Below are 72,089 nucleotides of genomic sequence, written 5' to 3' on the forward strand. Positions count from 1 at the left end.
TAAGCTCCCTCAAAGTACAGGTAGCGGCAATCTCGGCTGCAACCAACAAGAGATGGGCCGAAGATCCTCTAGTGGTTACCTTTTTAAGAGGAGTGTTGAAAATTCGCCCTCCCGTTAGACGCTCGTTTCCACAGTGGGATCTCTCCCTGGTCCTGGAAGTTCTTTGTAACCCCCCATTTTCTCCAGTGGAACAGGCTTCTCTTTGGAATTTGTCATTACAAACTGCCTTCCTCTTGGCCATCACCTCCAGCAGACGAGTCTCCGAGCTACATGCCCTGGGAATAAGTGAGGATCACATCACCTTTTTTCCGGACAGGGTTGAACTTCGCCCTAGACAGGGGTTCATCCCCAAGGTCTCCTCCTCTTCCCATCTTCTAGAACCTTGGGCCCTTTCGGTTTTCCAAAACGCGGATGCAACTCAGCACGACCTAGACATCTCTAGAGTTCTTCGAGCCTATCTGGAAATCACAAGTTCATTCAGACAAACTGACAGTTTGTTTGTCATCCCCTTTGGGAAAAACAGGGGCAAAGAGTCCACCAAGAGGACTCTATCATCATGGATCATCAAACTCATCCAGAAAACCTATAAAGTCAAGGGGCTATCTCCACCTTCACAAGTAAGAGCTCATTCTACTAGGGCAGTCTCGGCTTCATGGGCGGCAAGGGCCAACGTTTCCTTAGAGACGGTTTGCAGGGCCGCCTCATGGTCATCACGTCATACATTCTTCAAACATTATCGTATCGACCCAGGGTCGCTTACAACTGTAGAGTTCGGCAGAAGGACTATTCAGTCAGCCATGTCTTTGCCCAATTAAAGTTTTGCATATTTAGCATTACCCACCCATTTGTCTTGCTAGTTATTTATCACTAGTATGCTGCCATGGAGGCACCAGGAAAACGGAAAATTGTTTCATACTTACCGTAATTTTCCTTTCCTGGTGCCTATCCATGGCAGCATATGCTCCCACCCTTGGTATTCTATATGACAGAGAATGATGGGACAGGGGGCTGGGCCTTTCTTTTATGCTACTCACTAGTCCTGAGGGAGGAGTAGAGGCGGGGCTCTATCACTAGTATGCTGCCATGGATAGGCACCAGGAAAGGAAAATTACGGTAAGTATGAAACAATTTTCCGTTTTTTGGAAATGTTCTCTTATACAACCTTTTTGGTCCACGGTGATGGATACGCTTCAAGCTGTGGTAGGTTTGGAATTGCCGCTTGATCCTTTGCATTGCCTGCTGGGCCTACCATTTCCTAGGATCTCTAAGCCGGCGAACAAACTGATTTCTTTCCTCCTATTGGCAGCTAAGAGGGCTATTCCATTATGTTGGTTATAGCGCTCTCCTCCTGATAAACTCCTTTTTCTGAAACTGGTTACGGAGATTCAGGAGATGGAGTCCTTGACGGCAAGGGTTCACGACGAGCTTATTAAGTTCAATGCTGTCTGGGATGATTGGGACTCATATGCCTTGAACTCTACCTGATCTCATTGTTTTTTCTTGAATGTATGATCTATGCAATTGTTGTTTTGCTACTTACCCACAGTTTTGCAGTTCTGTGCTATTTGATTTCCTATTTCTGTAGATGAAATGTTTCTTGCTTCTTTATCCCTTATGGGGGCACCACTCCCTTTTCTGTTTGTTTAATGACATTGCATTGTTCCTGTAATGTGATTATCTTTTGTGCAAATAAAAATATAATTAAAAAAAAAAAAAAGAGTAATAGTAATCATTTGATGAAGATTTTTCTTTTGTTTGTTCACTTTGCCACATTCAAATGGAAAAAAAATCTAAAGTTTTTTGATTCAAAGAATTCAAAATTTATCGATTCGAACATTTAGAATAAAACAAAATGGTAAATTTGAAGAAAATTTGAATTAGAAAAAGACATAAAGTTAATTCCGAATACGAATTCTGAATACAAATTCCGAATACGAATTAAACCAATCAACCAAATTTTACTAAACTAAATAATTAGAAACACATTTTTTCATCATGCACATGTGTAGTCATTTGGAATGTGCTCCCAATTTGACATCCATGAAGGTCTGTATGCATGTCCCTGAGCTCACACTGTCTGCGTTAGGGGTCGTGCACCTACACTCATACAGATGTCAAATTGGCAACGCAGCTATGCCTGTGCAGCCATTGCATCCCAATAAATGCCTGTACAGGGATGTACAGAACACCTGTGCATCCCTAATGTGGGTAAACATGGCCCTCTATGTGCGTACACTTTAGTATGTAACATGTGATTGATGCTTTAGTAGTCATTTAGCAGGAATTTTGTAAGTTATGTTGTGTTTATGTGCACTATTAATGATTTTAGTATATATTTTTTTTAATTAAACGTTTTTATTAGAACAAAAACATACAAAAAGTACAGTTCGCAAGCATACGTACAGATGCATAGTTTAGTATAATCAGTAACCAGGTAATACACACAGAAGATATCAGGAGATCAAAATAAGGCACAAATATAGAACGTAGGAAACCAGTTACATCTGGGTTTGCAAGGAGTATAATCATGCCACGTATTTATACACAGGTGGGGTAAAGAAAACACGACCTGCGTAAGTCAGGCTGAGGCAAGAATCACTCAGGAGGGGGACGTAAGGTCATCACCACTACACACATGTGTCAGATACATTGAGCCAGCAGTCCCAGACTTTATTATATTTCATAGGACATCCCCTATTAATATAAATTAATTTTTTATAGGGTAGGGTGTTATTTACGTCAGCCTTCCAGTTGGGAAATCTGGGGGGGTATGCCTCATTCAGGATTTAGCTATCAATTTACGAGCAGAGAAAAGCGATTCATGTAGAAAAATGTTTGTGTGTTTATCTATATCAGCATCCGGAAAGATGGCCAGTAGGCAAGATTTGGGGTCCAGGATCAAAGGGGACCCTATGTTGTCGTGTAGGAAACTCACCACTTGCTTCCAATAGCCCTGCACGTAGGGGAAGGACCACAGAAGGTGGTAGAATGTGCCTGGTGACAACTGGCAGTGGCACATTAGGCAGGTAGAGGAACAGCTCTGATTGAATTTAGCTAGGTGCACAGGCATGAGGTACATGCGATGGAGAATATACATTTGAGTCAATCTATCCCACAATTTGGGCGAGACTGCTTTACATGTGTCCAGGGCCTCACCCTAGTCATCATCCTCCAGGCTCCCTAGGTCCCCCTCCCATCGCGTTTTAACTTCATAGGCTAGTTTAGTTGAGGAAGGGGTATGCAGCATGTTATAAAATATAGATATTAATTTCTGGGGGTCTTCGCTCTTGACCATCTCCATGAGAGGATTGTGAGAGAGATGAGGCATGGAGTCTGGGAATTGAGTGTGTATAGCATGACGGACCTGTAGGAACCTGAAAAGCATATGATTGGGGAGGGTAAACTCCACTTTCAGGGCATCAAATGTTTTCAGTGAGCCTGCAGATATCAGGTGTGAGAGGTAATAAACTCCCTCACGACTCCAAACCTCTGAGTCAGGCACTGTCAGAAATTCTGGAAGCGTTTTGTTATACCAAAGGGGAGTGTAGTCATTATGTGCAGGTATGTCTAATTTGACAGAGGACAGTCTCCAAATCTGTCTGTAGTGATGTATGAGGGAACCACGTCCACCCATCCCAGTGCCATCATCCATTCCCGCAGCTATAGCACAGATGGGGCCCGCTGTCAGTTGAGCCCATCTGGGACACAGAAGTAGGAGGAAGCCTTGCTTATCAGTCTTATCTATATGAAATAATTGGGATAGTTGGGATGCTAAATAATACAGACTGAAATCCGGCAGGGCTGTGCCAGCCAAGTCAGTGGGCTTTTTAAGCAGACGCCACGCCAATTTATGTCTATCCTTTCCTCATACAAACGGCTTGAGGATTGCGTCTATGATTTTAAAGTATTTTAGTGGTATATACACTGGAGCGTGCCACAATACATATACAATTTTGGGGAGAATAATAATTTTGACAAGGTTAATACGACCTAGCATGCCGAGTGGGAGGCGGGCCCATATTTGCGTTTTAAATTTAATCAGCGAAAAGAGAGGTTCTATGTTGAGAGAGAAATAATCTGTGGGTCCCCTAGTCACCTGCACCCCAAGGTATTTGATACTGCTGACCCTCTAGAGGGGCAACTGGGTCTGCAATTCAGTATGGGGGGGCAAGATCAAGCGGGAGAATCTGTGATTTCCCCCAGTTGATCCTGAGCCCGGAAAATGAGCCAAAGTGTTCAATTGTACGCAGTGCCTCAGCCGAGGACCCGAGTCTGCTAAATATAGCAGGGTATCATCCGTGTACATACTCAACTTTTCTTCCAGATCGCCCACACACAGGCCCAGTATCAATGAGTTGTCCCTAATAGAAATTGCAAGGGGCTCTGTGTCCTGTGCATATAGAAGAGGGGACAGGGGGCAGCCCTGTCTAGTGCCTCTAGTAAGTTCAAAAGTGTCTGAGAGCCAACCATTAGCCACAACCCTGGCGACAGGAGCCTGGTAAAGCAAACTGACCCACCTAAGAAAGTTGGGGCCAAAGCCATATCGTGCCAGACACTTCCACAAGTAGCTCCACTCCACCGAATCGAACGCCTTGGCAGTGTCAAGTTTCAAAACTACCCTCTCCCCAGTGTTGTCATGATGGGCTTTTATATTCATGAATAACTTCCTCAGATTACATGACATGTTCCTGCCCAGCATAAATCCGGCTTGGTCCGCATGCACCAGGTTAAGGACAACTTGATTAAGGCGCATCGCCAAGATTTTCACCAGTATTTTGATGTCCACCTGGAGCAGGGAGATAGGCCGGTATGATTCAGGGAAACTCAGGTCCTTGCCCTGTTTAGGAATGAGCACAATAACTGCCTCTCTCATAGAGGGAGGTAAAGTGAGGGTTTCAAAGAGGTGAGTGTAGAGGGCCAATAACTGGGGTGTGAGGGTCACTCTGTATTGTACGTAAAACTCAACGGGCAGGCCATCTGAGCCAGGAGCCTTAGATCTAGGGAAGCTGGCTATTGCCGCATCTATCTCCTCTGGCATTAAAGGTGCTTCAAGGATTGTCACCTGGGCAGGAGTCACTTGTGGAATGGCAAGGTCGTCTAAAAATCCATCAATGGGCGTTGTGTCATGGGATGTAGTGGAGGTATAAAGGGAACTAAAAAAAGTGCGAAACATTTCCATCACCACCTGGAGGGTCTGAGGTCATTTTAGTGTATTTTTTTGTGAAAATAGCGATATGATGAACATTTGCGTAATTATTGCAGGGCCCAAAAAATCAGTAGCACTTTTTATTTCTCTTTTAATCTTTTTATTGAAGTTTTGTCAAGTACAATAAAAGAGATAAGGGTAACAGAAAAAAACAGGGGGGGCTGGATAAAGGAAAAATGCATGCAAGAAAAAAATATATCTAACTTGGGGCGTCATGGGATCATATACTATAGAGTACATTGTGCTTCGTTTCAAGCAGCCTAGTAAGCAAGTATAAAGGTTCTATAAAGTATATATCAACTGGAACATAATAGCAAATGAACTGAGAATGAGGAGGATACATGAACCCTTGAAACATGTGAAATACATCAGCTCTCCCCACATGGCATGGGCACTGAACATTAGGGTGAAATCAGCAGTCTAGAGGGCTAAGATCCTTAATGAAAACATTATGAACAATCGGAGTGAAGGAGGAAAATGAGATCTCTTCCTCCCAAGGGGAGTGAAAAAGGTAGTAACAAGGGACCTCGCCTTTCTCAAATCATACTACCGGTACATAAACTCTATGATACATTGCGCCCTGGGTAGGTGAGTAATACTATATTGAAATGTGAATAGAATAAAGGTAGAGGAAAAAGAGGAAGGCCAGCGTAGCCCGAGGAAAGAGGAAGAATAAGGGTAGAAAGAGAAATTTAGATGTCACCTAGGAGGAAAATCGATCATGAAGCCAGGTGTCCAGGGTATAGAGCAGGCATGTCCAACCTGCGGCCCGGAACCGCAGGCAATGCGGCCCACTGCCCCCTGACAATTTTTTTTTTTGCTGGGGAGGAAGGAAGTTGGGTCGGAGGCATGGCCACAGCAACTTCCAACTAACGGTATTCCTTTATTATCTCTCAGAAGAAGTAAGCCAATGTATACTGATTCCATTTCATTTGATCATCCTCTAGTTGTGCTAAATTAGTGCAGGCTGCGCGGCAGCGTGGGAAGGGCGCGGCGGCATTTTATTACTTATATACCTTAACTATAGTATATATTTTATATGCGGCCCGAGAAAATTTCTCTACACTCAATGTGGCCCAGAGAAGTCAAAAGGTTGGACACCCATGGTATAGAGGAATATGTACATGAGTCGCCCATGGTTCCCAGATTGCCTTAAAGACTCCAAGTTTGTCCCGTAGTGTATTTACTAGTATTTCCTGGGCCATGATCCATAATATTTTCTGTTTAGCAGCATGAAGAGAGACCCCTGTTTTTTCCAGACTTTAGCATAAAAATGATAAGATCCTGTCTGTATTATGCAATGTTTTCAACTCTGTGGTTAGGAAGGGCTATTTTGGGGTCTTGTGGTATGGCTTTTCCCATGACCTTGTGTAGCATTTGAAAAATAATTTTCCAGAAACTTCTGATTCCGGGGCAGGTCCACCATGTGTGGAACATAGATCCCAGTAGAATACAACCTCGGAAGCACAGGGGAGAAGAGTCTGGAAAGATTTTTGCTAGTCTGGTGGGGACTCAATATCATCTAGCAAAGATTTTAACGTTGGCCTCTATCAAGGATATATTCATGATGCTTTTATATGACCGTCAAAAACATTGAAACCACAAATAGTATTAGGAAAATGAGAAATTTGGGAAAGTCTAAAGTTAGATTTTAATGGCATGTTGAATTTGCTTACGCAAAACCCTGTAGTGAGGGGGCCCATGGAGTTAAAAAAATGTCCTATTCTGAAGAGACCTTTGTTCAGCCACCATTTATAACTTTAATGCTAAATCTGTGGGGAATTTCAGGTTATGGAATAAGTGTAGTTAAGGATGGATATTGGAGGTTAAGGCAGGGTGTATGTACAGAAGGTCACATATGGCTAAGGAGTGTGAAAGAGTAGGCGCCAAGACCAGGGGTCTAAATATGGAGCTGCACCAGAATAAGTAACCAATTGTGTGGAGAGGGACTGCTTGTCTCTCCAATGAAATCCAGTCCGGTTTTGGGCCACGGAAGTAGGCTACATAGATTTGGGTTAACTGCGCAGCCTGATAGTACCACCAAAGATTGGGGAGAGCAAGACCTCCATTGCCCTTCAGGTGGTAGAGTATGTGCTTAGAGCAATGGTGTCCTTTATTCCCACAGACAAAGCAGATTATTTTAGATTGATATTTGAGTAGATGTTTTTCTTTTATTGGTATAGGTAAGGACCTAAAAATCTACAAATGGTGTGGTAGAAGGGTCATTTTGATAGAACAATTCTGCCTAGCCAGGATAGAGCAAGTTTTGACCAGGATAGTAAATCTTTCTCTAGTTTTTGAAGCATAGGAGGATAGTTAACAGTATACAGACTGTCTATTCTAGGAGACAAATTAATTCCCATGTAAGGGATGAAATTGGAACTAGGGATGATCGAACGGTTCGGGTCCACCATTGGTTCGACCCGAACATTGGGTGTTCGAGGATCGGCCGAATTTAGAACTTTTTGCCCAAAAAGTTCGGAATTCGGCAACCAGAACCGCCCAAAATGCAATGCTTCAGGAAATGGGCTTTAAAAGCCCGTGATTGGACCAGAACCATTAGCAAAAGCCAATTGAGGGGGCAGGAGAATGCTAGGGATATGATTGGAGTGACTAGGGGGTCCCTAGACCAATCATTAGTGAATACGCCCCCCAGTATATAAGATCGCCCCCGCCATATTCCTAGCATTGTTATACTGGACATGGAAGAGAATGGAAGCAGTTCTGTTAATTTTACTTTAAAAGTGTCATTTAGCTATTTTTAGTGTGAGGAAAGGGATATCTAGTGTAGTTAGAGTGCTCCTTTACACTTAAGTTAGCTTCAAAAATTGAGTTTCTGTAGGGAAAGTGTTAAGTGTAAGGGGACCGTAGTGTAGGGTTAACTGGCAGTGACTGCTATGGCAGGGTGACAAAACCCTTCCATAGCAGGGTGACCGCTATAGAGAAATGATCATTTCTCTGAATAGCTTCGTAACTGGAATATGGCTTCTCACCAGCCAAGCATTTTTTATGCTGCAGGGGCTACCACTGCCAGTGCTTTTTTGAGGACATGTTTGATGTCAGACATGACATCTGAACATGTGTATAGGGGGTATATATAGACATATATGTCTGTATATATACCCCTAGACATATATAGGTGTGATAGTAGCAGAAATAAATGCTTGCGCTAATGAAATCATTTACAGGAATATATTTCTGCTACTATCACACCTATATATGTCTAGAGGTATATATTCAGACATATATGTCTATATATACCCCCTATACACATGTTCAGATGTTTTGCCTGCCTCAAAATAACCCAAAAAAATGCCAAAAAAACGCTAGCGTCAAAAAAAAAATGCCCAGGTGTGTTTTTGCTGGCATTTTTTGGGGGGTTTTGGAGGCAGGCAAAACATCTGAACATGTGTATAGGGGGTATATATATAGACATATATGTCTGAATATATACCCCTAGACATATATAGGTGTGATAGTAGCAGAAATAAATGCTTGCACTAATGAAATCATTTACAGGAATATATTTCTGCTACTATCACACCTATATATGTCTAGGGGTATATATTCAGACATATATGTCTATATATACCCCCTATACACATGTTCAGATATTTTGCCTGCCTCAACAGAACCCAAAAAAAAAATGCCAAAAAAACGCTAGCGTCAAAAAAAAAAAAAAAGCCCAGGTGTGTTTTTGCTGGCATTTTTTGGGGGGTTTTGGAGGCAGGCAAAACATCAGAACTTGTGCACAGTACCACTATACACATGTTCAGATGTTTTTCCTGACTGCAAAGAACCCCAAAAAATGCCTGCTATTAAACAGGGAGAGAAGCTAACTACCTGTGTTTAAAGTGTTCTAATATAAACAATCCTTTTTTTTTTTCTGGTTCTGGACATGCTACAGAGCTGAAACTTCACAGGTACACCTTTTAGACCCCCCAGACACAAAATCACACAAAAAAAGTTCTTAAAAATTGTCATTTTTGATAAAAAAGCCAATTATTGAAAAAAAAAAGAGATTTTTTGATTTTTACTTCGGATTTCGTATCCGGGGGGTCTAAAAGGTGTGCATGTGAAGTTTCAGCTCTGTAGCATGTCCAGAACCAGAAAAAAAAGATTGTTTGTATTAGAACACTTTCTTTCAGGACAGGTAGTTAGCTTCTCTCCCGGTTTAATAGAAGGCATTTTTTGGGGTTCTTTGCAGTCAGGAAAAACATCTGAACTTGTGTATAGTGGTACTGTGCACAAGTTCTGATGTTTTGCCTGCCTCCAAAAACCCCCAAAAAATGGCAGCAAAAACACACCTGGGCATTTTTGTTTTGGACGCTAGCGTTTTTTTTGGCATTTTTTTGGGTTCTTTGCAGTCAGGAAAAACATCTGAACTTGTGTATAGTGGTACTGTGCACAAGTTCTGATGTTTTGCCTGCCTCCAAAAACCCCCAAAAAATGGCAGCAAAAACACACCTGGGCATTTTTTTTGGACGCTAGCGTTTTTTTTGGCATTTTTTTGGGTTCTTTGCAGTCAGGAAAAACATCTGAACTTGTGTATAGTGGTACTGTGCATAAGTTCTGATGTTTTGCCTGCCCTCAAAAACTCCCAAAAAATGCCAGCAAAAACACACCTGGGCATTTTTTTTTTTGACGCTAGCGTTTTTTTTTTGCATTTTTTTGGGTTCTTTTGAGGCAGGCAAAACATCTGAACTTGTCTATAGTGGTGTATATACACACATACATATATTTATATACACACCTAGACATATATAGGTGTGATAGTAGCAGAAATATATGCTTGCGCTAATGAAATAATTTACACTAATATATTTCTGCTACTATCACACCTATATATGTCTAGGTGTGTATAAACATATAAGTATGTGTGTATATATACCACTATAGACAAGTTCAGATGTTTTGCCTGCCTCAAAAGAACCCAAAAAAATGCCAAAAAAACGCTAGCGTCCAAAAAAAAATGCCCAGGTGTGTTTTTGCTGCCATTTTTTGGGTGTTTTTGGGGACAGGCAAAACATCTGAACTTGTGCACAGTACCACTATACACAAGTTCAGATGTTTTTCCTGACTGCAAAGAACCCAACAAAATGCCCAAAAAAACGCTAGCGTCCAAAAAAAAAAATGCCCATGTGTGTTTTTGCTGCCATTTTTTGGGGGTTTTTGGAGGCAGGCAAAACATCAGAACTTGTGCACAGTACCACTATACACAAGTTCAGATGTTTTTCCTGACTGCAAAGAACCCCAAAAAATGCCTGCTATTAAACCGGGAGAGAAGCTAACTACCTGTCCTGAAAGAAAGTGTTCTAATACAAACAATCTTTATTTTTTTCTGGTTCTGGACATGCTACAGAGCTGAAACTTCACATGTACACCTTTTAGACCCCCAGATCTGAAATCCAAAGTAAAAATCAAAAAATCTCTTTTTTTTTTAAATTTTTTCAATAATTGGCTTTTTTATCAAAAATGACAATTTTTAAGAACTTTTTTGTGTGATTTGGTGTCTGGGGGGTCTAAAAGGTGTACCTGTGAAGTTTCAGCTCTGTAGCATGTCCAGAACCAGAAAAAAAGATCATATAGGTGTTAAAGTTAAAGGAGGGTCCCAACCCACATCCCTGTTCTACTGAAAAATAATCTTTTTTTTTCATGGTTCTGGACATGCTACAGAGCTGAAACTTCACATGCACACCTTTTAGACCCCCCCGGATACTAAATCCAAAGTCAAAATCAAAAAATCTCTTTTTTTTTTTTTTTTTTTTTTCAATAATTGGCTTTTTTATCAAAAATTACAATTTTTAAGAACTTTTTTCTGTGTGATTAATAGTTAATGGGGCATGACCCAGAACCCTGGGCACTTTTTAGGGGCGTTTATTGGGTTTTAGGGCTTAAAAATTGTGTTTTTTGATTACCAAAGTTCAGGTCCCATTGATTTCAATGGGGTTCTGAAATCCGGGCCGAACTTTCGGGAAGTTCGGATGTTCTGGCCGAACCGAACTTTTCAAAAGTTTGATCATCCTTAATTGGAACTCCAAGAAAAAGGGATGTGTGTTTCTAAACATTCAACCATTAAGGGAGGAACTGATATATTTAAAACTTTGTATTTGAAAATATTAACCTCCCTGGCGATATGATTATTTCAGATTTTAGGTGCTGAAAGCGGTACCATTATTTTGCACGGAAATCTGTTCTGTACATTTTAAAACTCACCTTCCCCTGCGATCCCCCGCTGTCCTCCCCCGCCGTCCTCCTGCTGTCCTCCCACTGTGTGCTTGGCTGATGCCGGCACCTGTCTTCCGGTTCCCTTCCCTGTGAGAGTTGCAACGCAGGGGGGTGGAACCAGCGGCAATTTAAAAAATGTAAATACACTAAATGACATGATATAAAGTTGTGATCCTAACGGATTAGACTGTATCATGCCATTTCACCATAGGATTTCACCTGGTGACTTTTCCAGTGCCCTGCCTGTGCTTTTCCAGTTCTTTGTGCCTGGAAAATTGAGAAGGACCGTGGCGCCCAAAAAGCGTTCTTTTTGCTCATTCCGGCCAAAAAGTTCAATTTTAACCTCATCGGTCCACAGAACTTGTTTCCAAAATGCATCAGGCTTGTCTATATGTTCATTTGCAAAGTTCAAACTCTGATTTTTGTGGTGAGGACGTAGAAGAGGTTTTCTTCTGATGACTCTTCCATGAAGACCATATTTGTACAAGTATCTCTTTATAGTGGAATAGTGTACCACAACTCCAGTGTCTGCCAGATCTTTCTGGAGGGATCGTGCAGTCAAACGTGGGTTTTGAATTGTTTTTCTCACAATCCTGCGAGCTGTTCTGTCTGATATTTTTCTTGGTCTTCCAGATCTTGCTTTAACTTCCACTGTTCCTGATGACTGCCGATTCTTAATTACATTCCGAACAGAGGATATTGACATCTGAAAATGCTTTGCTATCTTCTTATAGCCTTCTCCAGCTTTGTGAGCATCAACTATTTTCAGTTTTAGTTTTCTAGACAACTGCTTAGAAGATCCCATGGTGCTGATTGTTGGGGCAAGGTCAGATGAGTCTGGGCATTTAAAACCTGTGAGATTGACATCACCTGGTCTTCCCAGACGATGATTGAGAACAATCCATGACACTGGCAGGTCTCAGCATTGCAAAGGGGGCAGTGCATGCTATAAATTCTGCAGGGTGCCCAAACTTTTGCAGACACCATTTTTTTGTTTTCTGTAATTTTGAAAGTGTCAATGATGGAAATAAAATCTAACTTTTGTTGACATATTATAAGAATGTCTAATCTGTAATTTGATGCCTTTTTGGAGATTTGTCCACCTTTCCTTGGCTTCTTTATGCACATTAATACAAATTTCTACCTGGGGTGCCCAAACTTTTGATCCCCACTGTATGTGCAGGGTGCAATTATGCATTTGCCAAGTTTCAGTATTTATTTACAGTTGTGTAAGATTTAAGGAGGTGATGGCACACTTGGGATTTGAACTCATGCACGCAGTGTTTATAGACAGGAACACTAACCACTAAACCATGATTACCAATGGAATATTTATTCCCATGTTTCAATAGTTAACCACTTGCTTACAGGGCAGTTACACCCCTTCCTGCCCAGACCAATTTCCAGCTTTTTATGCTGTTGCATTTTGAATGACAATTGCGCGGTCATGCAACCCTGTACCTAACACAAATGTATGACATTATTTTAACACAAATATTGCTTTCTTTTGGTGGTATTTGATCACTGCAAGGTTTTTTTTTTTTTGGCAAAAAGAAGACCTAAATGTTTGACCCCTAAAAAAATGTGTTTTTGTTTATGTAATAAAATTTGGTAAATCAATATGTTTTTTGTTGCACTGACGAGCATTGATGAGGCTGCGCTGGCAGGCACTGATGAGACACTAATATGCAGCACTGATGGACACTGATAGGCGGCACTGATATGCAGCATTGATGGGCATTGTTAGGTGGCACTGATGGACAATGATTGGCACTGGTTGGCAGCACTGATAGATGGTAATGATGGGCAGCACTGATGAGGAGGGCACTAACAGGTTCCCTGAGCACTGATTGCAATCAATGGTGGCATGGGTGGGCATCCCTGGTGGCCATAGGTCAGCAATCCCTGGTGGCTCTAGTGGCATCCCCCAAGGGTCTGCACTGATAATCGATGCTCTGATTACAAGCACAGACCCCCCCCCCCCCCACACGCACTTACTTTGCAAATGAATGCCATTTCTTCACAGCTAAAAGTGGCCCTCACCATGATTAGCCAGTTGATTGTGACCACTTGCTGGAATGTGTGCAAGCCAATTTGGCGTCATTTCTGGTCCAGGGCGAACGCCAATGTGCCATTTGCAATTTATTGTAAAGAGACTTTGCTTTATTTTAAAAATGGTGCACACAGACAACTAAAATGTATTGGAAATGTTTTACCTAGGCCAGTGATGGTAACCCTTAACCCCCCCTAGATGTTTTTGCCCTACATTTCCCATAATGCTCATGTACTCTGCAGTGTAGGTGAGCATCATGGGAAATGTTACAAAACACCTGTGTTGCCAAGGTTCATCATCACTGACCTAGGCAAACTAAAAAGGTGAGTGAGCACTGTAGGAATCTTTTATTTAGTAATCATTTTTAGTGATTTTTTATTAAATGTTTTGGTTACATTCATCCACAGAGGCTGAATGGAAATTTTGTATTATTCCTTAATTTATATATATTTTTAGCTAAATATATACATACACACTTTAATTATTTCTTACAATTTAGCCCCCCCCACACACACACACACACACTCCTCCCCCCACACACACTCCCCCACACACACACACTCCTCCCCCCCACACACACACACTCCTCCTTCCCCCCCACACACACACACTCCTCCTTCCCCCCCACACACACACACTCCTCCTTCCCCCCCCACACACACACTCCCCCCCCACACACACACACACACACCCACACACACACACACTCCTCCCCCCCCACACACACACACACTCCTACCCCCCCCCACACACACACACACACCTCCTCCCCCCAACACACACACACTCCTCCCCCCCACACACACACCCCCCCCACACACACACACACTCCTCCCCCCCCCACACACACACACACACACACACACTGCTCCCCCCACACACACACACGCACCCCATTCCCCCCGCCATACACACCCACACACACTTCGCTGGAGTAAAGGGAGAAACCCTACCCATGTTCATACTGTACTGCCATTGTGCCATTGCACACACACAAAAAATACAAGAAATTGATTACATTCAATAGACACAAAAGATATCTGAATTACATCCAGACAAATATGAAGAAAAGAAAACAAAAAAACAGGAGCTGTGTACAAATGAATAAGCTTTATTGAACATGTATAAAACATCAGTAATCATTCCAGCAGGCAAGTGAAATGTGAATTGTGAAATGTGAAATGTCCCCCCCCCCCCCAAAAAAAAAAAAAAACCCAAATCAAGTTATCTTTATTCAAATTACAGTGCAAAGATACAACATATGATGAATAGATAGAGCTTACAATATCCAAAAGTCAAGCAAAATAAGTTGTAGACACCGTAGTATTAAGCATAAAACATACCCAACATACTTTTATGTATATTGTTTTCATGAGCCTACCTTTCCATTTAAATACCATCAAATCAGTAGAACATACAGCTACAGAGGCATGAAAATAAAAAAAACACATGTATAGCTATAGTGCATAAAGACACACTTTGCAAAAACTATACCAAACAGTTAGAGCATGAAAAGTATTCATCCAACAAAATACACTTACTGCAATATGGATCCTTAGGCATGCCAGCAACCCCCCCCCCCCCACCCCCCTAAAAGCAAATTCAGACCTAAAGACATATGGCCCTGCTGCCAGAAGCCAAATGAGCTGCTCTTAAACATCCATTTATATAACCTTGGTTAAACTACACCCACACAGTATAGGAAATGCCCAGCAAAGTAATTAATTGGGTCTGTTGGTTCCTAAACTAAAATCACCAGTTCACTAATGAATGAGTGTTTGGCTGGCCATCCATGATCCAATTTTCTTACAATTTTCTGTCCAATTTTCTTGAAATTTACCTTCAAGTATGTAGTACGAAGGCCTGCCTAATTATATACAAGTGAATGTGTTGTTTAGATTTGACCTCACATTATGTGGTTTGTGGTAGATCTAACAGAAAATTGTACAACAAAAGTTGAACATGTATGGCCAGCCTAATGAGCCATACCCACTATAAGATTTTCTGAAGACTTTTTCCTTTAGATTTACCAAAACCATATAATATGAGGTCAAACCTAAACACTTTCAATTTGTATGCAATCTGGCAGGCCCTTGCACTACATAGAAAAGGTAAATCTGAAGGAAAAAGTCTTCAGAAAATCTTATAGTGTGTATGGCCCTTTAGGCTGGTCGTACATGTTCAATTTTTGTTGTACAATTTTCTGATAGATTTACCACAAACCACATAATGTGAGGTCAAAGCTAAATAACACTTTCACTTGTATCCAATTAGGCAGGCCTTTGTACTACATACTTGAAGGTAAATTTCAAGAAAATTGGACAGAAAATTGTAAGAAAATTGGATCATGTATGGCCAGCCTTAAGGGCCATACAAACTATAAGATTTTCTGAAGACTTTTTCCTTCAGATTTACCTTTTCTATGTAGTGCAAGGGCCTGCCAGATTGCATACAAATTGAAAGTGTTTAGGTTTGACCTCATATTATATGGTTTTGGTAAGTCTAAAGGAAAAAGTCTTCAGAAAATCTTATAGTGTGTATGGCCCTTTAATGAAAAAGCCACTTTGTGCTCATGCTGAGATTATTGAAAGCATTTCTTATGTGTGTTGACTTGATGTAGTATTTTTGTTAAAAAAAAAAAAAAGGGCAATATAGCAAATGTTTGGAGCATGAGCAGCTGAACCCAGAAATCTTTCAGAAACAAAAAAAATATAAATTATATTTTGGGGATGGATATATATATATATACATATCTCTCTCTCTCTCTCTCTCTCTCTATATATATATATATATATATATATATATATATATATATATATATATATATATTTTGGGTTGTTGAATTCTGAGTTCTGGGGTTCCACTGCATATGCTCAATCAATTTGCAAATTCTGAGATGTTCAAGCCTTAAACACTTTGCTATTTTTCAGAGTGGAATGTGGCTCTATATAGGAAGCAACACTAATATAGCTCCCCATTCAACCAACAAATATATTAATTTCACACATATACAATGTTTTATTTTTGGGGAGAAGCAATATTAGTGTTGCTTGTCATATATAACAACAGACAGTTGTAAGTAGTTCAGGGATTTGAACACCCAAATACACTGTTGCACAGCAGATGTGCTAACCACTTGGATATTATCTTTGGATAAAAGTAAGGACTATGCATATATATATATATATATATATATATATATATATATATATATATATATATATATATATATTGCACTATAGTTAGTTTATATTTTGTCACACCACTGCCATCTAGTGGTCAGTTTATTTAATCAAGTTCAATTTCTAATAGTTGTTTTGGGTACATATTTGCAACATTTTGCAAAACACAATTTACACAAACATAATCACTTTCTTACATTTATTTCATAATATATGCCCCTGATAGTTTCTTAGCCTATCAATTTATATTTAAAATACTAATTTTTCACAGAAATAAATCTTTTAAACACCTATATATAATTTCCAGAATATTTTTTATAAATTTGTTGATTTTATACAGTTTCACTAAACTAGGTTAATTATTTGGGAATTGTGGTCTCTGAGGTTTTGTTTTTTTTTTCTTGTTTTTTTGTTATCTTTATACCAAACATACATGCACTGGCACCTTAAAAATTAATATAGTTTGATTCGATTAGTCCATCAAAAATTTTTTAATAAATAAAAATCATTTGAGCTTGAATTGGGTCTAAATAGAATATATATATATATATATATATATATATATATATATATATAAATATATATATCTATATATACACACACACACACACACATCTATACATATATATTTATATATATATATATTTATATATATATACACATTTTGTTTTTTTGTTTTTTTTAAAAAGCACAAATCACACATGCTTTGAATAAAATTTAATTAGCCTCAGGTAGTTAAGTGGTTAACACAGCTGCCGTGCAACAGTGTATTTGCGTGTTCGGATCCCTGAACTACCTACAACTGTCTGTTGTTATATATGACAAGCAACACTAATATGGCTTCTCCCCAAAAATGAAACATTGTGTATGTGTGAAATTAATATATTTTTGGGTTGGTTGGATATAGGAAGTAACAATAATATATTGTTTTTTGCATATATATATATATATATATATATATATATATATATATATATATATATATATATATATGCATATGAAAAAACCAATATATTACTGTTACTTTCTATATCTAACCAACCCAAAAATATATTAATTTCACACATACAATGTTTCATGTTTGGGGAGAAGCCATATTAGTGTTGCTTTTCATATATATATATATATATATATATATATATATATATATGTATATATACACATAGGCAAATCAATTAAAAAAACATATATATATATATATATATATATATATATATAATTATTTTTTTGGCATCTATATATATATATATATATATATATATATTTTTTGTGATTCATATATATATATATATATATATATATATATAGACATACATAGATATGTGCATTTCTCTCATTAGCGCCGGAATAGCGCCGTTTTACAGCAAATTTGCGGCGGTATTTGCCGCAAATTCACTATAACTATCACTAACGTTTTCAAAAACGTCATTTTTAGCCTAATTTTTGGTATGGAGCATGCGCACATGGGCTATCTGCCAGAATTTTACTCTGGAGTAGAGTTGAGCGGACACCTGGATGTCCGTGTTCGGCGGGTTCGGCCGAACTTGAAAAAAAAAGTCTGGGTCCGTGTCCCGGACTTTTTCCGAACTTTACCCGGACACCGAACCCCATTGAAGTCAATGGGGACCCGAACTTTCAGGCACTAAAATGGCTCTAAAACACCAATGGAAAGGGCTAGAGTGCTGCAAATGGCAGCAAAACGTAGTTAAGAGCATGGCAAGTGCTCTGCAAACAAATGTGGATAGGGAAATAACTTAAAACAACAAAAAAAACTGAAAAATAAAACAATTTTCTTCATCTGTGAAGGACGAGGCCCATATGGAGTAGGAGGGAGGTTGAGGTGGCGGTGGATGTGGCGGTGTAGGTGGAAGCGGCGGTGGAGGGGGACGAGGTAGCCAACACTGCTTTTTTTCAGTCATTTTAAATTAGGGTACACCCCAAAAGAGTGAGAAAGATCAAAAATATAACAATGGCTGGGTAAGGTCGGTATCCATCTCTATTCTGCACAAGGTACGGAAAAGTCCTGTGGGATCCATGCCTGGTTAATTTTAATGAACGTGAGCTTGTCCACATTGTCTCTTGACAGGTGGCTGAGTTTGTCTTTGATAACGCCCCCAGCCGTGCTAAATACACGTTCAGATAATACACTGGCTGCAGGGCACGCCAGCACCTCCAAGGTGTAAAGGGCAAGCTCAGGCCATGTGCCCAATTTGGAGACCCAGAAGTTGAAGGGGGCAGACCCGTCATTCACTACATGTAGGCGTGTGCACACATACTGCTCCACCATGTTGGTGAAATGCTGCCTCCTGCTAAGGCGTTCCATATGAGCTGCTGGTGCTGCTGTTTGTTGTGGCGTGCTGACAAAGATTTCCACATTTCGGCCATGAACCCTGCCTTCTGAGGTGCTGGCGGTGCCCTGGTTGCGTTGGCGACCTCTTCCTCCTCCTCCTCTGCCTTGGCCTAGTGCTTCCACTGTGGCCCCGCTGTCAGGTGGGAATGCCAGCAGCATCGCGTCTACCAGCGTGCGCTTGTACTCGCGCATCTTGCGATCACGCTCCAGTGAGTGAATTAAGGACGGTACGTTGTCCTTGTAACGGGGATCCAGCAGCATGGCCACCCAGTAATCAGCACAAGTTAGAATGTGGGCAACTCGGCGGTCGTTGTGGAGACACTGCAGCATGTAATCGCTCATGTGTGCCAGGCTGCCCAGAGGCAACGAAAGGCTGTCCTCTGTGGGAGGTGTATCGTCTGTGTCCTCTGTATCCCCCCAGCCACGCACCAGTGATGGCCTTGAGCTGGCCTGGGTGCCACCCTGCTGTGAACATGGTTCCATCTCCTCCTCCATCTCCTCCTCCTCATCCTCCAGAACTGTGCCTCTGCTGGACAATTGTGTACCTGGCGTTTGTGTGTGCAGGAACCCACCCTCGGAGCCACTTGCGAATGACTGCCCTGGAAATGTTACCTCTTCATCCTCCTCCTCCTCCTCCTCCTCCTCCTCATCCTGTGCCACATCCTCTTCCATCATCGCCCGAATCGTTTTTTGAAGGAGGCATAGAAGTGTGATAGTTAAGCTGACAACGTCGTCATCGGCACTGGCCATGTTGGTGGAGTACTCAAAACAGCGCAACAAGGCACACAGGTCTCGCATGGAGGCCCAGTTATTGGTGGTGAAGTAGTGCTGTTCCTCAGAGCGACTCACGCGTGCATGCTGCAGCTGAAACTCCACTATGGCCTGCTGCTGCTCGCACAGTCTTTCCAGCATGTGCAAGGTGGAGTTCCACCTTGTGGGCACGTCACATATGAGGCGGTGAGCGGGAAGGCCGAAGTTATGCTGCAGCGCTGACAGGCGAGCAGCAGCAGGGTGAGAACGCCGAAAGTGCGCACAGACGGCCAGCACTTTCTGCAGCAGCTCTGACATATCGGGGTAATTTTTAAGGAACCTGTGCACCACCAAATTCAGCACATGCGCCAGGCAAGGGATGTGCGTCAAACCGGCTAGGCCCAGAGCTGCTATGAGATTTCGCCCGTTATCGCACACCACTAGGCCGGGCTTGAGGCTCGCTGGCAGCAACCACTCATTTGTCTGCTGTTCCATGCTCCTCCACAACTCCTGCGCGGTGTGCGGTTTTACCCCCCCCCAAACAGGCAAGTTTTAAAACTGCCTGCTGTCGTTTACCCCTGGCTGTGCTGAAGTTGGTGGTGAAGGTGTTACGCTTACCGGATGAGGAGGCGGTAGAGGATGAGGAAGCGGAGTAGGAGGAGTTAGGAACAGGAGGCAAACTGAAGCGCCCTGCAATCCTCGGTGGTGGAAGGACATGCGCCAAATTGCTATCTGCCTCAGGCCCATCCGCCACTGCATTTACCCAGTGTGCCGTTAGGGAGATATAACGCCCCTGACCGTGCTTACTGGTCCACGTATCGGTAGTTAGGTGGACCTTGGCACAGATGGCGTTGCGCAGTGCACACCTGATTTTTTCCCCCACTTGGTTGTGCAGGGAAGGGATGGCTTGCCTGAAAAAGTAGTGGCGGCTGGTCACGACGTACTGTGGGACAGCCACCGACATAAGGCTTTTAAAACTGTGCGTCTCCACCAGACGGAATGACAGCATTTCAAAGGCCAAGAATTTTGAAATGCTGGCATTCAGGGCCAGGGATCGCGGGTGGGTAGGGGGGTGGTTCCTCTTCCTCTGAAGTGTTTGGGAGATGGAAAGCTGAACGCTTCCACGGGACATTGTGGAGATGGTTGGTGACCCAGGTGGTGGTGTTGCTGACAGATCGTCTGTTTGCGGGGTGGCAGGTGCCGGTATCACTACAGAGGTGGATGAAGAGGCCGAGACTGCAGCAGAAGAGGAAGCAGGAGGAGCCAGAGACCTTTCTTGGTTTTGAAAGTGTCTACACCACTGCAGCTCGTGCTTTGCACTTAGATGCCTGATCATGCAGGTTGTGCTCAGGTTGAGAAGGTTTATGCCTCGCTTCAGGCTCTGATTGCACAGGGTGCAAACCACTCGTGTCATGTCATCAGCACATTTTCTGAAGAACTTCCACGCTAGAGAACTCCTTTGAGCTGGCTTTGGTGTGCTCGATCCCTTGCTGCGTTGGGCAGTAGCAGGCGTAGTGTCTAGGGCACGGCCGCTCCGCTTCTGCACCCTGCTCCCTCTTCTGCTGTGCTGGTGGCTCTGTGCGACCACCGCCTCTTCCTCCAAACTACTCAGGTCACCTGCATGACCTTCATTCCATGTGGGGTCGAGGACCTCATCGTCCTCCACATCATCTTCCACCCAGTTTTCACTCCTGCCCTCCTTGTCGGTCTCCACAATTCTGAGTGCGCAGCAGTTGGCACCTATGTTTCGTCATCATCGGAGACGTGCTGCAATGGTCCTTCCATGTACTCATCTTGAGAAAAAAGTGGTTGGGCATCGCTGCACTCAATCTCTTCCACTTCTGGGGCAGGGCTAGGTGGATGGCCCTGGGAAACCCTGCTGACAGAGTCATCAAAAAGAAGAAGAGACTGCTGCATGACTTGGGGCTCAGACTGCTTGTCTGATTTGCAAGGGGGTGAGGTGAAAGACGGTTGGACATCGGCTGCAGGTATGAAAGTGGGGGGTGTCATGGCGCTCTTCTAATATCCCAAGGTGGTACAAGGAATGTGGGTGGATGGGAGGGGGGGGGTTATGGGGCTGCGTGGGGGGGAACAAAGTTTGGTACTGTAGGGAAGCTATAGTCCGCGGCAGCCGGCTGAAGCGTGGAGAAGCCCTGAGAGATGCAAGAAAGGAGAGAGCGGCGCCAGCTTAGTATAGTACAAGTTTATTTAACACTGTTAAAATTGGTGACTCACTGTCCGAGGTTGGGTGAGACCGGTACACAAAGACTGTTAGGGTCATCCATCTTCCTCTTCCAGGATAGTGGTCATAGGAGAAGGTGGTGAGGTTCCAGAGGTATAGCCGAGCCGCTGTGGGGCTGCTAGTTGTCACTGGCCGCGGCGGAGCATGCACAACAGGGCTCCGGCTGCCGACTTCTGATCCCTGATGACATCACTTCCTGGCAGGAGAAAAATAGGGGTTGCACGCGTTCAGAGCATCCGTGCTCCTTCGTCAGGCGATTCAGGGATCAGAAGTCGGCAGCCGGAGCCCTGTTGTGCATGCTCCGCCGCGGCCAGTGACAACTAGCAGCCCCACAGCGGCTCGGCTATACCTCTGGAACCTCACCACCTTCTCCTATGACCACTATCCTGGAAGAGGAAGATGGATGACCCTAACAGTCTTTGTGTACCGGTCTCACCCAACCTCGGACAGTGAGTCACCAATTTTAACAGTGTTAAATAAACTTGTACTATACTAAGCTGGCGCCGCTCTCTCCTTTCTTGCATCGGCTGCAGGTGCCAACTCTGACCTTTCTGCAGTAGACTGGGTGGGAGACAATGTGAAGGAACTGGAGGCACTGTCAGCAGCAAACCAATCTACTATCGCCTCTACTTGTTCTGGCCTCAACACTTGTAGAGGCGCATGATGCTCTACCAAATACTGCTGCAGGTTCTGTCGCCTACTCACACTTGAGGAAGGTGTTTCACTTGTGCGTGTAGCTGGCACAGATCGACCATGTCCTCTCCTTGCAACAGGAGCTCTACCAGCAGCACCACGACCCAGGCCATGGCCCCTATTTGACGGTCTCCTCATATTTCTGTAATTTATGATCTTGCCCTAGAAAGGTGTTTATTGAATAGCGGAACAAAACAACAACAGTATCGCACGGGTGTATCTCACAGTCAAATATGCAAACTATGCTGCAATTTAATTTTTTTTACCCCAAAAGGGTGTTTATTAAATAGCGGAATAGAAAAAAGGATATAAAACGATGTATCTCACAAGTACAAACACAGACTAGGCCCCGATTACAATTTTTTGTACCCTAAAGGGAGGATGAGGAAGAGGAGTAGGAGGAGTTCGGAACAGGAGGCAAACTGAAGCGCCCTGCAATCCTTGGCGGTGGAAGGAGATGCGCCAAACAAATTTAAAAGGTGTATCTCACATGTACCGATACAGACTATGCCGTAATTTAATTTTTTACACTCCAAAAGGGTGTATATTGAATAGCGGAATAGAAAAAAAATTATAAAACGGTGTATCTCACACGTACAAACACAGACTAGGCCCCGATTACAATTTTTTGTACCCTAAAGGCAGGATGAGGATGAGAAGTAGGAGGAGTTCGGAACAGGAGGCAAACTGAAGCACCCTGCAATCCTCGGCGGTGTAAGATGCGCCCCAAAAATTTGGAAGGTGTATCTCACACGTACCTATACAGACTATGCCGCAATTTAATTCTTTTTACCCCAAAGGGTGTAGATTAAATAGCGGAATAGAAAATATGGTATAAAAAGTGTATCTCACACGTACAAACCCAGACTAGGCCCCAATTAAAATTTTTTGTACCCTAAAGGCAGGATGAGGAGTAGGAGGAGTTCGGAACAGGCAGGAGGCAAACTGAAGCACCCTGCAATCCTCGGCGGTGGAAGATGCGCCCCAAAAATTTGGAAGGTGTATCTCACACGTACCGATACAGACTATGCCGCAATTTAATTCTTTTTACCCCAAAGGGTGTAGATTGAATAGCGGAATAGAAAATATGATATCAAAAGGTGTATCTATCTTACACGTACAGACCCAGACTAGGCCCCGATAACTATTTTTTGTACCCTAAAGGCAGGATGAGGAGTAGGAGGAGTTCGGAAAAGGCAGGAGGCAAACTGAAGCACCCTGCAATCCTCGGCGGTGGAAGATGCGCCCCAAAAATTGGAAAGGTGTATCTCACACGTACCGATACAGACTATGCCGCAATTTAATTGTTTTTACCCCAAAGGGTGTAGATTAAATAGCGGAATAGAAAATATGGTATAAAAAGTGTATCTCACACGTACAAACCCAGACTAGGCCCCAATTAAAATTTTTTGTACCCTAAAGGCAGGATGAGGAGTTGGAGGAGCTCGGAACAGGCAGGAGGCAAACTGAAGCACCCTGCAATCCTCGGCGGTGGAAGATGCCTCCCAAATATTGGAAAGGTGTATCTCACACGTACCGATACAGACTATGCCGCAATTTAATTATTTTTACCCCAAGGGTGTAGATTGAATAGCGGAATAGAAAATATTATATAAAAAGGTGTATCTCACACGTACAAACCCAGACTAGGCCCCAATTACAATTTTTTTGTACCCTAAAGGCAGGATGAGGAGTAGGAGGAGTTCGGAACAGGCAGGAGGCAAACTGAAGCACCCTGCAATCCTCGGCGGTGGAAGATGCGCCCCAAAAATTTGGAAGGTGTATCTCACACGTACCGATACAGACTATGCCGCAATTTAATTGTTTTTACCCCAAAGGGTGTAGATTGAATAGCGGAATAGAAAATGTGATATAAAAAGGTGTATCTCACACGTACAGACCCAGACTAGGCCCCAATTACAATTTTTTGTACCCTAAAGGCAGGATGAGGAGTAGGAGGAGTTCGGAACAGGCAGGAGGCAAACTGAAGCACCCTGCAATCCTCGGCGGTGGAAGATGCCTCCCAAATATTGGAAAGGTGTATCTCACACGTACCGATACAGACTATGCCGCAATTTAATTATTTTTACCCCAAGGGTGTAGATTGAATAGCGGAATAGAAAATATTATATAAAAAGGTGTATCTCACATGTACAAACCCAGACTAGGCCCCAATTACAATTTTTTGTACCCTAAAGGCAGGATGAGGAGTAGGAGGAGTTCGGAACAGGCAGGAGGCAAACTGAAGCACCCTGCAATCCTCGGCGGTGGAAGATGCGCCCCAAAAATTTGGAAGGTGTATCTCACACGTACCGATACAGACTATGCCGCAATTTAATTGTTTTTACCCCAAAGGGTGTAGATTAAATAGCGGAATAGAAAATATGATATCAAAAGGTGTATCTCACACGTACAAACCCAGACTAGGCCCCAATTAAAATTTTTTGTACCCTAAAGGCAGGATGAGGAGTAGGAGGAGTTCGGAACAGGCAGGAGGCAAACTGAAGCACCCTGCAATCCTCGGCGGTGGAAGATGCGCCCCAAAAATTTGGAAGGTGTATCTCACACGTACCGATACAGACTATGCCGCAATTTAATTCTTTTTACCCCAAAGGGTGTAGATTGAATAGCGGAATAGAAAATATGATATCAAAAGGTGTATCTATCTCACACGTACAGACCCAGACTAGGCCCCGATAACTATTTTTTGTACCCTAAAGGCAGGATGAGGAGTAGGAGGAGTTCGGAAAAGGCAGGAAGCAAATTGAAGCAAGCTGCAATCCTCGGCGGTGGAAGATGCGCCCCAAAAATTGGAAAGGTGTATCTCACACGTACCGATACAGACTATGCCGCAATTTAATTGTTTTTACCCCAAAGGGTGTAGATTGAATAGCGGAATAGAAAATATGATATCAAAAGGTGTATCTATCTCACACGTACAGACCCAGACTAAGCCCCGATTACTATTTTTTGTACCCTAAAGGCAGGATGAGGAGTAGGAGGAGTTCGGAACAGGCAGGAGGCAAATTGAAGCACCCTGCAATCCTCGGCGGTGGAAGATGCGCCCCAAAAATTGGAAAGGTGTATCTCACACGTACCGATACAGACTATGCGCAATTTAATTGTTTTTACCCCAAAGGGTGTAGATTGAATAGCGGAATAGAAAATATGATATCAAAAGGTGTATCTATCTCACACGTACAGACCCAGACTAGGCCCCGATTACTATTTTTTGTACCCTAAAGGCAGGATGAGGAGTAGGAGGAGTTCGGAACAGGCAGGAGGCAAACTGAAGCACCCTGCAATCCTCGGCGGTGGAAGATACGCCCCAAAAATTTGGAAGGTGTATCTCACACGTACCGATACAGACTATGCCGCAATTTAATTTTTTTTACCCTAAGGGTGTAGATTGAATAGCGGAATAGAAAATATTATATAAAAAGGTGTATCTCACACGTACAAACCCAGACTAGGCCCCAATTACAATTTTTTGTACCCTAAAGGCAGGATGAGGAGTAGGAGGAGTTCGGAACAGGCAGGAGGCAAACTGAAGCACCCTGCAATCCTCGGCGGTGGAAGATGCGCCCCAAAAATTTGGAAGGTGTATCTCACACGTACCGAAACAGACTATGCCGCAATTTAATTCTTTTTACCCCAAAGGGTGTAGATTGAATAGCGGAATAGAAAATATGATATAAAATTGGTGATTTTTCAATAGCACATGTGAAAACAGCAGTGTCTTATGTTTAATGTCATGGTCAGTTCTGCAGCAGGCTATGAAGGGAAAAAAAGAGAAAATTCCCCTTTAAGTTTGAAATTTTTAAATAGATTAGTACAGACTATGCCACAATTTAATTTTTTTTAACCCAAAAGGTTGTATATTGAATAGTGGAATAGAAAAAAGTGTATAAAATTGAAAATCACCCAATAGCACATGTGAACAACACAGCAGTGTCTTATGTCATGGTCAGCTCAGAGAGAGTCACCAGCAAGCAGGCTATGAAGGGGGAAAAAAAAATTCCCCTTTAACTTGAAGTAAAATATAGTTGATGAACGCTGCACACAACTGACTGATAAAAATAGATTTTTTTCTCCCTCCTCCTTCTCCTCCTCAGTGGGCTCAAGTGAGGGCAAAAAGATCGTTCACTGCACCACCCCCCACACAGCAAAATCGATGTCGATCGCTAACGGACGATTGTTCTGTCCCTGCCTACTCGCTCCAGCCTGTCCCTAATATGGTCAAATAACTGTCCTTGCCTACACCTGTCCCTGCATTCTTTTCGGACACAATACAATTTTTCACTGTCTGTCCCTAATCAGCAGCCAGCACGTATGATGTGTGCTCTCTCCCTAGTCTACAGCAGAATGACGCAGCGCGCTGGGGCTCTCGAACTTATAAAGACATGATCACATGCTTCAGATGGCCAATCACAGCTACTAATACATTAGTAGGCATGGCTGGGATGGCACACCAGTTAAACGCTTGTTGATTGGCTGTTGAAAGCCCGCCATTAAAAGCGCGCCATTACATACAAAACAGGAAATAAAATGACCGGGTAACAAAAATCCAATTATTCGGTACGAACACGAATAATACAGTCCGTGTTCGCTCAACACTACCCATACACGTTTTTGGGCAATAACTTGCATTTAAGCCTACAAAATGAGGACTTTTGATTTTTGACATTCGAGTCCCATAGACTTCAATAGAGTTTGTTTGTTGGAACAAACTTTTCCCCTGTTCATGGTGTTCAGGTGCGAACTGAACAGGGGGGTGTTCAGCTCATCACTAGTCAGGGGACAAGCCGGGGTCAGTGCAGGCGGAGTTCAGAGAGTAGTCAAGTCAGCAACTGAAATCAGGATACAGAATCACAGTTTTACAGAATACACAGGAGGCTGAAGACAAATCAGCAGTGATCCTGAGCATTTGCCCAGTTTAAATAACTCGTTTGGCGCCAACATCTACCACAGGTGCACATGAGCACTCGGTTTGTGCGTTAGCAAGTGTCCAATTTTTGCAAGCACGAAAGAGAACATATATAAGCCTGTGCACAGAAATTCATCCAGAGGAGCCATTTCTTCTATTAGCATGCCCTTTCTTACAAGTGGCAACATTTGTAAGTGCTGGCAATTAATTTCTTGTTTTAACTAGGGATGATCGAACTTTTGAAAAGTTCGGTTCGACCAGAACACCCGAACTTCCCGAAAATGTTTGGTTCGGATTTCAGAACCCCATTGAAATCAATGGGACCCGAACTTCGTTAATCAAAAAACACCATTTTGAAGCCCTAAACCCAATAAATGCCCCTAAAAAGTGACTATGGTTCTGGGCCATGCCCCAGGGACTATTAATCGCACAAAAAAAAGTTCTTAAAAATTGTCGTTTTTGATAGAGAGCCAATTATTGAAAAAATTAAAAAAAAAAAAAGAAGAGATTTCTTTGTATTTAGTGTCTGATGGGTCTAAAAGGTGTACCTGTGAAGTTTCAGCTCTGTAGCATGTCCAGAACCAGAATTATAGCATACCAAACCTTCAAAAATGACTTTTTTGCTTAACCGCACCTTTCTATTGCTCCTAATCAACGGCACAGCCAATGTGTATGATGGGGACATAATGCAGTGCACTGGGAACAAGATTAGAGTTTTTTTTGGAAAAAGGTGCTGTCTCTTTAAATGTGCATATAATTAACGGGTGTATTTCCACAATGGGGCTATTATTACAAAATGTTTTCAAGAAGTCCAAAGATGTATGTAGTTGCACTTTATTTCATGTAAAATGGTGTTGAGGGTTAGGGTTAGGGGTAGGTGCCACAATGTAGTGCAGAGTGAACAAGATTAGAGATGTTTTGGATGAATACTGTTGTCTCTTGACTTTGAATAGAAGTAAAGGATGCTTAAAAATTGGGCCTTTGGTGGTGCCGACGATGCCTTGACACCATATCCCTATGAAAGTGCTGGTCATGAAGGCAATAATTGCCTTTGTAAGGAAAAAAATTACAATGATATGCATCTGTGTGACAGGTGCGCAAAAATTGTTGTTTGGGTGTTGGCGGAGCCATACCACTGTAAGCCCAAAGAGCTGGTGTTGAAGAAGGCGTAAAAATTATGAAGGTGTGCACCTGTGGAACAGGTGCGCAAACATGGTAGTTTTGGTGTTGGCGGAGCCTCCCCACCATAACCCCAAAGAGCTGGTTTTGAAGGAGGCCAAAAAATTATAAAGCTGTGCACCTGTGGAACAGGTTCGCAAACATGGTAGTTTTTGTTTAGCATAGCCTCCCCACCATAACCCCAAAGAGCTGGTGTTGAAGGAGGCCCAAAAATTATAAAGGTGTGCACCTGTGGAACAGGTTCGCAAACATGGTAGTTTTTGTTTAGCGTAGCCTCCCCACCGTAACCCCAAAGAGCTGGTGTTGAAGGAGGCCCAAAAATTGTAAAGGTGTGCACCTGTGGAACAGGTTCGCAAACATGGTAGTTTTTTTTTTAGCATAGCCTCCCCTCCGTAACCCCAAAGAGCTGGTGTTGAAGGAGGCCCAAAAATTGTAAAGGTGTGCACCTGTGGAACAGGTTCGCAAACATGGTAGTTTTTGTTTAGCATAGCCTCCCCACCGTAACCCCAAAGAGCTGGTGTTGAAGGAGGCCCAAAAATTGTAAAGGTGTGCACCTGTGGAACAGGTTCGCAAACATAGTAGTTTTTGTTTAGCATAGCCTCCTCACCGTAACCCCAAAGAGCTGGTGTTGAAGGAGGCCCAAAAATAGTAAAGGTGTGCACCTGTGGAACAGGTTCGCAAACATGGTAGTTTTTGTTTAGCGTAGCCTCCCCACCGTAACCCCAAAGAGCTGGTGTTGAAGGAGGCCAAAAAATTTTAAAGGTGTGCTCCTGTGGAACAGGTTCGCAAACATGGTAGTTTTTGTTTAGCATAGCCTCCCCACCGTAACCCCAAAGAGCTGGTGTTAAAGGAGGCCCAAAAATTTTAAAGGTGTGCACCTGTGGAACAGGTTCGCAAACATGGTAGTTTTTGTTTAGCATAGCCTCCCCACCGTAACCCCAAAGAGCTGGTGTTTAAGGAGGCCCAAAAATTATAAAGGTGTGCACCTGTGGAACAGGTTCGCAAACATGGTAGTTTTTGTTTAGCGTAGCCTCCCCACCGTAAAACCCCAAAGAGCTGGTGTTGAAGGAGGCCCAAAAATTGTAAAGGTGTGCACCTGTGGAACAGGTTCGCAAACATGGTAGTTTTTTTTTAGCATAGCCTCCCCACCGTAACCCCAAAGAGCTGGTGTTGAAGGAGGCCCAAAAATTGTAAAGGTGTGCACCTGTGGAACAGGTTCGCAAACATGGTAGTTTTTGTTTAGCATAGCCTCCCCACCGTAACCCCAAAGAGCTGGTGTTGAAGGAGGCCCAAAAATTGTAAAGGTGTGCACCTGTGGAACAGGTTCGCAAACATGGTAGTTTTTGTTTAGCGTAGCCTCCCCACCGTAACCCCAAAGAGCTGGTGTTGAAGGAGGCCCAAAAATTGTAAAGGTGTGCACCTGTGGAACAGGTTCGCAAACATGGTAGTTTTTGTTTTGCATAGCCTCCCCACCGTAACCCCAAAGAGCTGGTGTTGAAGGAGGCCCAAAAATTTTAAAGGTGTGCACCTGTGGAACAGGTTCGCAAACATGGTAGTTTTTGTTTAGCGTAGCCTCCCCACCATAACCCCAAAGAGCTGGTGTTGCAGGAGGCCCAAAAATTGTAAAGGTGTGCACCTGTGGAACAGGTTCGCAAACATGGTAGTTTTTGTTTAGCGTAGCCTCCCCACCTTAACCCCAAAAAGCTGGTGTTGAAGGAGGCCCAAAAATTGTAAAGGTGTGCACCTGTGGAACAGGTTCGCAAACATGGTAGTTTTTTTTTAGCATAGCCTCCCCACCGTAACCCCAAAGAGCTGGTGTTGAAGGAGGCCCAAAAATTGTAATGGTGTGCACCTGTGGAACAGGTTCGCAAACATGGTAGTTTTTGTTTAGCATAGCCTCCCCACCGTAACCCCAAAGAGCTGGTGTTGAAGGAGGCCCAAAAATTGTAAAGGTGTGCACCTGTGGAACAGGTTCGCAAACATGGTAGTTTTTGTTTAGCATAGCCTCCCCACCGTAACCCCAAAGAGCTGGTGTTGAAGGAGGCCCAAAAATTGTAAAGGTGTGCACCTGTGGAACAGGTTCGCAAACATGGTAGTTTTTGTTTAGCGTAGCCTCCCCACCGTAACCCCAAAGAGCTGGTGTTGAAGGAGGCCCAAAAATTGTAAAGGTGTGCACCTGTGGAACAGGTTCGCAAACATGGTAGTTTTTGTTTTGCATAGCCTCCCCACCGTAACCCCAAAGAGCTGGTGTTGAAGGAGGCCCAAAAATTTTAAAGGTGTGCACCTGTGGAACAGGTTCGCAAACATGGTAGTTTTTGTTTAGCGTAGCCTCCCCACCATAACCCCAAAGAGCTGGTGTTGCAGGAGGCCCAAAAATTGTAAAGGTGTGCACCTGTGGAACAGGTTCGCAAACATGGTAGTTTTTGTTTAGCGTAGCCTCCCCACCTTAACCCCAAAAAGCTGGTGTTGAAGGAGGCCCAAAAATTGTAAAGGTGTGCACCTGTGGAACAGGTTCGCAAACATGGTAGTTTTTTTTTAGCATAGCCTCCCCACCGTAACCCCAAAGAGCTGGTGTTGAAGGAGGCCCAAAAATTGTAATGGTGTGCACCTGTGGAACAGGTTCGCAAACATGGTAGTTTTTGTTTAGCGTAGCCTCCCCACCGTAACCCCAAAGAGCTGGTGTTGAAGGAGGCCCAAAAATTGTAAAGGTGTGCACCTGTAGAACAGGTGCGCAAACATGGTATTTTTGTTATAACCAAAATGAGGTTCTGTGAACGTAAAGAGAATGAGAGGAGGGTTTGAGGGTGGCACCATGGTCCAGGCTTAAACTGAGGCTCAGCAGCCACATCACAGCGATAGCCTAGTCTACAAGGTCTGCATCAGGTGCATCAAAGCTTGATATCCACGACTGATTCATTTTAATGAATGTCAAACGGTCAACTGAGTCGGTGGAGAGTCTCGTTCGATGGTCTGTGACGAATCCTCCTGCTGCGCTGAATGCCCGTTCCGATAGGACACTGTAAGCAGGGCAGGCCAACAACTCCATGGCATACTGGGCCAGTTCTGGCAGGTGGTCTAATCTTAAGACCCAGTATGCCAGTGGATCGGCTTCGTCACATGAAAAGCCCTCTGTGTCACTTTGTGCCCTGACGTAATCGTCCACCATGTGATGCAGACGCTGTCGATGCGATGTGGCAGCTGAGAGGCCTGGGCGGTGAGGACTAAAAAAAGACCGAAAGGCATCCGTCAACCGCACACCTTCTCCAACGCTCCTCTGGTGACCCTCAGTAGAGTCCATTTTAGGTTGTCCCCGCCCCTGCACCCTACGGGAGGCGGGGAACGTGTTCACCAGAATCCTCTTGAGACTGTCCTCAAGGGATTTGATCCTGTGGACTCTCTGGGTGGATGGGAAAAGCTCCGAGACTTTTGACTTGTACCGGTGGTCAAGTAGGGTGGCTAACCAATAGTGGTAAGTCTGTTTAATGGCCTTGATTCTGGGGTCCTTTCGCAGGCTCTGAAGCATGATGTTTGCCATGCATCGCAAATTAGCGAAGGCCTCAGAAGCTGACTCCTCGGGGTCACTCAAAACGACATTATCTTGAACGGGCTCCTCCTCCTCCCAGCCACGCACTACTCCAAAGTGTCCCGAGGGAGTCAAACTAGGCCTTGCAGATTGCCGCATGTCTTCCTCCTCCTCCTCAAACCCTGCAAAAGTTCCCGCAGAATCGTCCTCCTCCTCCTCTTCCACCCCTGGATCCTGCTCGGGCCTCTGGGAGCTAGGCATAATGGGGTCAGGATTCTCAGGATAAAGGGGGCCTAGAGAGGCAAGGAAGTCCTCCTCTTCCTCCTGCTGCTCTGCCTCCAGTGCCCTGTCCATAATGCCACGCAGGGTGTGCTCCAACAAAAACAGTACCGGTAGGGTGTCACTGATGCATTCGCTGTCCCGGCTGACCATCCTTGTGGCCTCCTCAAATGGCGAGAGGACAGCGCATGCATCCTTAATCAAAAGCCACTGCCGTGGTGAAAAGAAGCCCAGGCGCGCAGAGCCAGTGCTGGTGCCGTACTCGCATAGATATTCATTGAGGGCCCTCTGCTGCGTGTACAGGCGCTGCAGCATAGCCAAGGTGGAGTTCCAGCGGGTGGGCATGTCACAGACGAGATGGTGTACCGGCAGGTGAAACCCGCGCTGCACTTCGGCCAAACGTGCAGTGGCACTGTACGACCGCCTGAAGTGACTGCACACCCTTCTTGCCATCCTTAGCACATCCTGCATTCCCAGTAACGAGTTCAAAAACCGCTGTACCAGGATTCAGGACATGCGCCAGGCATGGCACATGGGTTAACTTTCCCTGACGAAGGGCGGCCAGGAGGTTTGACCCATTATCAGTAACCACCATCCCTGGCTGCAGCTGGCGTGGTGTCAACCACCTCTGGGCCTGTGCCTGCAGAGCCCCAAGAATCTCAGGGGCAGTGTGCTGCCTGTCCCCTAGACACACAAGCTGCAGCACTGCGTGACACCTTTTGGCCTGAGACATAGAATAGCCCTTTGAACGCTTACGTGGTACCTCATCATATTCAAAGGACCATTCTGCAGAGGAGGGCATGGAGGAGGTAGAGGAGGAGGAGCAGGAGGGGGTAGAAGTGATCGATCTACCCGGATCAGCGACACCACCAGCTGTTTGCAGACGTGGGGGCAACACTGGCTGCAGCACCGAGCCCTGGCTACAATCCCTTCCGCTGGCAAGCAGTGTCACCCAGTGAGCAGTGACAGAAATGTACCGTCCCTGCCCATGTTTGCTTGATCAAGTGTCAGCCGTCAGGTGTTTCTTACGGCTGACTGACTTGGCCAGGGACGACACTACATTGCCTTCCACATGTTGGTATAGGGATGGCAGGGCCTTACGGGCAAAGTAATGCCGACTTGGCACCTGCCACTGTGGAACTGCACATTTTGCGAAGTCACGGAAGGGAGCAGACTCTACCAGGTTAAATGGTAACAGTTGCAGAGCCAGTAGTTTAGCCAAACTACTGTTTAGATGCTGGGCATGTGGGTGGCGGGGAGTATACATTTTTTTTTCGTTCCAGCATGTGTGGAATCGAAATGTGGCGTCTAGATGTTACAGCTGGTGGTGTGCTGGAGGTAGATGCGACACTGCCTGCTATATCAACATCCCTGTCAGTGGAGGCTGCCAACAGGTGACGAGTGACTATAGCAGGGCCAGGAACAGACTGATGTGCAGGTGGAGCACGAGGAGGAGCTCGGGGAGGACTAGGAGGCTGACTGACCGATCTTTGGCCCTTTTGTGGGTTCTTCAAATGCTCCTGCCAACGGGCCGAGTGGTGGGTTGTCAAATTCCTGTTTAGGCAGCTTGTACCCAGGTGGCTTACATTTCGTAAGGATTAAGCACACAGTCAGTGTGTGAAACGCGTCTACCTTGTCACGATTGTCATATTTGGATGTCCAGTCAATAAATCTGGATTTTGACTCAACCTGGAGTGCTGCCAATTCCTTTTCTTTTATCAAGTTTTCACGGAGGCGAGCCGGGGCATGCACCGGTGTGATTTATCAGGCAATTACACCATCTTGAGCAGTGAGTCCTTGTCTGTTCATTTGGTTGACATTTTTGCCACGTTTTATACCCTTCTTACAAATCTTGCAGATCGCAACTGTTTTGTCTGCATGGGATGTCTCAAAAAAGGCCCAGCAAGAAGAGGTGTGTATAGTGGCCAGGGAGACAACAGGTGCGGCCTTAGATGGAGCGGGCCGTCTGCTCTCCCCTCTTGCTTGCTCTGCCTCCTCCTCAACCTCAGACCCAACATCTGACTCCATCAAGGACTGAGCATCAGGTCTGGCCCGGGAGACAACAGGTGCGGCCTTAGATGGAGTGGGCCATCTGCTCTCCCCTCTTGCTTGCTCTGCCTCCTCCTCAAACTCAGACCCAACATCAGACTGCATAAAGGACTGAGCATCAGGCTGGAGTAGATGGCCGACACTGTGGTCAAACAGCTCAGCTGACTCCTCTGCCATGTCTGAAGTTGGGTCTAAGGGAGGATGTGAGGTGGACATGGACTCATCTGTATTTGTTCTGACAACTGCAGAAGACTGACCACTTTTCTCTGCCTGGGTCACTGTAGTTGCAGATGATGCCGATGATGAGGGTTTGGTCATATAGTCCACCACCTCCTGTACATACTGTGGACGTATAGCTTGGCCACTGCCGGAGAACATTCCAAATTGTGGCCTGGCTGAGGACTGACCACCACGTCCACCCCTGCCTCTAGACACGCTAGAAGCTGTGCCCCTTTCCGCAGCAGGGCCACGTATGCCTTTTCTTGGTCTACCAGGCATATTTGTCACTGAGGGGTTAGCAACTGTGTGCGGTGAAAAACGCACACTGCTATGCGACCCACAGTTGTCGCTGAATACAGCACAGCAGATGCGTGTGACACACAGTTGCAAAGGCTTTTGCACAGTGGACCTAACGCTTTGAACAACAGGCGTTAAGTTGTCACTGAGGCGTTGGCAACTGTGTGCGGTGAAAAACGCACACTGCTATGCGACCCACAGTTGTCACTGAATACAGCACAGCAGATGCGTGTCACGCACAGTTGCAAAGCCTTTTGCACAGTGGACCTAGCGCTTTGAAGAACAGGCGTTAAGTTGTCACTGAGGCGTTGGCAACTGTGTGCGGTGAAAAACGCACACTGCTATGCGACCCACAGTTGTCGCTGAATACAGCACAGCAGATGCGTGTCACGCACAGTTGCAAAGGCTTTTGCACAGTGGACCTAACGCTTTGAACAACAGGCGTTAAGTTGTCACTGAGGCGTTGGCAACTGTGTGCGGTGAAAAACGCACACTGCTATGCGACCCACAGTTGTCGCTGAATACAGCACAGCAGATGCGTGTCACGCACAGTTGCAAAGCCTTTTGTACAGTGGACCTAATGCTTTCAAGAACAGGCGTTAAGTTGTCACTGTATTTTGCTGCCTAGCAAGCACGTATACCTGCTGTAGATATATCAATTCAGCAGCACTGTGCAACGTGCTCACTACACAGAACCCTCACACTTTCACTTTCCCTACAGAAACTCAATTATTACATCTAACTACTGTAGTACAAAGTTCCCTAACTACACTAGATATCCCTTTCCTCACACTAAATAAAAAGCTCCATACACCAGAAGACTGACACTGTCCCTTAATTATTTTTTTTTTTTTCTGTAACTCAAAAAACCAGCACAATCGCTGTATTTAACTACACTGGCTGTAAGCTGAAGGCAATTCTGCTATATGGAGCTTTAGAACCACTCGTTTATGCAGAAAATGTAGTGTAGCAAAGCAGGAGTCAGAGAAATGCTTCCACTCTCTTCAACAGGCTATGTATCACTGTGCTAGGGTTTAGGCGGGGCTATCTTATATACTGTGGGGCGTATTCACTCCTGATTGGCCTCTGGTCCCCGTAGTCACTCCAATCACGTTCCTAGGAGAGTCCTGCCCCCTCATTGGCTTTTGCTGACGTTTCTGGGCCAATCACGGGCTTTTAAAGCCCAGTTCCTGTCCCAGTGCATTTTGGGCGGTTCTGGTGGCCGAATACCGAACTTTTACCGCAAAAAGTTCGGTATTCGGCCGAATATCGAACATCCAATGTTCGGGTCGAACCGATGGTCGACCCGAACCGTTCGATCATCCCTAGTTTTAACCTGTGTTTTGTACTGTATGCAGAGATTTTATATAAATACTACACTATGGAAGTTATATCTGGCTCTGTTTGGTGAGCATCTATCTAGTACAGCCACACTCTAAATTCATGCACCCTGGACCATGAAGATCTGGTCAGTGGATCCATTTAAAGGGACCTCTTCCACAAGGTTATAATTTTGGCATCCATATGTTCTGGTGAGTGCGGAGTGTTGGTTGTGGTTTAGGCACAGTGAATTTTCACAGTGTAATACTCACATTTTGAATGAAGTTAAGGAGGAATTTATCCACCATAGACTCAGAGAATTGGTGGACTTTTTATACACGTTAATATAGTATATGGGCTATTGTATGGTCTCTTATTTGTGTAACTTTTTCACATTTACGTTTTTTCTTGTGAATTTAGTTCTATCTAATACTTTTTATTTTGCACTGAAGTCTTTTCACTGAGTAATGGTATACATTTTTTGATGTTAAAAAACATGTTTGATGTGTTTAGCGCTCCACCCATTAGACATGTGCAGAAAGAAAACATGTATTTTTGTTTCAATTCATTATTTCCATAAATTTATTTAGTTAAATTTGTTTAATTAGTTTTATTCATTTTGAGAAATAATATTGTTTATTCAAATTTGAATCTATTTGAATTTTCCAAATTCAGTCAAATTATCCTCAATTCGACTGAATTCAGAAAATTCAAATCTATTCTATTTGAATTCAATTTGAATTTGAATCTAAATCCATTCAACTTGCATTCAAATTGAATTGTATTCTAAATCAAATTTATTTTATTTGAAATTTGAATTTTGAAAGATGGTCATATTCTTTCTATTCTAATTTATTCTTTTTTTTCTATTCTGTTCTTTTATTTTTTATTCTATTCTTTTATTTTCTATAATATTCTATTCTTTTCTATTTGAATTCATATTTATTCTATTCAAAACTTGAATTTCAGAAGAAGGTTATATTGTTATATTCTTTCTGTTCTGTTCAATTTTTTTTATTGTTTGTTATATTCTATTCTATTATTTTCTATTCTATTATTTTTTTCTATTCTTTTCTTTTTATTCTATTCGAAATTCAAATTTCGGAAGATAGTTATAATTTTCCCGTTCTATTGTTTTTTTTCTATTCTATTCTATTAATTTCTATTTTCTTTTCTTTTCTATTTTAGTAAACTCTATTCTTTTATTTTCTATTGTATTCAAATATATTCTTTTCTATTCTAATTCAAATTTATTCTATTTGAATTTTGGGAAATGGATATATATGTGTTCTATTCTATTCTATTATATTTAATAAATAAAAATAAAAACATTGTATTTTTTAAAATTCTGTTCTATTATTTTCTATTCTATTCTATTCTATTCTGTTATATTCTATTTTTTTTTTTTTTTTAGTATTCACATTTTAATTTATTTTATTTGAAATTCAAATTTCAGAAGATAGTTATATTCTTTCTATTGTATTCATTTTTATTATATTCTATTCTTTTCTATTCTCTTCTATTCTATTCAATTTCAAATGTATTCTATTTGAAATTTGAATTTCAGAAGATGGTAATATTCCTTCTATTTTATTGTAGTCTATATTTTATTCTATTCTATTCCTTTATTTTCTATTCTATTTTACTCTATTCTTTTATTTCATATTCTATTCTTTCCTATTCTATTACATTTTTTTCTATTCCAGTCCTTTTTTTTCCAATCCAATCTTTTCTCTTTGGAAATTCGAATTCAATTCTAAAACTATATGAATTTGATTTGTAAACTAATTGAATTTCATCTGAAAGTGTGGTTTTGTTATTTCAGATTCATTTAAATTCATTACTATTGTATGGCTTGTATCGGATGTATCCGAATTTTCGAATAATGAAAAATTTGTCAGAATTTCAGTTCGGAACAAAATGAACCGTACATGTCTAGCACGAATATATCTCTACATACACTGTGGGTAATCGGATATATAATTCTCTAGTGCTAGTAGCTTCCTTTTTCCATTAGATGTGGACAATTTATACATTTCAGCTATGAGCATTTTTATTAACTAATTACAAGTTGTCTTTATTAAAGAGCTGCTACCAAAAATTATTTCTTACTTTGGAACAAAAAAAAAATAAAGTCCTCTCCTATGCATCAAAATAAAGGTTCAGAACCAAACATATTAAATATATATAAATTCATAGTACAGGCTTTCTTACTTCTCCTAAACCTGAATTAGCCTTTCTTAATATAGGTATTGAAAATTATCCAACGTACCACAGACATGTGGTTTCTCACATACTTCTGGAAGCCCGATTACTAATATTGAGGCAGTGGAAAACACCCTCACCACCTAACCTTTCAGAAGTACTAGATATGATTAAAATTAACTACCAATATGAAAAATCCTTGGCTATTAACTAACTATCCCTGTAAATTTACTCTGTTTTGGAATATTTGGCCAGGTGGAAAAGACATCTAACCTGTGAAGTTACAGTTACTCATTGTCTTCTTCTTCTTCTTCTTCCAGTCTTCCCCTCCTTCACATCTTCCTCCATCTCTTCTTCCCTTCCCTTCCTATCTGCTAACCCTCTTCCCTCATCTACTCAAGACAAAAAAGCAAAGCGCCTCTAAGGGCAGTAACTAAAAGCATTTATTAAAAAGGTATAAAAAACACTCACATTGGGCTAGATGGGACATGAGCAACATAAGCATGATCGTCCAAAATCCATCTGGAATCGAATGGGCCACAGTGCTTTGGTTGGTACAGACACCCTGAGTTCCGCTTCCAGTCAATGCGTCCTCTCGGCTGTGTTCGGCGTGAGACCCCTGGCAACAGAGCAGGGACATGAGCGGCCGGTATCCTGTGATGCAGGTGGATGGGCGGTTACATGTTTTGGAGCATGCGCGGCTCCTTCGTCAGACCTCCTCAAGGATGATAAAGCAGAACCCCACTGTACATTCCTATTTGTATCGTCAGTATAGAACTATATGTTCCATCAAAATATTATGTAATTATTGAAGAAATCAGATAAGCAAAAAGAGGAGAAATTGTGAGAAAGAAGAAAAAGGTAGGAAAAAGGGGAGTAGATCAGGAAAAAGTAAAGGAGAGTAGGAGGAGTCAGTCAGAGTTTCATTACGGTATGGATAAGTATTGTATCCATGGATCCCCATGTTGCATCGCTATGGAGAATACAGGTAAGTCTATCATTAACTATTATCCAGTTAGGTTTATTCTTCACATATGCAAGGGGAACCATCAGCTGCTTCCAGTATTTATCAATAGTTATTCTGGTTGCTAAAAATATATAGGTATTGAGTTTTGTCAATTTCTTGGGAACCTCTTAGATAAGTTTTTGAGCACTGGTTTCGGGGGTCTACGTATATTAACCCCTGTCACTGAGTGTATCAGATTAAATACACAAATCCATAATCTAGTGACTACAGGGCATTGCCACCAAACGTGATACATTGTACCCATCTGGCCACAGCGCCTAAAGCAAATGGGAGATGCAGACAGGTGCATCTTCACAACTCTGGTCAGGACTCAATACCAACATAGGATCATTTTATAGTTTGCTTCAATTAATTTTGTGTTAATGGATATTTTGGATATTGCATAGGCAATATCTTGCCAGTCAGACAATTCAAAAGTGGTATTCAAGTCCTGTTCCCATTGAGACATATAGTGGAGTTTAGTGGTCGGATCAGTAAGAGTGGGATATATTGTAGATAACCAACCCCGTAGGAGGTTCTTCCTTTGACAAGATAATTCTAAATTTGTAGTTGTAAAGGGTCTCTTTAGTAAGTTGAGTTTAGATCGTATAAAAGAAATAAGCTCATTGTGTCCCGAATAATTCTCTCTAGGGCATTTTTAGCGTATCTTTAAAATATTGTAAAGTCACCACCGAGGTAGTCACCAATCCTGAAAAGCCCCTTATTAAGCAACCAAAGGAATGGCATCAGAGTCATACCAGGAGAGAACCCAGGGTTGCAAAACCAGGGGGGACAGTGGAGTATGTGGAGATGACAGGGGTTTTCAATGTTTTACTCCATCCCACACTGCTAGGGGATGGGACAGGGTAGGGCATATAATAGGGGGGCCAGGAAGCAATAGGGGGGCCAGGAAGCCACATTAGGGAACCAACGCCAAAAGGGTTGCATGAGAGAGGTTCAATAGAGACCCAAAGAAGTGTGGATCCCTTGGCCATTGTATAGGACAGCTGAGTTATTTGAGCAGCTTGATAATAAGCTTGTAATCTAGGGAGGCCAAGTCCACCACTCCGTTTCAAGACACATAACATCAATTTATTCATTCTAGGTTTTTCATTGTCCCAAATAAAACTAAGAACTTCTGATTGTAAATGCTGCAAGTCTCTTTTTTGGACAGCAATCATTAGGGTTCTAAAATAGTAAAGTATTCTGGGTAGAATTGTAATTTTAATAGAGTTAATTCTGCCAAACCACGATAAGGGATAGTCTGTCCACTGTCGAAGATCTTCCTGAAGTCGGCAAAGAGTGGAGGATAATTAGCCCGATAGAGAGTGTCAATTGAAGGAGTCAAATGAATCTCTAAATAGGGAAGGGAGTGTAGTGTCCATTGAAAGTTATTAGTGTTATGTAAGGTCTGCACCATCGAGGGAGGTAAAGAAATATTAAGGGCTGTTGTTTTTTGGGTGTTTAGAGAAAGTCCTGAGAGTTGGGAAAATTGGTGTAGCAAAATCAATAGATTAGGTAGGGTAGTTTGAGGGTTAGTGACATATATGAGGAGGTAGTCGGCAAATAAGGAACATTTATGCTCCTGTTGTCCATAACATATACCATGTATGCTAGGATGAGATCTAATTGCTATGGCTAAGGGTTCAATTTCCAATGCAAATAGCAATGGAGAAGGTGGGCAGCCTTGTCCTGTTCCACATCAGATAGAAAACTAAAGCTACCTAAAACCCTTAATGGTAACCTGAGCTGACAGATTTATGTAAAGCATTTTCAGTAGTGAAATAAAGGTATAGCCAAATCCAGAGGCCTCTAGAGTGGTAAATAAATAATCCCAATTTAGGCTATCAAAGGCCTTATGAAAGTAACATTTCTCTAGGTAAAGAAGAATCTTAGTTGGAGGGTACCACAGAGATCAAAGCTATAGACCGACGGATCTGATCTAATGTTTAGCTGTTGTTTATAAAGCCATATTGATATTTATGGATATAGTGCACTAAAAAGGTGCCTATACCTAAAGCTAGAAGTTTCGTTAGAATTTTGTCTTTATTCGGTTTGGGTATAACCCTGATGAGGGCCCTATTTTCATGAAACTGAACCTTTCTGCCGTCACGTAAGTCATATGAGGGGTCAACTGTTCAGAAATTTTTTTATAGTAGCTAGTGGAGAGACCATCAGGACCTGGTGATTTATATAAGGACAATGTTTTAATAGCAGTGTGAATTTTTTCTACCGTAATGGGTTTATTCATGAGCTCCCTATGGGATTCTATGAGAGATGGTAAAGATAAGGAAATGAGGAACCTATTAATAGAAATGGAAACAGGATCTTGAGGTGGATTGTATAATTTGGTATAAAAATTCTGAAATTCTTGAAGGATTTTTTCAGGATTTTGAGAGAGATTGTCTCCTGAAAGTCTAATTTTTGGAAGAACTGTAAATATGTGTTTAGGGGTGAGTTTACGCACCAACAGCGAGCCTGGTCGGTCGCGCCAGGTAAAAAATGTATGATTAGCCCAGTGTAGTCTTTCTCAGGCTTTGTAGTTAGGCAAATATTGAGTACCGTGCAAGCTTGTTTGTTTGTTCAGTAGGTCAGGGTGGGGGAACGTTTATGTTGGTCAGCTAGGGCTTCATATTCCTTGGTTTTGGCATTATTACCTCGTTGTAAGGCTAGATGATAGAAGCTTTATGTGCCACCCAGTTAATAGCGGGGTTAGTGTCTTCTGCTTTATTAGTGTCAAAGTAGGTTTTCAAGTGGGTGCTGATCTAGACAATGGGATTCATTACTGAGGATAGATTCATTCAAACGCCAATGAGCAATGAGATTTAGCCAATATGACCATCAAATTAGAGAAGAGTAAAATAACAGGGTCATGGTTGAAACTATCTTAGCTGAAAGTAGTCTAATTAACAGTCCCAAAAGAAGAAATATATGGTCAATACGGGAATAGCAGTTGTGTGCTCTAGAAAAATGAGAGTAGTCTTAAGCGGTAGGATTGGCCTCCCTCCAAGCATCAATAAGATTATGGTGGTGTAACAGTTAAGCGAATTTGTGGCTCTGTTTAGGGGGGATTGTAGCTGAGATTTATGGGATTTCTCTAAAATTTGATCTAGCGCCAAGTTAGAGTAAGCCGCTAGAATAACATCTCCATCGAACTCTGGAGCTAAAGATCGAAGTAAAGAGTGGAGAAAGGCCACCTGGTTTGTATTGGGGGCATAGAAAAACCAAAAGTTTTACTAAACTCTCTCACAGGTGTCCCTTCACCAACAAGTAGTGCCCTTCCTTATCTTTCAATATTTTAGTTTCTGTAAAGGAGAGCCTTCATGACAAACAGAGCGCCACCCCTCGTTTTTTTCTCTGTAGCATTTGCATAGTAACAAACTGGATAATCTTTATGTATATAGCACGGCGTAAAATAAGTAGTGAAGTGTGTTTTCTGAAGGGCTATATTTTCTGAAGGGCAATATCAGCCCCTAGTGATCTATAGTAATTGAATACTTTAATGGGCTTAGAGGGTGAGCCCAGCCCCTGAACATTATGGGGAAGCAGTCGCAGGATTCCAGTGGAATTATTTACCTTGGGCATGGTAAAGGATAAAGATGAAGACAAGTAGACTTCCCCACCAACATTTTCATTCATGACTCGTAGGAATCCAACTGACCCTCAGGAAGAAAAAGGAAAAAGGATTAGTACCAGAAAAATAAGCGAGAAGAAAAAAAGGTAAAAGATACATGGGCCTAAGGATACCCAGTATCATAGCATAATGATTAATTGACCAACTAAAACAGTGAGTATTAATACAACATAGTCCAGAACTCGAATTCTGGGAATGTGGGAGTCTCCACCAAAGTTAATCAATGGGAAGAGTCCAACAAATTGGGAGAGTGCATAGCCCCCTCCCGACACAGCTGTTAATTATTAGAGAAAACAAAGGCCCTCTTAAGAGCCCTTAGGCAGCCTGAGAAAACAAAAAAGTAAAACAATGACTATAAGTCAAAATTATAAAATGCATGGTGCAGAACTAAAAATGTGACTTTGCAAACCAAAAGGTCCGAGGTCACCTAGGGAATAAAAACACCAGGTTTAAGGCACATAAAGGACAGTAACCAAACAAGGAAGCGGCTAATGTCTCGTAAAAGGACCACTGAGAAGCCACCACCATAGAAGAGTCAGCTGGTGTTGGTCAGGAAATTCTCAGGTAACTCGGCGTGGAGTTGCAGTTTTCTTTTATGATTGGGAGGACCAAAGAGGTGAAAATGGAGGAGTGGGAATCGCTGGATCTAGGTTGATTCCAAGATGGACTGTGGGAGATGAATCCCAACTTCAGCAGAATTTTTTCACCAACAGCCCAAGTAGAGAAGGAATAAGATCTGCTGTTATAAGTTCAATTGCAGCTGGAAAGTATAGTTCCATCAGTAAAGAATGTCACGTTGAACCAGTGAAGAAAGTAAGGGTTTAAACTCTCTCCTTTTTTGAATAGTAGCTTGTGAGATGTCCGCGAAAATCTTGATTTTGTAGCCTTCAATTTCCAGATCGGGATACTCCCTAGCATACCGCATGATTGCTTCCTTCACTCTGAAGAAATGGGGTTTCACAATCACGTCTCTAGGGGGCCGTCAGGTATTAGGGGAACTTCCTGTACCAGGAAGCTGCACCGGGGGTCACGTGATCTGAGACTATCCCAGATTGTGCTGCAGGTTGCCATACTTCCCCTGGACTCTACAATCATCTGATGGCCTCTTTGGAATCACTGGCTCTTTCCTTACTTATATCTGGTTAGAGATGTCGCAAACCTAAAATTTGCCGTTCGCGAACCGGGCGAACCGCCATAGACTTCAATAGGCAGGCGAATTTTAAAACCCACAGGGACTCTTTCTGGCCACAATAGTGATGGAAAAGTTGTTTCAAGGGGACTAACACCTGGACTGTGGCATGCCGGAGGGGGATCCATGGCAAAACTCCCATGGAAAATGACGTAGTTGACGCAGAGTTGTTTTTTTTTTTTTTTTAAACAAAATTTATTGAAAGTTTTTCAACAAGTGATACAGACATTAAATAGACTGTAATGCATAAGTCAACAAATAATACTCGGTCAAAAGTAACAGGCAAAGCCAAAAAGGCGATCATAGAAGTAGTAACAGTAGATTTGACCCAATAAGGTGGGGTGGGGTGGGGAGGGGGTGGTGGTAGGCGGAGGTCGGAGGGAAAGAGGTGTGTAGAGGGTAGGTATGGAAGGTAGGGGGGGGACAGGAAGGAATGACTGGAGGGGAGGGGAGAGAAAGGGAAAAGAGGCATAAAATACGAGATATGTGGCTAAAGAAAGGTATAGAACTAGTTCTCGAGGCAAGGCAGATAGTCATAGAACATTCTGAACGCTGAGCTACTACACAATTCTTAATTTCAATGAGGCAGAGACCAGTCCTGTATATATAGGGGGGCTGACTGGAGTCCGTGCAAGGGGTGGACCAGATCAACAAGCATCAGCAAGTAAACCATGAAATTTTAGGTGTTTGTTGCATCATCCTGATATGGGAGAGGATGGAGAAGAAGTAATGTGAAGATGTCTCAGGTCTGCCGGTCGATGTCTGTGGAAGTTGAGGAGTTGGGATGTTGCAGGGAGAGAGCTGTCTGTCCCTGTAACGAGGAGGATCCCACCAATGAGACATCAAGGTTTCCTACACCCCGTAACAGGGCCTGTGGGACAGGAAATTTGGCCAAATATGCGTCCCATTTGGAGAGATACCGAGGATTTGAAGGTGCGGATATAAGAGTGTCCAGTAAGTCCCTCCTGAGAAGCTGATCAAGTTCCGTCCTCACGTCGTGGAGAGTAGGAGATCCACTTGTTGAGGATAGCTCTTCTGCCCAGCATGTAGAGTGTAGCGAGATAAGGCCTATGTTGTACCATAAGGGACGCATGGTGTGAATTGAGGGCGAGCACTCCCCCATCTAAGAGCCCGAACAAGAGCATCAGGGGATTACGCGTAAGAGGAATGCCTGTAACAGAAGATGCAAAAGATTCAATCCTGTCCCAAAAACCAGCGATAACTGAGCAGTTCCATAGCCTGTGTGCTAGCGAGGGCCTGTGGGCCATACACCAGGAGCATTTTTGGGGGGCATTGGAGGAGGGATCCACGGAGAAAGGGGCATATGCCCGGTGAATGATTTTAAGTTGCTGCTCCCTCCAGAATTCATTGATTACAAAGGTCCGCGTTGTATGATATCCTTTGAGAATATAATATTGGAGATTGTCATATTGAAAATCTTTATACCAAGGTGAGGGAGCCGAGGGATTCCGGAGGGATAACCGGTGAGCCTGGAGGGGTTTGTAGATGTCCGAGATGCTTGGTTTAGCAAGGTCCATAAATTTGTCCAGAAGAGAAGGGCAGAAGCGTTGTGTTTTGTCACGCCACAAGCTGGTGGCAAAGGTGATGGCTTGGTGGAGATGAAGAAAGTGGCTAGGAGGGATGTGATAACGAATTGTGATGGTATCCACCGGGAGGGGATCGCCCGTGACAGGGTCAAATAATTGATGAAAAAATTGCAGTCCATTGCCAGGCCATGTTGCAAAAGCCAAGTATTGTCGCGAGTGAGGAAATAAAGGATGACCATCCAGGGGTAAGAGTCTGGTGATTGTGTAGGGGAGTTTCAGGAATTTGCAGGCTTCCCTCCATGCTATAATAGTGTCTCTAAGGAGGCAGTTGGATTTAAGAGGTTGAGGGATGGAAGCCAAAGGGCAATGTAAAAGAGCACCCAAGGAGAGGGGAGCAACCATTTGAGATTCGATAGGTATGTTAGAGTAGCGCAAATTACCTGACACCCAATCCAACCCAATACGCAGGAGGCAAGCAATGTTATAGAGCCTAACATCAGGGAGATTGGCCCCTCCTTCCCTTTTTGGAAGAGTGAGTTTGGACAGAGAGATCCGGGGCGCTTCTTCCTCCATAGGAAAGTAGTGCTGAGCTTTAGTTAGAATATGTGAGTCTTTGTGTTTTAAGAGTAGCGGTATGGTCTGTAGGGGATATAAGAGTTTCGGAAAGGACATCATTTTATACAAATGGCACCTACCAAGAAGTGAGAGGGGGAGTTCCGACCATGCTTCCAACTGTGTCACAATCTTTTTAATAACAGGGGGAAGTTTAACGTGTATATGGAAGAGGGGGATTTACCAATGTTGATACCTAAATACTTAAGGTGAGATTGGGCTATCTGAAAAACCGAGCTGGTCGACCAAGGTGGAGGCTTATCGAGAGAAAGAGGGAGGATTTCACTTTTATTAAAATTTATTTTTAGCCCAGAGCAGAGGCGAAAGGTGGAGAATATGTTATGAATACAAGGGATGTCAGTAGAGGGTTGGGATGTGAAGATGAGAATATCATCGGTGAACAAAGCCGTGCGAATCTCCTGATCACCCACCCGAACCCCATGGAGCTCCGGCTGAGCGACCAAGAAACGTGAAAGGGGCTCCATAGCTTGATTGAACAACAGGGGAGACAGGGGGCACCCCTGTCTAGTGCCCTTGTGAAGAGGGAAAGGTGCAGAAGGGTGGCCATTAGTGACCACCACGGCACTAGGGGACGAGTACATTTCTTGGACCAGATGCAGAAAAGGCCCTCCAAAGCCAAATTTCCGGAGTACCCGGAACAGCCATGAAAAGATGACATTATCGAAGGCCTTCTCTGCATCCAGGGTGATGATGGCCATGTCGTGAGAAGGGAGCGATTTAGCCTATTCCAAGACCGCTAGTACTTGCCTTATATTGGTGGTCGCTGAGCGGCCTTTGGTGAATCCAGCCTGCGCTGGGTGTATGATGGACGGAAGGATGTTACCAAGTCTAGATGCCATGATTTTTGAGAGGATCTTGGAATCAAGGTTTAGCAGGGATATAGGGCGATAAGAGCCCGGTTCTAGAGGATCCTTGCCCGGCTTGGGAATCACTTTAATGTGGGCCTGGAAGCCTGTTGGTAGGTATTTACCCCCGTCGAGAATGTGTTGGTAAACCCGTTGCAACGTCGGAGCAATTGCATTTCCCAGGAGTTTGAAAAAGTCAGAAGTGTAGCCGTCAGGGCCGGGAGCTTTACCTGAGGATAGAGAGGCTATCACTCCTGTGATCTCCTCTGTCGTGACCGGGGCATTAAGTCGCTCCAGATCCGACGGGTCTAGGGTGGGGAGTCCTACATTCTCAAGAAATTGCTCTGCTCGGTTTTCGTCAATAGTGTCAGGGCCATATAAAGAGGAGTAGAATGAGTGCATCACCTTGGCTATGTCGTCAGACGAGGTGACAACGTTGCCCGCCGAGTCCCTTATCTTAGGGATATGTACAGATGCATGGGAACCTTTACAAAGGTGGGCTAAAAGCTTCCCCGCTTTATTACCATATTTATGAAGTTTAAGGGATTGGAGTGACTGTCTAAATTTCTCTTTCGATTCTGCCCAGTGGTCAAAAGCAGCTTTAGCCTCTTTCCATCTGGATCTATTTGCCGGAGAGTTGCAGTGGGAGAGTTGGGCCAGACGCAAATTATCACTAGCCGTTTTAAAGTGAGCAAGGGTTTTCTTTTTATGAGTCGCAGCAAAGGACAATATCCTACCTCTGAGGACCGATTTGCCGGCCTCCCACAGAAGGATAGGGTCTCCCGTATGTGAAGCATTATCAGAAAGATAATCCTGCCATGTTTATTCTAGCAGGGCTTTTAACTCCTCGTTATTGGAAAGATACGGGGGAAAGCGCCAAATTCTCGGGGAGGAAAAAGTTGGATGGTCACCAACAGTTATGAAGATGGGAGCATGGTCGGAAATAGCAATGTCACCTATGGAGGGTGAGAGCTTAGATTTGAGTAGGGACTGGTTGCAAAAAAAAATAATCTATTCTGGACAGACTATTGTGTGGGTGAGAAAAAAATGTATATTCCCTGTCTAGGGGATGGGTAAACCTCCAGGTGTCCGTGAGCATCAATGAGGATACAAAATCGGGTAGAGGGGAGATCGGAGCAGGTGGTATAAATGGAGAAGAACTCCCTTTAGACCTATCTTCCCCAGAATCCATGATAGAGTTAAAGTCCCCCCCAATCAGTAAGGTGAGATGGGCATAGGGAGCAATAAGGGAAGTCAGAGTTTGGAAATAGGACTTAGTGGGTGAATTAGGGGCATAAACATTAGCAATGGCATACACCGTATCACAGATTTTAAGTGTAAGAAGCAGAAGCCTACCCTCTGTGTCAGGCGTAACAGTGAGAACTTCACAAGGAAGGTTTTTGTTAATAAGTATTAGGACCCCAGCTTTACGTTTGGGGGAGTCAGAGCCAAGGACCTGACCCACCCAAAGTTTACGCATATGGTGATAGTCCGCAGCAGTGAGGTGGGATTCCTGCAGAAACGCTATGTCTGCTTTGAGACGTTTCAGGTGGCGCAGAACAGCCATCCTCTTATGTGGAGAACGCAAACCTTTGACATTCCAGCATATTAGATTAAAATGAAGGAGGTCGAAGGAGACGGGGCTTTAGAATCAGAGAAGTGGAAATAACTAAAAATTTGAAAAAAAGGACAAAATTTGGTTGCAACAAGCAAGATCTGGGGGGGGGGGGTAAGAAAGCTTGCCTCGGAGCGGATGGGGAAGAAATAGGTGTTGTCAGCCACTGAATAAAAATGTAAAATAACAATGTGGAGGAAAAAAACACATACCGAAGAAGTCTGGGACTTCACTTTTTTCCCAATGAGTACCATATTCCAGTCGTGGCATTACCGGTGTTGTCCAGTGATCGGCTGAGGGACCAGAAGAGATCCTCGGGACTTCTGCGAGAACCGTGAGAGAGGAGCCGCTCCCGTTCGTGACAGAAGACACCATCGAGCCCATATCCGCGGAGGGAGAGGACAGAGGATAAGTAAGACCGCTCCGGTAAGGCTGCGAGGGAGACACCAATGCATAAGGTAACAAAAAGAAGGACAAATCTATATGAGTAACATATCAAGCCTATATATAAACAACAAGAGACCAAAAAAAAAGAACAACAACAAATGAAGAACATTGCAAACTCTGAGTACACGGCCTATAGCACAGTAGTGTGGAGGGAGAATTCAAGGTGCAAAGATATCTCGTGCATCAAGCGAGACAACAAAAAACTCAGTGCTCCAGAGAGGGCGTTTAGGGTTAATGCCCCCGGGAGGAAATCAGCGTGATCTGTTGCTGCGTGATCCAGAGGAATACCGAGGCCTTTTGGGCGAGTCTTTCCTAGGGTTGCTGAGGTCCCTGTTTCCAGGGGAAGGTATCTGGTTGGGGGAGCTCTGGGTCTCCATGGAGATCTGCATGTGCGCCCGCATATAATTTGCTGCTGTGTCGTCCGGGTGATGGAAGGTCTTAGCTTCGCCAGTCGCCGTAGTGAGACGCAAGATTGCAGGATAGGCCAGGGTAAATTTTATACCACTTTGAAACAATGCTGAACAAGTAGGCTGGAAGGCTTTGCGCTGTCTTGCGACTTCCTGAGAGTAGTCAGCGAAGAGAAGGAACTTTTGTCCATCCACTTGAAGAGACTTGGCGTTTCTAAAAGAACGTAAAATAGCCACCCGATCTGCGTAATTCAGGTAGCTCACGATCACAGGGCGCGGTGTGCGTCTATCGTTGGACGGTGGGCCTATTCTATGGGTTCTTTCCACTATGCACGGCATTGTAAGTCCCAAGGCCTCAGGAATGCGTGAGGAACATAAGTCCGGGAGTGCTGCTGCAAGAATGGACTCAGGAACACCGATGATGCGCAAATTATTCCTGCGTGAGCGGTTTTCTAAGTCCTCCAGTTTGTCAAGAATGTAAGTCTGAGTTTGTGCAGTTTTTTGATCATTAGCCATATTGGATTGTATCTCATCCTCAACATCAGCCTGTGCTCAAGGTCATTAAGCCGCTTGGCCTGGTCTCCAAGCTCCTTGCGCAGCTGTGCTATGCCCGCTGTTACTGCGGTGTCAACCGCCGCTGTAATGGTTGGGAAGAGGAGGGCTGCCACAGCCTGAGCTGTCCGGGCATATTGATCCTCTTCAGGGAGGGGGAGAGGTGTCCCTGTTTGCGTCTGCATGGGCGCCATGGGTCCCGCCTGAGATGGAGTGAGGGCAGCGGCCATATTGGAAGTGCAGGGCGCGGGAGGAACAGTGTCCTGGCGGGTATCCCCCGAGCTCGGGGGACCGTGAATCACGTACCGGTCCGTGGCGGATGGCGGGGAGAGCGTGCCGGAGTCAGTCGGGAGCCGCAGCGGGAGGTAAGAAGCCTGTAGCAGGGTCTTGTATAGCGATTACACCGGAGCTGCCGGAGACACCGCCTAGCTCATCGGGCGCCGGAACCGGAAGTCCCCAGAGTCGGGTTTTAATCCATAAAGGGCATAAATCACCTAACATTCCTAAATTGTTTGGAATAACGTGCTTTAAAACATCCAGTGTGTGTATACGATCAGGTATGATGTTGTATCAATCAGGTAGTGTAAGGGTTACGCCCGCTTCACAGTGACAGACCAAACTCTGACAGACCAAACTCCCCGTTTAACGTACCGCAAACAACCGCAAACAGTCAATTTGCAGTGGGTACAGTACAGTCTGTGGACCTGACACTCACTGGCAGGCAACTATAAAAAATATATTTTTTTTTAATTTGCAAGGTGCTGTGCCACCGTATATATGAGTGGTGGGCACTGCAGTGGGCACAGTACACTCTGTGGACCTGACACTCACTGGCAGGCCAGGCAACTGCAATTATAAAAAATATATATTTTTTTCATTTGCAAGGTGCTGTGCCACCGTATATATGAGTGGTGGGCACTGCAGTGGGCACAGTACACTCTGTGGACCTGACACTCACTGGCAGGCCAGGCAACTGCAATTATAAAAAATAATTTATTTTTTAATTTGCAAGGTGCTGTGCCACCATATATATGAGTGGTGGGCACTGCAGTGGGCACAGTACACTCTGTGGACCTGACACTCACTGGCAGGCCAGGCAACTGCAATTATAAAAAATATATATTTTTTAATTTGCAAGGTGCTGTGCCACCGTATAAATCAGTGGTGGGCACTGCAGTGGGCACAGTACACTCTGTGGACCTGACACTCACTGGCAGCCGGCAGGCAACTGCAATTATGACAGAGGAAAAAAAAAATATTTTTTAAACTGCAAGGTACTGTGCCACCCGATATGAGTGTGGTGTGCACACAGTACAGTCTGTGGTGGGTCTGTGGCCTCTCACACACGGCGGGCAGGCAACTGCACAATAGATATATATATATATATATATATATATATATATATATATATATATATATATATATATAAAAATTGACTGAAATACCAGCCCTAAAAAGGGCTTTTTGGGGTGCTGTCAGGATGCTGTCCTTACAGCAGGAGTGGACCGAGAACACTATCTAACAACTGTCCCTCACTAACACACTGCTTCAGAATGATCTAAGATGGATGCTGCCCTTGCTTTTTTATAGGAGGTGGGAGGGTGTGGGAGGGAGGGTATGCTGATTGGCTGGAATGTGTCTGCTGACTGTGAGGTACAGGGTCAAAGTTTGCCTCAATGATGAAGTATAGAGGGCGGACCGAACATCGCACATGTTTGCCCGCAGCAGCGTTCGGGACATCTCTATATCTGGTAAGGAGTATTGATATTGGGGGTGGTGGCCCTTTTTAGGGGTGAGTCCCCCTTCTGTTAATCCCTCACCGGGTGAAGAGTCTAGGATCCTTTGCTGCACGGTCTTTCCTTCATTCTGGAAGTTTTTAAATGCACACTCTTTCTTTTTTTCTGGTAAGGAGTATATATACAAGTTGTGATTTAGCACAGTGGTGGTCATTTTCTTCCTTGGTGCTACAAATTATTGCTATTTTTTCCCTTTCATTTGTTATATATTTTTGGGGGGTTTTATGCTATGGCGTGTTTCTTTCTCATTCTATGCTAAACATTGTCCACGACAATTTTCCTGCATTTGAGGCTTTCTGATGCCATCAACAAACTACACCTAACGGTTCACACAGAATTATCTTGTTATTGGGATCATCTACAGTCATCATCTCATCTGGCGGAAATCTGATCAGCTAATTTGCATTATATTCATCTGTTTCTGGTAAGCGGAACATTATTCAGTTGTGGATTTTCTCGCTTGGCCTGTTTTACCCTTCACTATTGGACTGCACAAACTTTTTTCAGGTCACATGTTTATGTGTGTGAGAGAAAGGGAGTTTGTATATGGCGCTACCTGTTTGAGCAGTTTCTCCCAAAGAAAGGGGATAATGACCCCCCACACAAAGGTATGTGCACTAAAACCAATAACGCATTGGTAGGTAAAAAGTATGTGTACTAAAACAAATAACACAGTGGTAGGTAAAAAAATACTTGAAAGAATTAGTGCAGGGGGTGGATTGGCATGCACCCCCCAGAAACAAAGTGCACAGTGCAATTTAAATAAATAATATAGGTGACTGCTCATATAAATAAATACAAGTGACTTCTCATATGGATAAATTCAATGAATTAAAAGGTGCATAAAAAAGGTAATTATTTATTGCCTGTAATAGTGCCAGTGAAAAGTGTACAGACAATGCAATTATAGTGAGCCAACAGTGATTAAAATTCTCATTGACAATAGGTAAAAAATTATAAAATATAAAAGCACCTTCCAGAATGTGGAGAATAGTGAGATTGGTGATTTAAAAAAGAAGGTGTAGTGAGTGAGGTGTCTAAAAAGGTGAAACCAATAGGTAACACTCTCACCCAATTTATTTCCTCTTCTGGGCCAGGGGTATATGGTAACTAGCCACAGAAGGAGAGCGATTCAGTCTGGGGTTCCTTCGGCCACTGGGAGCTACCTCCCTCCCCAATCTGTGGTGCTCAAACAGAAATAACAAGGGACCCCAATAGCGTAGTATGCAGTAATAATTCAAAGGCAAGTGTAGATAACTTACATTCGGACCGATCACATCAGCTGTCTATCGGATGCCGGGACGCTACCGCTTTCGCGTTCCACGGCTCCAAACCACTCGAACCGGAAGTGACGTGTGGCGTACGTAGCTCCGCCTTACGCATTTCGTCATCAGACATCGACTGGAGCGGCACCATTTAACGTATTCCCTGCCCTCTTATAGCCAGTCGTTGTCCTAGTAACCAATAAACAAATTGCGGCCATATTGGTGCTCCCGCAAGCCACTCTGCGGACATGTTCCTCCACCCGGATGTTGTGTTAGCTCGCATAGGACATAGATAATCTGAATAGGCTATTTCATCATGTGTGATCAGTCCGAATTTCATATACAATACAAACAGTAATACTTTATTGAAAAAAATGAAACTTAAAAAATGTATTAAACAAGGGGATTGTGTGTAGATATTAAACCCCGGTGTTAATAGCGAATATACAATAAAAATGTAAAAAACTTAATTTGTAAACAATTAGAGGTTATGTATGGTGTGGTTCCAATTAGTAGGTTTGCCAGAGAGGGGTGAAAGTAAAAATTAAAAAATAGAGGATTAAAAAATGAACTATGTTGCACTATATAAAAATATTTTTTATTTTATTATCTTGAAAATAACACACAGGGTGTGAGAAACAAAGGAGAGGGGAAATATAGCCAGATGGGGTGTTTGAAACGTATTGGATTCAGGAGGAAGGTACTACTTCTTTTATAGAGGGGATTGTTAATATTTTGAGCATATATTGATTGGGGCAGTATTCAGTTCTCTTGAATGCACTTACAAGTGGGTAACATGCAGATAAACATATATATAGATCAATCGTACATATGGATAAAATTGAATAAAAATTAATGTAAAAATTGCAGATGGATAGAAAAAGGCTAAATGATGTTAGAAAACTATTATATATAGGTACAAGGGTATCATGACGGCCATATGCTTTGTCTCATAAAAATAAATATAAAGCAGGGGTTGCGGATGAATAACTCCCGTGCACATGGATAAAGAACCATGAGTATACAAGTACATCTAAAATTTATCTAAAAAAATATATATATATATTGTATGAAGGAGGTGTAGTATCATATAAAAAATGAGGTGTATTGTCATATAAAATTGTAAAAGACTAAAAAAGACATGGGTATCTAGGTAAAAAATATACATATGGGTGGGTGAATAAAAATATGAATGGGTGAATAAAAATATATAAATATATAAAAATCACAAGGTAAAAATGGGTGGGAGAGGAGCATAAATATGCGTAAAAAGGTGTATAAATATGTGTGTATGTATATAAAAATCCCACATATAAAAGCACGTATACATATATAAAAGGATAATATACCCACCACCAAAAATAGTTAAAACCATAAAAGACAGAAGAATACGTGACTAATTACGTGAAATAGGAACAAAGAAGGCCTTATTAGGAATTTAGGAAAATTATTTTGCGTAGATGTGTGGAAGGCCTAAAAACTATATTATAAAAATGGGGACCTAAAAAAGTTTTTACATATCAGAAATAAAACAATTTAGGTCTATGTCCACATTTTGGCCCTCAGGACGTAAAGATTGCATCAAAAAGATTAATTTTGTTTCATTCCGCGAGACTATTCGTTTCTTATTACAGCCTCTCCAGTCCCCCTTGATTTTATCAATTACATAAAAAAATCAGTCCTGAGGGATTCTGGGCATGTGCTTGTTTAAAATGTCTGGAGAGGTTATGTTTATCGAAACCTTTCTTTATGTTTTTAATGTGTTCCCTTATTCTGATGTATAAGGGGCGTGTGGTCCTTCCGACATACTGAAGTCGGCAAGGACACTCAATGACATATGTTACATGCGTGCTAGTACACGTAATTGTCTCTATTATCTTAAATTCGGTGCCTGTTACATTGGACTTAAAGCTTTTTATCTTCTTCTGTTGTTTCTTATTGTTCCTGCATGGTAGGCATTTCTGACAACGAAAAAATCCATGGATATTTGTAGGTAGGGATATAGTCCTAGATGGGTTGACTACATTATGAACAATCTTATCCTTCAATGTGGGTGCTCTCCTATAGACAAACGAAGGTTTGTTAGGGAGTAAACCCTTCAGAGTCTTATCTGCTCTGAGAATGGGCCAATGTTTTTTAAAGATATTCTCTATCTTCTTATGTTGTCTGTTGAACCCAGTTATAAAAGCAAATTCGTGTTTATTTCCACCTTTTTTCCTGTTGATATTATCTCTTATTAGCTCCTCTCTTCTTATGTTTCTCACAATCTGTTTCAAATGTCACAGCTCTTTTTTCTTGTAGCCTTTTTCCATGAATCTTTGTATTAAGATGTCCGCTTGCGTGTCAAAATCTCGGATATTGCTGCAATTCCTTCTTATCCTTAGGAGTTGTCCCTTTGGTATATTACCCAACCATTGTGGATGGTGACAACTCCTAATTGGTATATATCCATTTTTATCAGTTTTTTTTTAAAATAGGTCTTACTAACCAATTTTCCATCTTGTTTAAAAATTTCCAAATCCAGGTAAGCTACCTTGTGCTCATCCCACGTTCCAGTGAACGTGATCCCATATGCATTGTTGCTAATTTCGTCAAAAAAATATTGCAACATTTCTGTATTTCCTCTCCAGATTAGGAAGATATCATCTATATATCTTTTGTAATATCTTAGATTAGGTCTATCAACGCTGAAAACTTGTTCTTCCTCCCATTTTTGCATAAAAACATTGGCGACACTGGGGGCATATTTTGCCCCCATTGCGACGCCTTTAGTCTGTGCGTAATAATGTCCTTTATGCCAAAAATAATTAGAGTTCATGGCCATCTGTAAACCTTCCAGAATAAAGTGCACTTGTGCTTGTTTAAGATCAGTGTATTTGGATATTGCCCAATCTACTGCTTCCAGCCCATCTCTTTGTGCAATATTAGTATATAGAGAGTTGACATCAATAGTCACCAGCAAATCCCCCTCCATGGTATTAATATCCTGTATTTCTGCCAATAGTTGCTTGCTGTCTCTCAGGTAGGATTTTCCTTGAGGTACTAGGGGTTGCAGGAATTTATCCAGATATTCTCCTAGGCGAGAGTGCACAGAATTGATTCCACTGACTATAGGGCGTCCTGGCGGCTTCTTTTCGTCCTTATGGATATTAGGCAGATAATATATGATAGGTGTTCTAGCTGCTTCCAACTGTAGATAGTTTGCTTCCTTTTTGTTTAGAATTTCCATATCTTTGCCTTTTTTAATGAATGTCTTCAGTGTTTTCTCATATTTCTTCTTTGGGTCACCCCTTAATTTTTGGTAGGTATCTTCTGCGCTCAAAAGTCTTTCTAGTTCTTCCTCGTAGTCTTTTTGGTTTAAGATAACTAATCCTCCTCCTTTGTCGGCGGGCCTAATAACGACTCCTTTCTTTTTTTCCAGTTTTTTTTTTTTATCGTATCCCAAATGTTCTTTTCTTTCCTTTTATTAATTTTAAGTGTCCTGATTTCCTCCTCCTCCATTCTTTTAAAGACCTCCAGACTTTCATTTTGTGGATTCTTAGGATTAAAAATCGTTCTTTCGTGTAGTCTGTTTGTAGTTATTGGTGGTAGTTGAAGGTGCCATGTCTTTCTTCAGGGCAAAGAATTTTTTAATATTGATTTTCCTGATGTATTTCTGGAGGTCAATGTATGCTTCAAACATATCCAGATTTTTATTTGGAGCAAATTTTAATCCTAAATCTAGTAATCTCATCTCTTCTTTATCAAAAATAATGTCGCTCAAATTAAAGATGCCCTTTCCTAATATTCTCTTTTCCTTTTTCTTTCTCTTTGATATGCCCCGTTTTCCCCGCGGTTTCCGCTTCTTTCTTGTTCGTAGAGTCTCGGTTGGTCCTCCCTCCTGTCCAAATTGTATCCTTCCTGTGGTCTGAATCCTCCTCGTTGTTCTTCTTGATAGGGTCTTCTTGGTTGTTCTCCTCTGTTCATACCGTTCCATCCGTGATGTCTGGGGCCCCCTCTGTTCCAGCCCTGATGGTATTCTTGTCGCCATGGTTTTTGCCATCCATTGTTCCTCTGCCATCCATTGTTCCTCTGGTATCCCCATCCTCCCTGATGTCTCGGAGGTCCGCGTCTGCCTCTTGGGGGCCTTCCTCTGTTTCCCCTGGGAAAAAACCCCCTTGGTAAGGTGGTTCCCTCTCCTGATGGTATGAATCCGGGTAATGTCTAAGGGGAGAAAATCTGTTGTAGGTGTTAACCTGGTATTGATAGCAACCTGCAGTTCTGTCCACTCTCATATTACCGTGTGCATTACCCCTCACATTTTCTTCAGTATATCTGACTTCCCTGTTGGTGTTGTTACTTACTCCGTTTCTTGGGGTTCTTGGAGTTCTTGGGGCTCTGGGTGTTGTGGGGATTTGTACCTCCATCCATGAGTCTTCCTCCTCATCTCCAACTTCAGAGGGTTCTCTGGAAACTAAGTTGATGGGGTCTACACTGGTTCCTTGTCCGTTGTAGATATCTTCAGCTTGCCATTTGTACACATCCTGATTTTTGTAGTCCAATACATCCCTTTTATATTTCTTCTGTTTTTTGGCCTGTATGGACTTATCATATTTTGAAATGGCCTCCTGTAAGGTTTTTTCTTTATTTTTATATTCTGTAGTGTCAGCATAAGGTGCTAATTGCTCTTTAATCTGTGTAATAATGCCCTCCACATTTTTAAGTTTATGTTTCCTTCTTTTAATAATAAGGGTTAATAACTCCTTTTCACATTTCTCTCAGCCTGGGAAAACAGACAACGTTTGTCTATGAGAGTGGAAGGCAATAAATAACTACCTTATTTTATGCACCTTTTTATTCATTGAATTTATCCATATGAGAAGTCACTTGAATTTATTTATATGAGCAGTCACCTATATTATTTATTTAAATTGCACTGCGCACTTTGTTTCTGGGGGGTGCATGCTAATCCACCCCCTGCACTAATTCTTTCAAGTATTTTTTTACCTACCACTGTGTTATTTGTTTTAGTACACATACCTTTTACCTACCATTGCGTTATTGGTTTTAGTGCACATACCTTTGTGTGGGGGTCATTATCCCCTTTCTTTGGGAGAAACTGCTCAAACAGGTAGCGCCGTATACAAACTCCCTTTCTCTCACACACATGTTTATGTGGATTTCTTTATTACAGTTCATTTACCTTTATCACTTAGCGCAACTTTTCTTATATTGATGAACTATGGCCCTGTGTATGCGGTCAATCTCCATATGGATTTCAATAATATCTGGTACAGCAGAATGCATTAATGAGTAAGTGATAGAAGTGAGGTCTTTAACCATTTCTGGCAATCCCCGTATACCACAATTATACCGCCTGGCACGATTCTCAAGATCATCAATTTTAGCGTTAGCTTCTTCTAAGCGATCTTGAAGATCAGTGATCATAGAGGTATTTTGCACCACTCTGTGGACAGTATCATCAACTTTAGATTTAATGCTGTCGAGGCGATATCCCAAAGCTTGGAAGTCTTGTTTTAAATCGGAGGCTAATTTAGTGGTAGCTTCCTCCATTTCCCTCTGCAGCATATCAGGAAAGTAGGCAAGAAGAATAGTGTCAGGGGGAGTATGGTAATAGTGCAGGTAAAGAAGCTGGAGACCCCTCAGGGCTATAAGCATCTGAGTCCTGTCCACTAGTTTGGCTGAGGAAAATGTCTGCCATGTCCCTGTCCAGAGCAGAGGAGGTGTGGGAGGCCTGGCCTGGATACTGCACAGAGGCTTGTGAGAGGGATCTTGCAGGGCTGGAAGGGACGTAGGGAAAGTCCGCTGGCTCACCTGAGGATGAATGAACCTTGGGGAAATCCTTCTTGCGTGCCTCTGAGCCAGGGGGTTTCATTTTATCTCTTTGAGGCTGTGGCTACTGCTGTCCCCTTCCTGCATGTGTGCTGGTGCCAGTCGCCATCTTGGGTCCCTTCCCGGGTGCACGAGGCTGGAAGCGGGGGTTGGTTTGGGTCTTTCCACTGACCGGGATGACATGTAGTGGGTCTCGGTGTTTCCCGCCCGCTGCCCACCACTGTACCGGAGTGAGCACGGAGAGAAGGCTGCTATTGTAGGCTGTTTGTGCTGGGAGTGTGCGGAGTGGTTCAAGCTTCCATCCTCTCCGGCCACCTGCGCATGCATGTAGCCAGCTTTAGAGATGTATCCAGTCACTCTCAACTTTATTTTGCACCATGACAATGACCCCTTCTGCAGTAAAAATAGGAAAAGAAAATCCTGATGGTATGTCACTTGCAGAGACAGCAGCAGGTAAAAAGCCACCCCCCAAAAAAAAAAACAGTGTAACTGTAACAAAATCTCAGAGAGGCTTGGAAACACTTTCTGCAACAGTATATTCAGAAAATGAATGCAAGTGTACCTAAGAGAATTGCTACTGTTTTTAAGGCAAATTGGGTCCACAGCAAATATTGATTTTTTTTTTTATGGTTGTTTTTTTTTTTTTTTTTTCATTTACTGCACTCTTTAGGAAGTTGTTTTAATAAAAGAAAACCTTTAGGGCCTATTCACAGTATGTGAAGTTACCTGCATGGAAAATAGTTTTCTATGTGTCATGTTCAGACCAGAACTCAATGTTTACACTGCGTTTGAAAGCAGTGCAATATTGTGCAGCCTGTTTGCATAATATCACACCAATCTGCATGGTGCCACATGTCACTGCATGGATGAAGTCTCACAAAGTACGCTTCAAAAAAAGTTAATTAAAAAAAAAAGCAGCTGCGTGATGGGATAAAACACACATCACACTGCCCTTGCCACACAGCTTTGCAGGCCAAAATGCTGAATTGTCAGTAGTGATTTGGGCTGTAAGGCAGCGTGAAGAGGCTATAAATAACATTGTTTTTAATGCATTACTACTTTGTAGCAATTTTAATTTTGCATAATACTGTATGTTACATTTTCATCTATCTCTAATTATGAACACATCTCAATCCTGTCCTTCACTAATTTCTCAGCTTTTATATGTTAGGTACTTTGTTCCAAAAAGAGTAACACAATAAAAATGTAATTGTTTTTTTTTTTTTTTTATAATTCCGCAATAAAACTGCAGTCTTTGCATTGTCTCATATTCATTTGTTAAGCTCGGTCTTTCCAAGAATGTTACATATACACTGTATACATGTAAAAATAAAAGGGAACGTTTTCCTAGACACTATATGACTAATCCTTCAATTTTATAGCAGAGTACAGGGCTAATCAGTGATTTCCATTCACTAGAACAATAAAGGTTTCCACTGGGATCTATAAAAAAAAACATAAAATGTGCTCAGTACGTTTTTTCAATACCAAAAAAAAAAAAATCCAATAGCTTAAATCTGATTACACTTGGCTCAGATGGTCATCAAAAGTGATGTATTGATTGATTTGTCTTTTTCAGCTTTCTCTTCCTGTCTCAGTAGAGCAAATCAAATGCCCATTTTAAAGGGCAAGCATTATTAAATTGACAAGAATGTTATCAATACAGTTGCCAAGGCATCCTATTAAAACTCTGAAAAGGAGACTGATTTAATGAACAGGAATCAATTACCCTGGCAAGCAAACCTGAATTTTCTACTTCTTATATGACATGGTATGTAATATATTCATAAATACTTATACCACTTTGTTTCAAAATATAAACTATATAAATACTGAATGGCAGGTTTCTATGTAAAGTTCCTCATCATGTCAAATACAGCTTAAATAAATTAAATACACACATAAAAAGGGCCATCATTGTATCAAAAATGTTTTGAAGGATAATCATATAAATATTGGAAGAAGACATTTAAGTTATAGGGGAAAATTAAATAGATTACACAAAATATAGGCAGAAGGAATGGATGATCTGTAAGACTAAGATTTCCTGAGGAGTCACAGGAGAGACTTGATATTTCTATTCCGAAAATACCAGGGTGGTCTGAAGGAAGTAACACAGAGGAGATAAAGGATGGAGAACAATGACTTTTGACTTCCCAGAGGAAGAACTAAACTATTCTGAATATAATCTTAACTATTCTGTTTATCGTGGGAGATGAAGGAGGTGGTACAGGGTTTATGTAGATAAACTGTAGGATGGTTCGGTAGTCCAATGTAGCTGTGGAATTCCCTCGGCTAGGGGGAACCCTCGCGGTCTCACCTGTCGAGCATCACCCCGAAGGAGAGAGGAGAGATTTGGAGTGGGTACCTTAGTGCCCCCCCCCCCAAAAAAAAAAACCTCTATTAGACCTATTTGGTCATTTAACATCAGAGGTAAGAGGGGCATGTGGAGGAGTGGGTTAGAGGTAGGGTGGGAGAGGATGGTGGGCGGGAGGGTGCAGGGAGAGGGATTGGGGTTTAAGAAGGGATGGGTTAAAAGTGCATGGGGGAGGAGAGTAAGGGTTTGTAGGGAGATGAAGAGGGAGGGGAATGGGGATGTTAGAATGGTAAAATTTACAGTCCTACTAATCAAGGTTTTGTCCTCCTGTACTATGTCGTCTGACGTATATGAGAGTATTACATGGCGGACCCCCACATTCCCCCTAGCCGACTTGTACAAATGGGAGGTGCGGGGGCTGTGGGCAAAAAAAAAAGAGGAATTATAAAATAAAATGAACAGCCTGAAAATGTTGTCCTTTAACGTCAGAGGACTAAATACCCCAGGAAAAAGACATAAATTGTTGAAAGAACTTAGACGTAATGCTGTTAAAGTTGCTTTCCTACAAAAGACCTATATGACACAGAACATTAATGTGAAGATATATTCAAAATATTTTCTGACTTGGTACTATGGAAATTCACCTATAAAAAGAGCAAAGGGAATCGCTATAGGTTTTGCCAAAGATGTAAGGTTCTCCCTGTAGGAAAGAATGGTCGATCAAGATGGTCGATATGTCTTTCTGAAGGGACAACTACGGGGCTTAGACTGTACGTTGGCAAATATATACTGCCCAAACAAAAACTCAAATAGATAAAGTGTCTCATTTTAAGAAGGGGTATTTAATTTTAGCTGGAGATCTTAATTTATATATGGACTCATCCCTTGATTGTACGTCTGGTGCATGGGCGAAAGATGAATATCAGATGAGAAAGCTTAAAAATAAGCTTTTTAAAAGTCAACTGGTAGACGCACTGAGAATACAGCACCCAGGAGAGAGAGAGATTACTCATTCTATTCTCCCGTGCACCAGACGTACTCAAGGTTGGACTATATATTATTAGATTATAGACTGATAGAGTCAATACTAAGTACATCTATTGGAACAATCACTATCTCTGACCATGCCCCAACGTATGTTGAAATTAAACTACCCGGGGCATATAAAAAAGCCTATTCTTGGAAGAACTATTATTGGATAAAGACATGGGGGAAAGAGTTGAGGAAGAACGTACCTGCTATTTCCTAATTAACGAAGCCCCTGAGATTTCTCAAGCCACTATCTGGGAAGCTAATAAAGCCTATATAATTGGAGCTAGGAAAAAAAGAGAGAGAACCGCTAAGATAAATTAACTGCTAGTAGAGTTGCATGACATGAAACAAAAAGACAACTTTAAATAGCGACATACAAAAACTTGAGATACTTAAAATAGATAAATTAAGAGATCTGCTTGATGAGGATACAAGGAGGTCTTTCAACAAGGTGGCAAAAGATTGATATAAGTGGGAGAATAAACCTGGAAAATATCTCTATGGTTTATTAAAGAATAAAAAAAATCAAAGAACTATATTGAGTAAATAAAAAAACAACAGAGGAAAACAGGTTTTTCAACAACAGAAATAGCAAGCACCTTTCAAACTTATTATAGAAATCTTTATACTGTTAGATTAAAAGAGAGACCTGAAGTAGAACAACTTAGGAAACAAAACATGATTACCTATATACATTGCTTCCTAAGATTGACAAAGATAAATTGTCACTTCTTGAGAAGCCAATCTCCCATGATAAAATTAATAAGACTCTAAAGAACTCTCCAACTGAAAAAAGTCCAGGACTAGGTGGATTTACAAGTAGCTATTACAAGAGATTTGGGAAATATTTGTTCCTAAATTGTGTACTTACATGAACTAAGTAGCCGAAAAGGGGAAATTAAGACCGAAATCATTACAGGCACATAAAACAGTTACCCTTAAAGAGGGGAAAGATGCAACTCTCTGCCCCAGCTATAGACCAATGGCATTGCTGAATACGGATATAAAACTATACGCTTAAATTTTAGCAACCCGTTTGAAAGTCCTGATGTCAGAATGGATCCACCTGGATCAAACAGGATTTGTCCCAGGAAAAGAGGGGAAAGTTAATGCTATCAGAACACAATTAATAATACATAGATTTAAAAACGTGCAAGCTCCGGCCCTCTTGTTGTCTGTCGATGCCGAAAAAGCATTCGACATAGTGGATTGGGACTTAATGTTTGAAACTATAAATTTAGGGGTTGGCCCTAAAATTATTAGTTGGATAGGAGCTCTATATAGGAATCCCACTGCCTCAGTAAGGATAAATGGCACTCTGTCAACAGGGTTCGAGATGAACAATGGGATGAGACAGGGGTGCCCTTTGTCAACCCTGTTTTTCCTCCTATCACTTGAGCCCCTGTTGGCTTCGATCAGGAACAATGTAGATATAACAGGGGTGAAGTGTGGGCATGATGAACATAAACTTGCAGAGTATGCAGATGATATTCTATTTAATATTAACAACCATAGAATCTGTCTCCCAAATATTATTAGATAACTAAGAAGATATGGAAATTAGTCTAATTTTAAGATAAATCTAATAAAATCTGAAATCTTGAATATTAGATTAAATACAAAAGAAGAACAGATACTATAGAAAGAATTTCCATTTACTTGGACAAAGTCCAGTCTGAAATATCTTGGGATAAATATAACATCTTTATCTGAAAACCTTTATTTAGCCAACTATATCCCTATGTTGTACAAGATAAAATCTAAGATTAGGAAAATTTCGACCCGCCCACTATCGTGGTTGGGGAGAATCAGCATGCTTAAAATGATAATCCTGCCTAAAATCTTATATTGGTTTCAAACGCTTCTATTGTAATTCCTGCCGCATATTTTAGAACAATAAAAACAATGTTATCTAAATTTATATGGAAAGGGAAAAAAGCGTCTCTCAGCAGAGATAAGGCTTCTGGGAGTTTAGGGGTACCGGACATAAAAAGATATTACACAGCAACAATATTATCACGGATGATTGAATGGACAAGAAAAGATTTGGAGAAAAGATGGGCACAGTTAGAAAACACATTAAATCGAGCACAACTAGATAGGAATATCTGGATTCCACACAAGTCTAGAGATATACATGAGGAAACACACAATTTAACAAGAGTTGTATACAAAACCTGGGATGCCTTTTATAGGCAGGCTGGATGGTTGTACAGCTCTTTGTTAACCGCTTGCCGACTGCGCACAGTATATTTACTGCAGCAGTCAGCCCCGGCCAGGCAGAGTGACGTAGATCTACAGTACGTCGCTAGCCTGTGACCGGCTTGTGAGCCAATAGCGGGCGAGCGCGCGCATCGTTCACTGAGGAGTCCGCGCGTGTGACCGGCGGACCCAATGTCCGCCAGTCACACTACGATCGTCGGTAGAGAGGGAGAAAGTCAGGCGGCTTACGTAAACAAGCCGTCTGTCATTCTCCCCTGTCTAAAAATGGAGATCAGACGGTTCTACTATGTAGAACTGTTGATCTCTGTTTTTACAAAAGTACACATGTCCCATCACAGTTAGAAACACGCCCCTAGGACACACTTAACCCCTCCCTCTCCAATACAGTCTCTCCAATACAGTTAACCCCTTCACTGCCAGTGTCATTTTTACAGTAACAGTGCATATGTATAGCACTGATTACTGTAGTAATGTCACTGGTAACCCCAAAAGTGTCAAAAATGTCAGTCGAGGGTCCGATCTGTGCGCCGCAATGTCGCAGTCCTGCAAAAAAAAATTGCAGATCGCCGCCATTACTCGTTAAAAAAAACCCACCAAAAATGACAAAAATCTTTCCCTTTGTTAGTAAACGCGATAACTTTTGCGCAAACCAATCAAAATATGCTTTTTGTGATTTTTTTTTACCAAACATATGTAGCATAAAACAAATTGGCCGAAAATGTTAAAAAATTTTGATTTTTACATTTATTTTGGGAATTTCATATAAAAAAAAGTGAAAAATATTGTTATTTTTGTAAAATTTAAGCTCTTTTTTTGTTTATAGCGCATGATCAAAAATCGCACAGGTGATCAAATACCACCAAAAGAAAGCTCTGTTTGTGGGAAAAAAAGGACGTGAAATTCGTTTAAGTACATCATCGCACGACCGCGCAACTGTCCGTTAAAGTCACACAGTAAAAAAACGCAAAAAAAACCCTGGTCAGGAAGGGGGTAAAATCTTCCGGGGCTTAAGTGGTTAATCCCACTAGGGGGGTACTAATTTTTTTTACCAGGATTAGAGCACTAGTTTGGGGGTCAGTTAGGCGATTTACGGGTAACAGATATAATACACAAAGGGAAGATTAGATCACTACATGATATTAACACTTTGTGGAAGTTAACACTAAGAAATTGGAATCATATGCAATTAACACATTTTATAAGATCTTTGCCTCAGCCTTTCAGATCGGAAAATAAGTTGAATCCCATGGAAAAATTCTGTAACTCTTCAACAAAGTTAAGACATGCCTTATCTTTGGTACACAAGATGCTGACCGAACTGGAAGGCCGGAGGAAACCACCCTATATTGAAAACTGGGAGACCGAAATAGGAATTTGTTTGGAGGAACACAAGGTAAAAACTGTGCTGAGAGCTGTACATAGCACCGCTACAGACATTAACACCATTGAGTTGAATTATAAGTGTTTAACGAGATGGTATATTACACCAGCCAGAGCCCATCAGTACCAAACTGAGAAATCCAGTCATTCCTGGAGGAGGTGCCAGGTATAAGGATCAATGCTGCATATATGGTGGGCATGCTCCAAGATACTGTTCTGTGTTCTGGTTGAGAATACAAAATCTTATCAACCAGATCACAGGTGAGGAAGTGATTGACAATCCTTGGGTCTGCCTGTTTCACAAGACTAGCTCATCATTTAAATCCTATAGGAACTCATTAGTCCCAAACTTGCTAAATGCTGTGAAAGGGACGATACCAAAGAAATGGTTGGACTCCGATGTCCCTGCTATTAGGGAATGGTGTGAGAGATTTAATTACATCTATGATATGGAATTCATGTGTAGTAGAGATGAAGATTATGACGATAAGTATACAGAAACATTTAAAAAATGGAAAGATTTTAAACTCACTAGGGAATACTTTAATATATGGGGAATTTAGAGACTGTATCATCTGGAGGATTATAGGAGGTGCAAAGAAGATAGATAGGACGTATTAGAAATGTGCGATATTTATGGGAGGATTGGGTGAACGGGAATTTAAGTGGGTGGGGTAGGTTATAACTTGATTTTTGTTTGCTAAGTTGTTGGAATTTTGAAAAATGTGAATGAAAAATTAATAAAAATTTAAATAAAAAAAAAAAAAAAAAACTTGGCTCAGATGGTCATCAAAAGTGATGTATTGATTGATTTGTCTTTTTCAGCTTTCTCTTCCTGTCTCAGTATAGCAAATCAAATGCCCATTTTAAAGGGCAAGCATTATTAAATTGACAAAAATGTTATCAATACAGTTGCCAAGGCATCCTATTAAAACTGTGACAAGGAGACTGATTTAATGAACAGGAATCAATTACCCTTTCAAGCAAACCTGACTTTTTTACTTCTTATATGACATGGTATGTAACATATTCATAAATATTTATACCACTTTGTTTCAAAATATGAACTTTATAAATACTGAATGGCAGGTTTCTATGTAAAGTTCCTCATCATGTCAAATACAGCCTAAATAAATTAAATACACGCATAAAAAGGGCCATCTTTGTAGCAAAAATGTTTTAAAGGATAATCATATAAATATTTGAAGACATTCAAGTTATAGGAGAAAATTAAATATATTACACAAAATATGCATTAAAAATAATGAGATTTAAAAAAAATTTTTAAATGCTTAGTGCAGTTCCCATACCTTAAATGATAAGTCCAGTCAAAAAGGAACTAACGCTAAACCTGCACTTTGCCACATTCTAAGATTATTCTAAGTAACCCTGTAAAGCAAAAATCACTGTGCTTACCTTTTCTACATCTGATCCGGTCCAGTCTGCAGTGACGGAAGCTCTGTACAGGAGAGGACCGACAATGACTGTGAAATGAATGGGAAGTGATGTCACCCATAGACTTACCATGGGGCTTGTAGAGTGCCACTCCTGCACCCACCTCAATGCTGAAGCCGCCGCTGACAACTCAGTGTGGGACTGGACCAGATTGGGTTTAGAAAAGGTAAGCACAGTGATTTTTGCTTTACAAGGTTAGATAGAATAGTCTTAGAATGTGGCAAAGAGCAGGTTTAGCGTTATTTCATTTTTGACTGGACTTATCCTTTAATCCCACTTAAAGTTTTGGACAATTCATACATTTCAGCTATATGCTTTTTGATTTTCAACAACTTTTTAATACCATAAAAGCTTGGATTGTGAGCATAATACGTTCTAGAAACATGCTTGTAATCCAAAGCACTCTTAAATCAAAGGGAATTTCCCCATATGAAATATTGGAAACTCAGATGATTTGTTCCACAACCATTTATTCATAAGCCCTTCAGTTTATAGTCCATATAAAAAGATTATAACAATGTGATAGGTTGTGTAACCATAAAATGTCCATCCACACATGACAGCCACTACAAGGGGATTAGAAGCAAAATTCCGCAGGAGCTTCAGAGAATAAAAAAAAAAAAGAGAGGCACCTCTACGTGTAGGAGGGTCTATGTGGACAGCTTTATCCTGGATGCCTGCATACTTAGATGTGCCAGTTTTAGTCATAAACCATGTGAGTTGTTAAATGTTGTACCTTCATTCAATGTAACCATATTGCTACACTTAGAGGAGCCTCTCTTCTCTTTTATACTCTGTAGCTCCTGCTGGATTTTTCTTCTAATTCCCTTGTGGTGGCTGCCAATTGTGGAAGGACATTTTATGGCTACACAACTTATCACATTGCTACACTTAGAGGTGCCTCTCTTCTCTTCCATACTCAGTTGTAACAAGATGCTACATGTATACACTAAAAATTCGGGAGATTATCCCTGAAGTTGCCTGAGGTGGGGCCTAAGGTGCAAAGGTCTCACAGCAGATGGAAATAATTAGAGAAGAGAGTAAACAAAGAGAAGAGGACGCCAAGAGAAAATAAAAAAGGATGAGAGGATAGAACCGAGAAGAGGGAAGGAAGGAGAGGAAAAACAGGGAAGGAAAGAACAGGGAAGGGAGGAGAGGGGAAAAGGGGGGAAAGGAACAAGGGGAGAGGAAAAGAAGGGGGGAAAAAAGGGACAGGAAAGGAAAGGCAGAAGGAAAGGGAAGGATGGGAAGAAGGTAGGGGAAGAGGGAAAGAGAGTATAGGAAGCAGCAAGAAGTGGTTGAGGGCTGGTGGGATTTTAATGGTACCGTGTAACAGATAAATGCCAAAAATACAAAAATAGAACATTTATTAATAATGTTAAAAGCAAGATAGAACATACAAAATCTTCATCATCATATTACAAATGACACATAACGGATAAATGTACAGGATGTACAGGCATAAGGCAGCAATATATGTAAATATATTCTCAAGTCCGATGAGGATACATCAAACAATTCCCGACATGTTTCGCGGACACAACAGATCCGCTTCTTCAGGGGTGTAGAGCATGTTAGGAGTAAGGGATGCCTTAATTAGCCTGTGTGGTATAACAACAGTCGTTAATACAATTTCATCAATACATTAATAGACAGATGCATGCAAGTGTGAAACAGTCCAGTGCACCGTAGAAAATAGTCACCATAGAAGGACATCAATCAACCAGGATCGGAGGGGTATGTCTCCCAGAAGGACGCCTCACCCACAGATGTGGAGGGATAGTATAGGCAGGGAATTCCAATAGAGATACCATAGGGTGAAAGAAAACAAGCAAATAACACGGTGTATATGGTAAACAGCCACCACAGTGAAGGGGCAAGGAAATATACCAGAGGGTAGAAATGTGTCTACCTAATTATGCAATTCTGTTCAAATGGCCCTCATACATCATGTATCCTATAGGGGAGACCACGTGGCTTTCCCAATGCAGTATCAACTGAGGTCCGGAGGCCCCAGAGGTCCTTTGTAAAGGAAGATGGTGTAAACATTGAATAGATATCTAAAAGACTGATCTTAAAAATGGGGCAGAGCAGCCAAAGACTGTGTGAAAAAAGGGGGTTACCTATTTACAGCTAGTATATTGAATCCAATGAATCCAGAGGATGTCTGGAGCCTTACCTCCGGTCCACTGCAATGGCGAGGGACGCCGTCTCCTAGAACTGACTGTGGTGATTGCCCGCCTAATATGGCCCTCAACCCGGCGTCACCTGCGCATGACGTCATGTGCACGGTGGGCGGGTCAGGTCCTCAACTGCGCGCGCATCAGGAGGGGACATGGGAATGTCCAATCATCGCCGTGTCCGAGGACCACACGTCTGTGGGAGAGTCGGGGAGGCACGCCACCTACCGGATGGGAGGAGAACTGACAGGAAAGGCTATAGCGGTGCACAATGTAAATGGAAGTTCACACGAGCATGTTACAAGATTCTTAAATGAAAAGCATAAATTCACAGTACAAGATTACAGATGAATAAAGACACCTTGTGATACCGATGAATAAAGACACCAAGGTGTCTTTATTCATCTGTAATCTTGTACTGTGAATTTATGCTTTTCATTTAAGAATCTTGTAACATGCTCGTGTGAACTTCCATTCTGATGCGCGCGCAGTTGAGGACCTTACCCGCCCACCGTGCGCATGACGTCATGCGCAGGTGACGCCGGGTTGAGGGCCATATTAGGCGGGCAATCACCACAGTCAGTTCTAGGAGACGGCATCCCTCACCATTGCAGTGGACCGGAGGTAAGGCTCCAGACATCCTCGTCCTCTTAACCATACTTTGATATAGCATATCGGGCCTTGCAATTTACCTAACTTTCATCTTATTCTTCAGACTCCTCGAGGTAAAGACAGGCAGCACTGCCCTTTGCAGCCTGCCTGACATTATATCACCTTGTATGCTGCACAAGCTGTATAGCCTTGATGTTGGTCTAATAACCTTTGGATTCATTGGATTCAATATACTAGCTGTAAATAGGTAACCCCCTTTTTTCACACAGTCTTTGGCTGCTCTGCCCCATTTTTAAGATCAGTCTTTTAGATATCTATTCAATGTTTACACCATCTTCCTTTACAGAGGACCTCTGGGGCCTCCGGACCTCAGTTGATACTGCATTGGGAAAGCCACGTGGTCTCCCCTATAGGATACATCAGTGTTTCTCAACTCCGGTCCTCAAGGCACACTAACAGGCCAGGTTTGCAAGAAAACTGAAAGGCATCACAGGTGAGATCATTTGCTGCTCAGTGATTGCAGTATTCTAGTCTGCATCTCCCCAAGGTAATACTTAAAATCTGGCCTGTGAGTGTGCCCTGAGGACCGGAGTTGAGAAACACTGGGATACATGATGTATGAGGGCCATTTGAACAGAATTGCATAATTAGGTAGACACATTTCTACCCTCTGGTATATTTCCTTGCCCCTTCACTGTGGTGGCTGTTTACCATATACACCGTGTTATTTGCTTGTTTTCTTTCACCCTATGGTATCTCTATTGGAATTCCCTGCCTATACTATCCCTCCACATCTGTGGGTGAGGCGTCCTTCTGGGAGACATACCCCTCCGATCCTGGTTGATTGATGTCCTGCTATGGTGGCTATTTTCTACGGTGCACTGGACTGTTTCACACTTGCATGCATCTGTCTATTAATGTATTGATGAAATTGTATTAACGACTGTTGTTATACCACACAGGCTAATTAAGGCATCCCTTACTCCTAACATGCTCTACACCCCTGAAGAAGCGGATCTGTTGTGTCCGCGAAACATGTCGGGAATTGTTTGATGTATCCTCATCGGACTTGAGAATATATTTACATATATTGCTGCCTTATGCCTGTACATCCTGTACATTTATCCGTTATGTGTCATTTGTAATATGATGATGAACCTTTTGTATGTTCTATCTTGCTTTTAACATTATTAATAAATGTTCTATTTTTATATTTTTGGCATCTGTTACACGTTACCATTAAAATCCCACCAGCCCTCAACCACTTCTTGCTGCTTCCTATACTCCCTTTCCCTCTTCCCCTACCTTCTTCCCATCCTTTCCTGTTCTCCCTTCCCTTTCCTTCTCCCTTTCCTTTCCTGTCCCTTTTTTCCCCCCTTCTTTTCCTCTCCCCTTGTTCCTTTCCCCCCTTTTCCCCTCT

The sequence above is a fragment of the Pelophylax lessonae genome (genome assembly GCF_965119305.1).
Source record: "Pelophylax lessonae genome assembly, chromosome: 6".
Taxonomy (NCBI): Eukaryota; Metazoa; Chordata; class Amphibia; order Anura; family Ranidae; genus Pelophylax; species Pelophylax lessonae.